We start from the raw sequence: 60948 nt of genomic DNA, 5'->3' as shown, positions 1-60948 counted from the left end.
GCCCTCTCTGCACAAAGTCCCCAGCTCTGCTGTGACTGGGCCTCGGCTGGCATCAAGGCTCACCCTGCTGTCTGCCCCATTGCCTCCGTTCTTGCCAGCATTCCCCGCTGGACGCTCTCTCCTCCTTGTCCTGGGCATCCTGACCTGGAGAAGCTTCTGGGGATGCTCAGGGGGTGAGTATCCCCAGGGTAAGGCCTGGTTGTGCTCAGGGACGCTTCTGTGTCCCTGGGTCGGGCCCGCTGAAGAAAACTGCAGGGCTGTGTTCATGGCCACCTTTATTACCAGCACTGGCAGCTCCCACCTCTGCCCCTGTGACCTGGTCACCACCCCACGCACCAGAGCAGCCTCAAGCCCTGCCCTACCCCCTGCCCTATAGAAGCCAAGTCCCTACAACCAGCCCCCAGCCCCTCCCTGGTGTCCTGGGCTTTTCAGAGTTGCACACGGGGCTCCAGCGAGAGGCCCCAGGCCGTGAGCCTCCTCCGCTGTGCTGGCCAGCAAGCAGCGCGGAGCTGAGCCTGTCTCCTGTAGGCCGGGCTACATTGCATCCTCCTCCTCCAGGAAGGCCTCGCTATGGGCCCAGGAAGTCCTCCTTCCGATAGCCCTTCTGCAGTGGAGAGGGGGCCCAGAGTGAGGGTGCCTGCCTGCCGGGCCCTGCTCTCCCCAGGCCCCACCCTTCCTGGTCCGCTGGGCCTGGACACCTCTCTCTGGGTCTCTGGTGTCCCGTGTTGCCCACTTCCTGAGTCTGCGTGTTCCGCAGGACTTCCCATGTCCACCCCCTCCTGCTCAGCCCCCCCACCATCCCAGTGTCCTGCACCCAGGCCCTGCTCCCAGGTCCAACACTGGTGGCCCTGCCTGCCCTGGATCGCTGGGACATACCGCCCGGAAGTCCTGGTGGAGCTTGCTGTACTGCCACAGGTTGGCGAGGAGGCTGGAGGCCGCTCGGGAGGACTTCTCACTGTCGGGGCTGGGGGGGTGGGAGGAGTCAGCAGGGTACAGGTGGCCACGAGGGAGGTGCGGACGGTGGGGGGACGTGCCAGCCACGAGGCAGGTGCGGACGGTGGGGGGCTCACCTGTCCCGCTTCTTCTTGATGAAGACCAGCTTTCGGAGCCCGTCGAAGTAGAGCAAGTCCCGGGCGGCGATGGGACTGGCCACCACCAGGTTGTTCAGCACAGCTATGATGTTGACCAGCACGTCGGCCGGGGGACACTTCTCGCCCACGCTGCCAGGAAGCTTCTCAATCAGGTGACTCACCACCTTGGTGGCTGCCGGGAGGTCGGGAGGTTGGGAAGCCAGCCTCCACCTGCACTCCCGGCCACCTTAGCGCTCCGGTCCCCCCCACCCCCCACGGGCTTCCCCAGCGCTGCTTCCCAGAGGCCAGCCCAGGAAGTGCAGGTGTCAGCCCGCAAGCCAGCAGGGTGAGGGCAGATCGGGCGCCGGCCCCACTCACACATCTCGTCCTTGTTTCTGGCGTTCCGAGACAGGTTTCGGATGAGGCCGGTCAGTGAGCGCAGCTGGTGGTGGTCGGCGGTGCGAACCCGGTCGAGCAGCGGGTTCAGGATGCGCTCCTGCTCCAGGGCCAGGCGGCTCAGCACGCCTGCCCACTGCGGGTGCGAGGGCAGTGGTGAGGGCAGCCGGCCAGGCCAGCTCTTGTCTGTCCCTCCGTCCCCCGCGGAGCCTCCCCGCGTGACCTGGCTCGGCCTGCGCCTACGGCCCGCGCGTACCCAAATCCTCGGCCGCGCCTTTGCGGGTTGCCCCCTGCCCTGTCCCTCCAGCCGCACGTCCCATCCCTCCCACTGGTGCCTCAGCTCCTGCCAACCCCCGAGGCCCCCTGCCGTCCCTGCTCGGTGCCCCTCACCCTGCGGTCGCCCGCCGTGATGTTCTGCAGTGCCCCCGCGGCCGCCTCGGTTGTGTGCGGGTTGAGCTCGCAGCGCTGCAGCAGCCGGTTGTACAGCCCCACGATCTGGGGGCTCCACAGCCACTCGAGACCCTTGGGGTCCTTAGACACCTCAGCGAAGGTGAGCGCGTCGGCCGTGAGGGGCAGCTGGGGGCAGGCGCAGAGGGTCAGCTGGGCGGGCCCAGGCCCCACTCCCTTCCCCCTCCCCGCGGCCCAGCGTGTGCCCACCTCTCGCAGCCGCCGGCTCTGAGGTGTGAAGCAACCCACTACCTCGCCGGGGGGCGCCCCCGCCGCATCCCTGCGGCCCCTGCCCTCCAGCCGCTGCAGGGCCGAGGGCGGCATCTCATCGTACAGGCGGTAGGACAGGTTCCGCAGCACGCACACGGCATTCTCCACGCTCTGCAGAGGGCAGACCCCGGTCAGAGTGGGCTGGGAGCCCCCCGGGCCCTGAGGCCGCGGCCGCCTCTCACCTTGTCCTCACACTTGCCCACGTCCAGGGCGTGGTTGATGTAGGTGACCAGGGCATCCACGAGCCCGTGGCACTCGCGCATCTTCTGGCGAGTAGCCTGGGAAGCTGAGCTGAGGTTCCTGCAGGCGGAGGCAGGTCAGAGGCCCCCCAGCGGGAACCAACCAAGGGCTGCGCCCCTGGGACCCAGGCCCCCTCTGTCCCCGGAGCGGGTGCTGCTGGCCCTGGTGCCTCTGAGTGCCCATCACCCAGTCGCCTGTCCGAGCGTCCAGAGTGGGGTTATAGGGTCAGATGAGCCTGCAGCCCCCAAAGCCTCGACGCCCGACATGCTAGCCACTGTCAGCTTCCTGTCCTGCCTGTGTCGGCACCCGAGCCTTGTTTCGCCAGCCCCCGGCCAGCTCCGCCCGGCCATCCTGACCTCAGAGCCGAGGGCCCCTGCTCCAGGCACCCAGCCCTCTGCCCCTGGCTGCCAGCACGGCCTGCACCTGCTCACCGTCCCCTCCCCGGCCCACCTGAGGAACCCGGTGGCATTATAGAAAATTTCGGCCTCAGAGGCGTTCTGTTGGATGAGGGGTGGCCCCCCGGCCCCTGAGAGGGGGCTCAGCACCAGGTCCGTGAGCTGCTCCAGGGTGTCCCGGGCCAGGCGGTCCTTGAGATGGTCGCTGGAGGACAGATTCCACAGGATGCCTGCGGCGGGGGTGCCGCGGCCGTGGTCAGCGACAGCCTGCTGGGCCCCGCCGGCCCCTCCAGGGGGACTGGGGCCGATGCTCCCGCTGGCCTTGGGAGCTTCACCCAACAGCCCCACTAGAAAGCCTACGTGGGACCTGCAGGTCGTGGGCCGGTGACACTACGGAGAGCACAACACTCGGGGGCAGGGATGTGCCAAAGAGGAGTGGGGGCTGAGGGGGCATGGGGACAAGGAAGAGAGGACGGGGCAGAAAGGCAGGGGGCAGCGGCGCTGGCCTGGGGCCGTGGGCGGGCAGGCCCACCTGTGACGTTCTTGCGCAGCTCATCGTCCTGCTCGCGCAGCGTCCGCAGCAGCTCGAAGATGCCGTTCTCCTCCACCAGGGCCAGCTTGTTGTCTGCGTTGTCATAGATGAGGTTGCGCATGGCGCCTGTGGCGTGGCGCTGCACCTCCTGGTTGGCGTGGTTGAAGAGCTTCACCAGGGGCACAGCCTGAAGGCTGCGGGCCTGCACACACAGCCACGTGGCTGTCAGCACACGTGTGCACATTGCACGGGCATATGTAGACATACGTGAGGACACGAGGGCGGTGCTGGTGATGGAGACAGACGCAGGTGTGTACGTGTGTGCAGGCTTCTGCAGACGCGTGTCGACATGTGCAAGCGTGTGCAGGGGCACAGACACGTGCAGAGGTGTGCAGGTGTGTGCAGAGGTGTACAGACGTGTGCAAGGACACAGACACATGCAGAAGGCATGTGTAGGCGTGTGCAGAGGTGTACAGACGTGTGCAAAGGCACAGACACATGCAGAGATGTATAGGCATGTGCAGGCATGTGCAGAGGTGTACAGACGCGTGCAGGGGGGGTGGACACGTGTAGAGGTGTACAAGCATGTGCTGGCATGTGCAGAGGTGTACAGACGTGTGCAAGAGCACAGACATGCAGAAGGCATGTGCAGGCGTGTGCAGAGCTGTACAGACGTGTGCAAAGGCACAGACACGTGCAGAGGTGTACTAGCATGTGCAGGCATGTACAGAGTTGTACAGACGTGTGCAGGACCACAGACACAGGCAGAGGTGTACAGACGTGTGCAGGGGGGTGGACACGTGCAGAGGTGTGCAGGCGTGTGCAGAGGTGTACAGACGCACAGACACATGCAGAGGTGTGCAGAGATGTATAGGCATGTGCAGGCATGTGCAGAGGTGTACAGATGTGTGCAGGGGAGTGGACACGTGCAGAGGTGTACAAGCATGTGCTGACATGTGCAGAGGTATACAGATGTGTGCAGGGGCACGGATGTACAGAAGTGTACAGGCGTGTGCAGAAGTGTACAGACATGTGCAAGGGCACAGACACATGCAGGGGTGTGCAGGCGTGTACAGGGGCATGGACATGTGCAGAGGTATGCAGGTGTGTGCAGGCATGTGCAGGGGCACGGACATGTGCAGAGGTGTGCAGGGGTATGTAGGTATGTGTAGGGGCACAGATACGTGCAGAGTGAGCAGGGGTGCTGTGTGTATGCACGTCACATGCTCCTCCCCGCGGTCTGCCAGGGAGCCCACCTGGCGTGTGCCCAGTCGGCGTGGGGGCGGGTGAGAGGTGCTCGGGGACCTGGCACGGGGGCAGGGAGGGGTCGGCAAGGGGGCCATCACCTGCTTCTTGGCCGCTGCGTCGCTGTAGCACTTGTGTTGGATGTAGGCTGCGCCCAGCACCTGGAGGTTGGGGTCCGAGGCCATGAGGTACTTGACCGCCGAGGGCAGGTCGATGTCATCAAATCTGGGGAGGCGGGGGTGGGGGTCAGCGGGGGCCCAGGGGGCCAGGCCGGGCACAGTCCCTCCCAAGCCGGCCCGCTCACCCGCTGCTGAGCCTCTGCAGGCTGCGGTGGCCGCCGTAGCTGTCCAGTCCTCGCACATCCGGCAGGTGGCCGGAGTCGGCCAGGCTCAGGCTGAGGCTGCGCACGGAGGGTGCTCGGGCCATGGGCTCCAGGGCTGCCCCCGGCGCCACCCCGGTTGCGCCACGGCTGCGGTGGCTACTCTGGAACCGCTGCAGGGTCCGCATGGCCGGTGCGCGAATGGGGCGGCCGGGCGGCCCCTCACTGGCGTCTGGCCAGTCGGGGCCCTGCACGCGGCCGCAGGCGGCCTGGCGCTCGTAGGCGAGGGCCCTATAGGCGGAGGCGGCCGGGGGCTCCAGCTGCTCAGACACGACGCTGTAGCGGTCGTCCAGCCCCACGGCCCCCAGCCGCAGTGAGCGCAGGGACAGGGTGTCGTAGTCGGCCCGGCCACCCGGCCCGGCGCGCTCGTGGAAGGATACGGGCCGGGCGGACGCCGCGGGCTGGGGGCCCCCGTACCCCGCTCCCCCGAGGGTGCTGCCGCCGTTGTGGGCAGAGCTCAGCCTGCGGCTGCAGCTCAGATCCACGGCCGAGCGGGACGACCAGGAGGCAGGGCTGTAGGCGGGCTTGGCGATGGGCCGGAAGGTCTGGGGGGGGGGGCGGCAGTGAGGGGGCGTCGGGGCGCCCCGCTCCCGCCCGACCCTGGAGCCGCCCTCGTCCCCCAGAGACCCCTGAGGATGGAGAGAGCGTTACTCACCGAGGGGTCCCCTCCGAGGCCCTGGGAGCGGGAGCTGAAGCCAGCCTGCAGGGTGTGGTAGTGACCGCGGGCCGGGCCTGCCGACGGGACGGCGTGTTGGGGCTGAGCCGCACGGCCTCCTCCAGCCTCAGCCCTGGCCGGACCTCTCCGGAGCCCCCTCCCGACCAGCTGGACCCCCCCGGCTGCCCGGTCGCCCGGGAAGTGTGCCAGGGACAGCGCCAGCTCTCCGGGCCCGGCCAGCGCGCACGCCCGGCCCCAGCCTCCAGGAAGCCACACTGACCTCCTGCGCGCCCGGCCTGGGCTGCGGACACACAGGAGTGTCCCTCTCCCACCTGGAGGAGCCACGCCCACCCCTCCAGCTCCTTGGAAGGTGGGGGTGCTGGCGCCAGCCCGACTGTGGTGAGTGGACAGACAGACGGGGTGGGTGGTGGGGGTGGAGGGGCGACTGGGAGGAGAGACGGGCAGTGGACAGGTGGGTGGCTGCTGGGGTAGAAAATCAGGCGGACACAGCGCGGGGGGTGGGTGGGCTCCAGGGTCTCTGGACAGAGGGCAGATCTGCCCCGTAGGGTCCCTGCTGGGGTCGTGCGTCCCCCTGCCATGCAGGGTGACCTCCTGGAGGGCCTCAGGCTGAGGAGCTGGCCTGGGGGGGCTCCCCTCCCAGTGCGCTCCCCAGACCCGCCCAGGTTAATGAGGCTTCTGGGCAGGGGCTATTAACCCTTTGACGCTGGTGAGCCTCAGCCTGGGGGGACCTTACTCCCACCCCCAAATTATACTCCCCCCCTAATTGGTAGGGTAGCCAGGGTGGTAATTAACCCCTCCCTGCTCCCTCCTCCACCCCATGACCCCTGGGCACCTGACTACTTAGCCGACAGAAGGCTGGGGCCCAGGCCAGGGGGGGGGGCCCGGGAACCCCGGCTGCTCGGGTGACCCTGCCCCCAGCTGGCCAGCACCCCGACGCTGTGCGGGAAGGGACCCTCCAGTGGTGGTGGGAAAAGCACGGAGCGCTGGGGCCGGGCTCCCGACCTCCTGGGATGTGCGTCTCACCGTCTACCCTCGGTCACTGTCGCTGTAGTTTGGCAAAGGTAGAGACGGTGTCTCCAGAACAGCTCCCCGAGCGCGCCGTGTGGGAGGCCCTTTAACGCACGTCCGCCCACCCCCGCGCACCCACGTGGCCTGCCTGGCACTAAGGGGCACCCCCTCCTGCGTTCCCATCAAGAGCACCTGGGTCACGTCCAGGAGTCCCTGGTCCAGGTGTCCTGGACCCGACCCCTCCCGGGTCTGTGTGCTTCCCGAGTCTGGGTGTCGGGGTGTCCGCGTCCCCGCGGACGGACGTGTGTGTCGCGTGTCTGAGGCTGTGTGAGAGCCGAGCTACGCGGCCTGGACGCGCGTGTCCCGGGTTGGCTGGCAGCGAGGCCTGGTGGGCCTGCCATGTGTCGGTGGCGCTCCGGGTGGGCTTGCGGGGGGGGGGCCGGAGTCCCCGCTGCTGGGAGGCCGCGCCCAGGGCTGCTCCCACACCCCGTGGGGCGGGGCGGTGACTCAGGGCGAGGCCTGGGTGAGTCAGGGCGCTGAGCCCCGGCGCCAGCCCTGTGGCCTCTGGCCCTCGCGCCGCCACACCCGCTGCGGCCCCTCGCGGCTGTGCCCACCGCCCGGTGCCCACCCCGGGCATCTGCTTACCTCTGGGCGCCTCGGGGGCCCCCTCGGGCTCCGCGGCCCCGTTGTGGCGGCCCTGCTGGCCCAGCTGCAGGAGGCGGGCCCGGACCTGCTCCTGGACGCGGGCGGCGCGCAACCGCTCAGCCTCGGGCCCCGGGGCACCGCGCCGGTCCAGCTGCAGGTCGGAGGGCAGCGCCAGGGAGCACACGCCGGCTTCGGGCTGCAGGGCCGACAGCAGGAAGTTACCGTCCTGCATGGCGGCAGGTGCGCCCTGGGTCCGTGGGGCCACCGGGGCCTCCTGGGCCCGAAGCGTCTTCACAGCCCGGCCCGTCCGAGTCCCCTCCCCACTGGCCTCGCCCTGAGCCTCCGGAGACAGACGCGGCCCAGCCCCGGCGCGGCGGGGGCGGGGACACCCGGGCCAGGTGAGAGGGAGGGGCCACTGCTTGCTTAAGGTGGAATTTGGGCGGAAGAACAGGCCCACGTCGCTGTCCTCCCTCCCATTCCTTCCGCACATCCCGGGACAGAGCCGCAGGGGTCCGGGCCCTTGGGGCAGGTGCCGTCCGGATCCTGGGAAGGCCCAGGCCAGGCCCCAGGGGAGCCCCTGGCACCTCTGGGAGTCTGGAGGGGAGGGGGTCTGGGGCCAGTCCTGAGCGAGGCAGGGGTCGGCATCAGGGGCACAAGGGTCCCGGGGTGGTGCTCAGGGTGAGGGTTGGGTGGAGTTTTGGGGTAGAGGAGGGCCCTGTGGACCTTCACCCTGTGCCCAAGAGACCCCAGAAGCACACAGTTAGGCTGGCGCAGCCCCAGGCTCATGACCCTCCAGGTCTCCGGCCTGTGGACTCCAGCAGTTGGCCCGACCCCCAGCTTCTGCAGAGGCCTCCAAAGCGCTGGCTCGGCCCTCTCTGGCACCCTCCCGGCTCCTGCCCCCCGGCCGGCCGTGCAGCACAAGGCCATTCCCTACACATGAGTCAGGGCTCAGCTCGAGTCAGGGCTCAGCTCCACAGGACTGCTGCGGGGCACTGACTCAGAGGGGCCTCCTGCCTGGTCTGGGGGTGCGGGAGCTGGGCTGTGTGTCGGGGGAGGAAGAACCCAGGGGCCTGCCAGAGAGGGGTGAGGGGTCGGCCCCGGGGGTGGGGAGCGGGGCCAGGCTTGGCGGGGCTTGCCCCCAGGTTTCCCTGTGTGCTCCCACCCAGCTGGACCAGCACCTGCCGGGCGTCCTGGGTAGGCCTGGACAGAGCCCAGCATGGGGCCCTGGTGGATGAGGGGGGCAGGGGTTGAGCCACCCAGTGCTGGAGGGGTGGCAGGGTGGGGGTGGGTGACCTCAGGTACCTCCTGGGCCCCCCGAGAAGTCCCTGTGGGGCCCACTCTCTCCGCGGGAGGCCCTTACCCTGGGCCCTGACGACATTTGCCTTAATCCGTGATGGGCCTTTTCAGGGGATGTGGTCCCCGGTGGGAATGGTGCTTGGGGGTCCTTGGAGTGGTCAGCGCTGGAGAGGAAGGGCCAGGTGGGTTAGGATGGAGGGGAGGGGAGGGTCCCCAAGAAGGCCGAGGTGAGGCTGGGGGTGGGGCTGCTGGGCCGGGCAGGGTGGGGGGGTGGTGCGCAGGTGGGAGACCTACCGTGCCGGTGGTCTGGATGCTGCTGGCCCCGTGGCTCATCCCGGAGGCCACAGCTGCGGGCCAAGGGGTCCCGGGCTCCATCCCAGGCCCGGCGCGTCCGACAGGGGCGGCCTCTCACTGCAGGACGGTCCTGTGGGGGCCCTGGAGGGCGGGGTGGGAACGCCCGCACGCCCAGCTCATCAGACCGGTTGCTTTCCTGGGAGACGTGTTTTGTGTGGAAAAATCCTGGGAGACAAGTTTGTGCGGCGCCGAGTGCACCTCGAGGCACACGCCTGGCACTGGGCTGGGGCCTGCCCTGCATCTGGGGGCTCCCTGGGCCCACTGGGGCCCCACAGAGGCCAGGCCTGGCAGCCTCCAGGCCGCAGGTGGGGTCTCAAAGGGCTTGTGGGGCGGCCCTGGGCGGCAGGCCGGAGCCACAGAGGATGGAGGGCCCAGCAGGGGGGCACGGCCAGGCGACCTTCCCTGCCCCAAAGCTGAGCGGGGGGCCTCCCTGACCTCTGACCTCTGCAGCTCCCTGTTTCTGAAATCCTGGGGTCTTGGGTGTGCTCCCTCTGACCCCTGCAGGGCGGGGGGCTCTGGTCCTGGCCTGGACCGGCTACCACCACTCAGCCCCAGGCTGGGAGCCCCGTGCCCCGGCCGCCCACCTTCTGTCCACCCCAGAGCCCTCTTTCCCTGGAGCCAGTGCTTGGGGAGGGGGCGCAGGAGAATTCACGCTTAGGCTTGAGGAGGGCTTCCTGGAGGAGGTGGGTCTGTGACCAAGGGAAGATCCACCAGGGAAGGAAGAAGGCAGAGAGCGGAGCTGTCTGTGTGGCAGGGCCGGGGCCAGAGATCAGCTCCTAGCTGGGGGGCCTGGACTTTGCACTCCTCCACCTGCCTGGGCCGGGGGACCTGGGTCCTGGGAGGTCGCCTGCCCGCCCGGCCCTGGGGACCCCGCTCCCAGAAAGGTCTCTGAAGGTGGGCAAGGGACGAAGACCTGGACTGGAGGGAGGACCCCTTAGCTGGCCTCAGGGGCCGGGAGCTGGGCGCTGGGGCCTAAGGAGCAGGAGACGGGAAAGCGCCAAGATGTTACAGTCTGGGGCAGGCGGGTGGCCATGAGGGGGGCAGGCCCACAGAGGGCCCCCCCGGCGCCCGCCCACCTCCTCTGGCCGCGTCCCGCCTGCATCTCCCAGCCTCCCACGGCCTGGACTCCTCCACGGTCCTTCCTGGACCCGCCGCGGCACCACTGCCCGAGTCTGTGGGCCGGTGGCCCCCACGCCCAGCCCCCGGGGATCCCGCGTGGCACTCTTGGGACCTGGCACCCGCCGCGCCCCCGCCTCCTTCCCGCGCCTGGGCTGAGTGCACAGGTGCCCCGCGGCCCCGGCACCTCGCGTGCACCCCCACGGGCCACCCACCTGCTCCAGGACCTGTGTGCACTGGGTGCCGGTGCGGTGTGGCCAGGGCGCTGATCTGACCCCCGCGGCCACCCCGCTGCTCCCAGTGCGCCGGTGCTCAGCGGGTGGGCACCCGAGCGCCAGATGGTGGCCTCTGTCTGCTCCGGGAGGGTCTCCCCCTGCTCAACCCTTCACCTGAGTCTCTCGTGTTGTCCCACGTCCTGTCTTCCCAGGAACTGCGGGCAGCGCCGTCCTCCCCGTTCCATTTCCTCCGGGTCCACGACTCAGCTTCCTCCCTGGGCTTTCAGTGGCGGCTGCTCTTAGCTTCTGAAATTCCTAAGGTGGCCTTTATTCCTTTAACGGTTTCCTTTTTCTCTTCCATTCGCCCTCCGAGTGTTGTCAGAGTTTGATTTTCTTTGTTTTTATTGTTGATTTTTTTAAAATTATTTTTTAAAGATTTTATTTATTCGGAGAGACGCAGAGACACAGGCTGCAGGGAGCCCGATGTGGGACTGGATCCTGGGACCCCAGGGCCACGCCTTGGGCCGAAGACGGATGCTCCACCGCTGAGCCCCCTGGGAGTCCCTTAATGTTGATTTTTAAAGCAGACTTAATTTTCAGAGCAGTTTTAGGTCTACAGCAAAACCAAGAGGCAGGTGCAGAGACTTCCCCTCCCCCACCCCCTGCCCCTGCCCCCGGCCCCTGTGCCTGCCCCTGCCCCAGCCCCTGCCCCAGCCCCTACCCTGCCCCCTGCCCCTGCCCCCACCCCCGCCCCCTGCTGGGGCATCTCCCACCTGGCAGGTTGCTCAGCGAGCCTGCACAACCCCACGGGGCCCCACCACGCCCACGGTGTGCCTCAGGCTGGGGGTGGGGCTGCGCACCGTGGGCCTGGGCTCACAGGTGATGACACAGATGCGCCAGAGTATGGCACGGAGCAGCTTCCCTGCCCTGAAGCCCTCCGCCTGCCTCTCCACCCCCAGTCCTGCCCGACCCCTGGTTCCCACTGGCCTTTGTCTGGTCTTGTAGGTTTGCCTTTACGAGAACGTCCCCGGACGGAGCCACACAGCACGCAACCTCTTCAGAGCGGCTTCTTTCACTTGGCGATAAGCATTTAGGGGTGTGTGTGCGTGCGTGCGTGTGTTCTGCTCTGGGTGCTGAATACCATTCTGTGGTCTGCACAGAACTGCAGGTTACCATCGCCGGCTGAAGGGCACGCCAGCTGCTTCCAGTTTGGGGCAATTATGAGCAAAGCTGCCGTGACCCTCCGTGCGCAGGTTTTGTGCGGACACAAGTTTTCACCTCATCGGGGTAACTATCCAGGAGCGTGAGTGCTGGATTCTGGGAAGAAGTGGTTTGGTTCTGCGAGAAGCCGGCAAGCGTCTTCCAAAGTGGCTGCGCACCCTGCATGCCTGCCGCCGCTCCGCGTGTCGTCAGCGTGTGACGTCATGTCCCAGATCCGGGCTGTTTAGCAGGCGTGCGGAGGGATCGGTGTCTTGATGCTCTCATTTCCCTCGTGGGTCGTATGTGGAGCAACTTTGCATGTGCTTGTTTGCCATCTGTGCATCCTGTTCGGTGAGATGCCCGTTAAGGTCTCGGGACCATTTTTAAAATTTTTTTATTTTTAAAGATTTTATTTATTTATTCATGAAAGAGACACAGAGAGAGAGGCAGAGACACAGGCAGGGGGGAAGCAGGCCCCATGCAGGGAGCCCGATGTGGGACTCGATCCCGGGGTCTCCAGGATCACACCCTGGGCTGAAGGCGGCGCTAACTGCTGAGCCACCCAGGCTGCCCGCCTTTGCTTCTTTGTCAAAGATCAGTTGGCCACACGTATGTGGCTTCTTTCTTTCTTTTCTAGGTTTTATTTATTTATTTAACAGAGCAAGAGAGCACAGAAGGGGAGCTGCAGCAGAGGGAGAAGGAGGCTCCCAAGGAGCCGGTAGGCCGACCTGGAGCTCGACCCCAGGACCCTGAGATCACAACCTGCGCCAAAGGCGGGCGCTTCCCCGACAGAGCCTCCCAAGCGCCCGTGTGGGGCTGACCTCTCTATTCTGTTCCCTTGATCTGTCTACTTTCATCTGTATGTGGTGTTGATCGCTGTCTCTCCCCAGCCAGCCTTGAAGCCGGGCAGCGCCCTCCAACTTTGTTCTTCTCCTTCAATATCGTGTTGGCTTTTCTGGGTCTTTTTGGTTTCTTCACATAAACTTTCGAATCAATTTGTTGACATCCACAAAATCACCTGCTGCAATCGTGGTTGGGATTGCACGGACTCTACACATCAAGTTGGGAAGAGCAGGAATCATGGTAATACAGGGTCTTCCTGTTCATGAACACAGGACATTTCTCCATTTATTTAACTTTTCTTTGAGGTCGTTCATGAGTTTTTGCAGTTTTCCTCATATAGATATTCGGTGTATTTTGTTATTTTATACATAAGCTTTTTTTTTTTTTTTTTGGTTAATGTAAATGGTATCGTGTTTTGAATCTCAAGTTCTGGGGCACCTGAGTGGCTCAGGTGGTGAAGTGTTTGCCTTCCTTTCGGGCCATGATCCTGGGCCCTGGGGTTGAGCCCTGCGTCTGGCTCCCTGCAGGGAGCCTGCTTCTTTCCCTGCTTGTACTTTCTCTCTCTCTCAAAAAAATAAATAAAATACTTAAAGATTTTATTTATTCATGTGATACACACAGGCAGAGGGAGGAGCAGGCTCCCTACAGGGAGCCCGATGTGGGACTTGATCCCAAGACCCCTGGGGTCACGCCCTGAGCCAAAGGGAGACGCTCAACCTCCCTCTGAACCTCCCAGGTGCCCCTAAATTTCAAGTTCTAATTATTCATTGCTGATCTATAGGAAAGCAAGTGACTTTGGTGTATTAACTTTATATCCTGTAACTTTGCTGCAATTGCTTATTAGTTCCAGGATGGTTTGTTGTTGTTTTGCTGATTCTTTTGGATTTTTTACATAGCTGATCATCTGCAAACAAAGCCCTTTATGCGTGCATCCCTTTAATTTCCCATATGTCTAACTCTTATTTCCTTTTCTTGTCTTATTGCATTAGCTAATGTGGTTGACTCTTGAACAGCATGTGTTTGAATGGTGCAGGTCCACCTATTTGTGTTTTTTTTTTTTTTGATACAGTGCAGTACCCTAAGTGTAGTTTCTCTTCCTTGTGATTCTCTTAACATTTTCTTTTTTCCAGCTTATTTTAAAAACAGTACATAATTCATATAAAATGTGTCAAAAAATAAAAAAAATAAACAAACAATAATAACAAAATATGTGTCAACTGACAGTTTTGCGTTATTGGTGAGGCTTCCCATCACCAGTAGGCTCTTAGCCAGGTTTTGGGGGTAAAAGTTATATAGGGATTTTCGACTATGCTGGGGGTTGCTGCCCTAACCCCCCTGTATTGTTCAAGGGTCAACTGTACTTCCAGTATGACATTGAGGAGTGGTGACAGGCGTTGATCACTAATTAGAAAAAAACAATTTCAAGTGTCACCTCTGACCGTAGCCGCTGTACAGCCTGCAGGTGTTCTCTGGGACATCTGCTTCTCAGGCTTGCTTTTTCTGAGCACTGTTTACAACTGCGGGCTTGCTCAAACTTACTGTTCTCTTTCAGGGTTTAATTATCTTCTTTTTCTTTTTTGGGGGGAGGGGGCTTAATTATTTTCTACAACAGCTGCCACCAGCTAACATCCTAGACACTTTCTGTGTTGTGTCTATTGTCTGCTCCCCTCACCCTTCGCCGGAAGGTAAAGTTCCAAGAGGGCCAATTCTTGTCTCTCGTGTTCACTTCTTTTCCCTTCATGCTTAACTGCTCAACATGTACTGTGTGCTCAATAAATAATTGTTAAAATGGGTTAATAAATTATGGCGTATGTATAATTCAGATTAAATGGGGTTTCGCTTGAAATCTCCTCCTGCTTCCTGACATAATTTCTCTGAGGTGTTTGCTTCACCTGCCTGTTGTTGACGTTTCTCTTCTCTCCTCTTCTCCCTTTTGGAGAATGTATTTCTGCAGCCAGCACTAGTTTTCTTGTTATGAAAAAGAGAAGATGCCATCTGAGCTCACACTGGGGGAGAGGAGGGCAGCATGAACGAAGGGCCCTGGTAGCTTCCGAGCAGGGATGAGGCGGGTGAGCTGTGCCTGCTGCCCTGTAGGCACTTGTGCTCTCTGGACCAGCAGCACCTGTTGTGAAGCTGGTCACAGGTGACTTAGTGTCCACAAGCATCTGCTGGCCACTCTGCTCAGCGGTGGCAGGGCTGAATGTCCCTTCCAGCAGGGTCATTTCTAGAATCTTCTCAGGGCCAGACGGTGGTGTCCATCTGGTTCTTCTCTCCCTGGGATCCTTCCTGCTGCCCCGTGTTCATGGCGAGGTACGACCTGAGATAACACCTTGGGTCAACCTCACGAGGACTGTTTGGGCTGCTGGGTTGGACGGCCTTCCCACTGAATGTGAACGAGGAAGAATCACAGCCCCAAAGGCATCCAGGCCCCAATCCCTGAAACCTGTGACCGTCACCTTACGTGGCAAGAAGGACTCTGCAGATGTGGTTACATAAAGAATACTGATCGAGATGGGAGATTATCCTGGTGAACGCGTAGTCATAGGTGTCCTCACGGGACGGAGTTAGGAGGGTCGGGGGAAGATGCGACAATGGAAGCAGAGGGGAGACGCCGGGAGCTCTGGAGTGGCCAGTGTGAAAACAGCAAGCTGCTAGCTTGAGGGCAGAGGAAGAAGCCCTGAGCCCAGAACCCAAGCAGCCTCTCAGTGTGCTGAGGGTGAAGCCGGTTTGATCTTAAGGCCTCCAGGAGCTCGAGCCTGTAGAGACCTTGGCTTTAGGACCTCAGATCCCCAGAACTATGAGACGTTCTCTGCTGTCTGTGCTGGCCACAGAGATCTCCTACAGGCAGAGCACCAGCCTCCCTCCTGGGGCTGGGACCCAGCTTCTGACCACTGACACCCCCAGGAGGAGCCAGGCCTCGACAGCATCTCCACTTGTCAGTACTCACCCGGAGCGCCCAGAGCCTGAACTCCCACTTACGTGAACAGAAGTCAGATCAGCTCCCCTCCCCCCACCACGGTGTCAACCAGCTTGAGGGGGGTTTTCTGCTTCCGGCAGCTCAGCTGAGTGCTGCCCCCAGCGTGGTCCTAGGGCCCTGCCCGTTCACCTTCCCCTCCTGGGACAACAGGGTTGGCACTGACACGCAAGTTCTGTTTTCAAAAGGGAGGGCAGTGCAGTGGTCAAGTGCTCCTTCCCGGGAGGTGCCAAGGCCGTGCCCCTGCCCGAGGCCGCGTGCCTCCACCGCACCGGAGGGGGGAGGAGATCAGCCCACCTCCAGAGCCGAGGCTCCTGAGCGTGACAGGGGGCGCAGGGGGTGGTGTGGCGGCTGCAGCCGTGTGCAGGCCCTCGGGGCAGGGGCCCCGAGTACCCGAGGCCGGCGGGCTCCCTGCCGTCGCCGGGCATCGCCTCTGCCCTCCTGACACAACCAGGCAGAGGACCAGTCAGAACTAAAAAAAATATTTCATTTCATTCTGAATAAAAAACGGAACAGACATAACTCTTGGAAATCCTGAAAACAATGTCGTCGCTACGGCAAAATTTCACAGAAATCATCGCACAGGGTGTGGAGACCGGCGGGCCCCACGCAGCTGTGAAGGCTGCCTCGCGGCGAGGGGCGCGGGGTGGCCGCGCGGGCCAGGCACGGTGGTGGCGGTGCCCTGCGAGGGGCCCTGTGTCGCCCCGGACCAGGCCCGGGGCCCGGCCCCCAGCCGCCACCTCGGGGCGCAGCCAGGCGGGCGGCCTGGTCACGGGCCCCCCCCGCGGGAGCCCTTCCGGCTGCGCGTGCCCCACATGCCCCGCTTGGAGTGGTAGTGGTGGTAGAAATTCCTCAGTCGGAGCCGCTCCACCTCCAGCCCTGCCTGCAGGACCCTGGGCAGAAAGGGGTGTCAGGAGCTGGGGCGGGGTGGCAGCGCTGCCCCCGAGCCTGTAGGATCTGGGGGGTCAGGGCTCCCACCGCGTTGGGACCTGGTAGCGATGGGGGCCCAGGGCACCACAGGGGCGGCGCAGTCTGGGGACAGAGTCTGTAGGGCCCTGAAGTAGGAAGGGGCTTGGGGACTCAGAGTGGGGTCAAAGGGTCTCTCCTCGGGCAGAGACCAAGCAGGAGGACATGGTCCCCGCAGCCAAGAGGATCCCCCGGGCTTCATCTTCCCCACTCAGGGGAAACTATGGAAGCGTCCTTGGTCTCCCCGAGGGCTGGGGAGGCGCTCACCTGTCTAGGAGCTCCCAGTCCTCACCCCCCCACTGGTCGCGGAACTCCTCGGTGTTCATGCCTCCAACCCGGTCAAAGTCTGACTTGTAGATCCCGAAGAGGCCGAAGCCATTCACCTCCCAGTAACCTGGGCAGGAAGGTGCCTCTCAGACCCCTGGCCCGGCGAGCCTTCCTCCCCAGCCGTGGGAGTGGGTCTGGGACAGGGTCCCACGTCGGAGCGGCTCCTGGGGGGCACCCATCCGCGGAGCTTGTGACTAGGGTGCTGGAGGAGGCTCCTGGGGGTCAGGCGTGACCTTGGAGGTTCTGGGGGGACCTGGGCACCAGGAGGGGCACTGACGGGCCCAGGCCTGCCTCCGGGGCCTCAATTTTACCCTGGCGCAGGTGGCAGCCCTAGTGCTCTGGGGCCGCCCAGGGCATTACCGTGCGGGTCCCCCGGAGAGCTCCCGCAGCCCAGGCGCATGACCACGGGCGCGAAGGCCAGCTTGCCCTCCACACAGTGCTTGCGGATGCCGTCCAGGATGTTCGGCGGGAAGTGGATGTGCAGGTCGCACAGGAAGACGATGCTGCTGGCGTCCTGGAGGTGAAGGTCACGGAGGTCATGGAGGTCCCGCGGTGCCGTCCCCCCAGGCCCGGCCCTCTCTCGGCTCCCCGCCCGCGCGTCCCTCCCACGCACCGCCACGGCGTCCACGCCAGCTTGCAAGCCCGCGGAGCGCTCGAAGTTTCCGGTTCGCCTCAGGTACTGGTACCTGGGGGGGGATGAAGGGACGAGGGACAGCGGGCGGGAAGTCACAGGCGTGGCCCCGGGGCGCAGAGGGAACCCTGCGGCCCCCAGGAGGCGGGGGTGCGGGCATGGTTACCGGGGCAGGCGGGCGGCGCGCAGGGCCCGCTCCACATCCATGTCCTCGCTCTCGAAGTCCACCAGGATGACACTGAAGTGCGAGTCCCCGGTGCGGGCGTGCAGGGCGGCCATGTCCGCCAGGAACTGTGCCACCCAGCGTGCCTGGTTCTTCACTGGGGGAGGACGGGCCTGAGTCCACCCCAAGCGGCCTCTGCTCACCAGGCGCCCCCGTCCTGGAGCCGCCCCCCCCCCCCCCCGCAACTGGGCTCCCTCACCAGGCCCCACCCCCCCCACCTGGGCTCCCTCACCAGGCCCCGCTCCCCCGCCCACCTGGGCTTCCTCACCAGGCCACCCCCCCTGCCCCAGCGCACCTGGCACGATGAAGTGCACTGTCACGTCCTGGCGCCAGGCCAGGTGCAGCGGCCGGCAGAGCTCGGGGCGGCCGTCGGGGCGCGTGGGGGCGGGCTCGGGGCTTGGCGCGTCGGGCTCGGCGTCGGTGTCCCCATCCCCGGCATGCGCCCCGGGCAGCCGCAGGAACACGTACTCCGACAGGCGCCGGCGGCCACCCCCGCGCTCCTGCAGCTCCAGCTCCAGCAGGAAGCGGCTGCCGCGGGCCGAGTCTCGGCGCTTCTCCACGTTCACGATGCGCAGGAGCGCGAAGCGCCTGGGAAGCCGAGCGGCCTGGGTCAGCGCCCTTGGCCTGGGGGCGGGTGGTCCCCCCTCTGCTCGGTGACCCCCCCAGGCGACCGGGCTCCCTGCACCCTGGGGCCCGCCAGGGAGCTGGAGAAGGCAGGCCACGCGGAGCGCCTCTGTCCGGCGGGGGCAGCCCCGTCCGCCCTCCCCGCCACCCGGCCTCCCCAGTGGACCCGTTCCTCTAGGACGCGCTCAGGGGCTTCAGGGCCCCCAGCAGCCGCAGGACGAGGTCGAGGTCTTCAGGTGGCTTCGGAGGACCGCGAGCAGATCCTAAGTTGCCCTCCACGTGCCCTCATGCGGGCTGAGCCCCTTCCTGGTGCCCGCGTTTCTGCGCGGAGCCTCCAACCGGCTCCTGGTGCACGCCTGCCGCTCGGAGGCCCCGAGAACGTGCCTGGGCCTGCCCCTGCCCCACTGAGTGTCCTTTGTCCCCTGCCCTGCCTTCAAGCAGAGGCTGCTCACCCCGGGAAAACGGGCTCCTGCCCTGCTGCTCCCTCCTGCCTGTCCTCCCTGCGCAGGCAGTGCCCCTCACCATGGTGCCTACCTGTGTGACCCCCGAGGGGTGCCCACCTGCCCTCCCTGCGAGCTCTCCCCAGCATCAGGGACGTTCTGCTGCAGACGCCCCGGGTCTACCCACACCCTCGGTCCTGGGGCCACCCGTCCGCGGCTCTCGGGAAGCTGAGGGACCCCAGAAGCCGAGCCCCACCCGCCCACGCCGTCCGTCCCATCACGGCCTGTCAGTCCCATCACGGCCTGTCACTCGTGGCTCCTCTGGGCTTCCCATCCTGTCTACTCCTCTTCAAGGCAGGGAGACGCCGGTCTCCAACCCAAACAGGTCGAACCCCTGTCCTGCCCAGAACCTTGTAATGCAAGCAAGAAAGAGGGGGTGCTGGGCAGGTTGCTCCAGGCCCACAGTGGCCCCTCCTCTGGCCTCTGCATCCTCCGGCCCCCCTGCCTTTGCCTGCCGTGGCTAGCTGGACAGATCCTGCTCCTCCTTCAGGGCTCACACGGCTCAGAACTTTCCAGGGTCTTCTGGGGGCCCAGATGGGGCCTCCCACTCTCCACAGCACTACCTATGAGGGGGTGGGAATGGGGGTGGGGGTGGAGACAGGCCTGGGGGAGACCAGAAGGACAGGAACGGGCAGGAGCGCTGGGTCCTTCCCTGGAGTCAGAGGGAGACCCGCTTGGAAGACCCAGTGGCACGGTGCCAGGAGAGGAGGGGTCCGGGGACTCTGGGCTTGACCTTTGGCTGTGTCTGTCCCTCGAGGACAGACCCAGCTGGCTCAGACTGGTTCTTGGGTTCAGGCCCAAGGTGAGGGTGGGGTCTGGAGGTGCAGGACAGGGGAGCCGGTCCTGGGTGTGTGTGGGGGGGTTAAGCTTCTAACAGTGGACAGGTAACCTGCATCATAAGCAGCCCCAGAGAAGACAGGCAGACAAGACTCTGCCCCAGGGAGTGTGTGCGCCACTCCCGGAGCCCATGCGCCACTCCCGGAGCCCATCACCCCCGGTATGAAGGCTCCCAGAGACCAGGGCCTGCCCTCCCCTGTGCCCCCTCTCTGCACACCCAGCAGGGCTCCCCTCCCCTAAGCCCCCTCCCCCCCTTCCCTGGATCCCCCTCTCTGCACCCACCAGGGCCTGCCCTCCCCTGGCCCCTCTCCACACACCCAGCAGGGCTCCCCTCCCCCGTGCCCCCTCTCCCCCTTCCCTGCGCCCTCTCTCCCCCTCTCCTGCACCCCCTCTCCGCACACCCACCAGGGCCTCCCTTCCCCTGCGCCCCCTTGCCCCCTCCCCCTTGCCCCCTCCCCCGCACCCGCCGTGGCGCGCGTTCAGCCGCTCCATGTACTGAGCCACCACGTCCACGGCCTCGGCCTCGGGCAGCTGCAGGTTCCCCGACACGTTGCAGCGCAGGTCGTTCCAGTCGGAGCGCAGCAGCTCGAAGTCCACGGCGCCCACGCTGAACGTGCGCTGCCAGTCAATGGCGTCCTCGCGCCAGCGGCCGCGCGGGGGCCCCGCCGCCTCGTCGCTGTCCTCGGCGCCCGGGGCCCCGTCCTCGTCCGCCTCCTCCTCCTCCTGCTCGTCCTCCCCAGGCAGCTGCGGCCCGGACACCTGGGACAAGCTCAGGAAGGAAGTCACGGGCTGTGCTTCAGACGTCGAGTTCAAGCCCGCGGTGGGCGCGGCGAGGGCGGGCACGCGCGCCTGGCCTTCCCGGCTGCCCCGCGTGGCCTGCGCCTGGGCGGGGGTCCGCGTCTGCGCGGCCTGGGGGCGGCCGGTCCTGCGGCCTGGAGGCCGGGGCCCAGGCCGGGGCGGCCGGGGGGGCGCCCGCAGCTGCATGCGGGGGAGCGGCCGGGGGCGGAGGAAGCCGCCGGGGAAGGGCGGCCGCGGGGGGCTGCGCAGGCCCAGGTGCGCCAGGGCCCGAGGGGGCGCGCGCGGTCCGGGGCGCACGCGGGTCACGTACACCTTGGGCGGCGCGGGCGCGGCTCGGGGGCGCGGGGCGCGGCCCAGCAGCAGGGGCGGGGGGCGCGCGGCCCAGCTCAGCGCCCGGGAGCGCCTGGGGCTCGGCGGGGTGGGGGCCGCGGCCGAGGGGAGGCGGCCGCCGCGTGGGGGGGACGCCTCCGTGGGCTCCAGACTGTCCAGCAGCTCCCCCTCGTCCTCGTCGTCCAGGAGGTCTGCGGGAGGCACGGGTGAGCCGCCGGCCCCGGGGGCGGGGCGGGGGGGGGCGCAGGCTGGGGGCACCGGGGCGCCTGCCTCACCATCCGGGTTGAGAAAGAGGAAGGCCCGGCGCTGCACGTCGTCCTCCTCGTCCTCCTCGCCCTCCTCCTTGTCCATCTTCATGTACTTATAGAACCCGAACCTGCGGGGGGGCGGGGCATCAGCGCGGACCCTGCCCACCGCCCCTCCGGTGCGCCCCCCACCCCCCCACCCCCCACCCACCTCTCCAGGTACAGCGGCGACTCCCGGTAGAAGCATTTGTTTTCAGTCTCCATGTGAGTGAGGCGCGTGTGGTCGTTGGGGTAGACGAAGGACAGGTACACCTGCGGGCGGGGCGCAGGGCTCAGGGGACCCCGGGAGGCGGCCTGGGTCCCGGGGGCTCTCGGGCACTTACAAACTGCAGGCCCTGGTATCTCGCAATGGGAAAGTCCTTGACCACGTAGGTGGGGGCGTAGGCGCAGGGCTCCAGCACATTCTCCAGGCTGGAAGGCTCCACCCGGGGCGCTGTGGGGGCGTGGCCACAGCGTGAGTGGCAGGCTGCGCTCTGCCCTCCAAGCCCCGCCCCCGCCCTCCAAGCCCCGCCCCGCCCTCCAAGCCCCGCCCCCTGGACTGGGGGTTCCCCGGCTCACTGAGGAAGAAGGTGTCTCGGGGGTCTGGGCGCAGCATGTCAGCTCTGGGCTCCTCCTGCGGCAGGTGCCCCCCCACGTGGCTAGCTGGAGACTGGGGCACGTGTGCTACATGGTCCATCTTCAGGGATGATTCATCTGGGGGCACAGAGAGGCACGGGGGTCCCCGGAGTGCCCAGAGACCACTCCTCAGCTCTCCGCACCCGCATCCAGAGCCCCCCTCCCCACCGAGGCACTGGGCCCCTCACCTGTGTACAGGGAGATGTGAGCAGAGCCGATGACCTCAAACTTCAGGCCCGGCAAGAAGGCTCGCCACTGGGGGAGGGAGAGAGCGGTCAGGACCAAGGTGTGGGGTGAGGACGGTTACAGCTTCAAAGGAATGGGTCTTCTCTGATGTGGGCATGGGACCTAGTCGGGACAGCCCCTTCAAGGGTGCAGGGAATCCGGAGGGTGGATGGGAGGCAGGTAAAGATCCCCTCCTCTTGCTCCCTCCAGGCCCCTCCTGATGTCCCTGGCACCCCCCTGTGGCCTGCTTCCCCATTCTGCAGCCGCGGCTCTCCTAGAGGTCACCGCGGACCCTCCCAGGGCCCGCACACACACCCCTCACGAGACCAGGGTCCCCCTCTGTCCCCCAGTCTCGTCTGCAGGCTCTGTCCCTCCTCCCTCCTCCCTCCTTCCAGGCTGGACTTCCCAGGAGCTGTTCCAGGGCCTCTTCCCTTCCCAGCTCGTCCTCGGCTTCCACGAGGTCACCCCACTCCGTGCCAGCTGGGCTGGGGTGATGCCTGTCACATATGCTGGACACAGGCGACCTCCCACGGGCTGCGCTGAGCACCCCCATCCCACTCTAGTCATTACCCCACATGCAGCCAGATCGGGCCCTCTGTCCTGTGCACCCCTGCCCCCCCTCCTTTCCCACCTCCCTGGTTCAGGGACTGCACAAGACATCCCTCCCCCGGGCTCCAGGGCTGAAGGGGCTTTCCTGGAATGTAAACCCAATAACCAGGTCCTCAGGACAAAGCCAGAGCTGTCCCCACCCCCCGCCCCCTGGAGTTCTGGAGGAATGCTGGGTGTTGCCATCCTCTGCCTTTCTGAGATCTGGAATTCACCCCATGCAGCCCGTCCCAAATTCTCTCCTGAAGAGGACATACCCCCGTGAACGTGTCATCTCTCAAGACTACTCAAGCCCCACTTCCTCCACGAAGCCTCTCCAAGCAGGCGGGGGCCGTCCCTGGGGGTCTGCTTTGCCAACTGGACGGGAACATGGCGGGGGTGGGGGGAAGGGTCCGCACCACTGCCCTTTGGGGACTGCTAGGAGCAGGGAGGGCAGGGGCAGGGAGGCGATGCTCTAGGAGGCCACGGAGGGCAAGTCACACTCACGCCCACTTCCACATGGTCCGAGCCTCGGTCATCCTGTTTGTGCAGCAGCTCAAAGTAGTACCTTCGGGAGGCCATGAGCCTGGGGACATGAGGAGTCAGGGGGACATGTGGCCACCGTGTCCCAAGAACAGGGAGCCCAGAGATGGGGCACTCCGGGATGGCCCCCAGCGCTGTCTGGCCAGGACAGCACGAGGGCAGTGGTTTCAGGTGTGCTGTGTGTGCTAACGTGTGCTCACTCATGCGCACGCCCCCCCAGGCACTCACCGCTTGGGTTTGGACACCTGGGAGCTGAACTTGGTGAATTCTCCAGGTGCCGTCCACTCTGAGCCGGTCTGGGGAGCGATACAGAGGGGGTGGGGGGTGGGGGGTTCACCCTCTCCTTGGGGGCACCAGCCTCATCCAGTCCCCGTCCCTCAGAAGCTGGAGGTGACGGAGGTGGCAGGAGGCCCGCTGAAGACAGACGGGCGTGTGGGTGCAGGGCTAGGGCGGGCATGCTGTGGGGTCCAGGGTACCTTGCCCACGTAGGCCACCAGCTGGGCGCCCGCCGGGCTCTCGTCTGGGCTCAGCCAGAACTCAGAGTTGTCATCTGAAGCCACAGAGAACTGGACGTCTCCTAGGCCACAGGACAGGGACTCAGGGGGGCGTGCGGCCCTTCTGACCCCCTCCCCGGCACACCCCCACCCTCGCACCATCTCTCGCTGGGTGGATGAAGCCGAAAATCCGTAGTCCGTAGTTCTTCCACTTGGGGGACACAGCCAACTTCTTGACGGTGGTGCGGGTCTAGGGGCAGGGGCCTGTGACGTCAAAGCGCCCGCATGCCCTCCGCACGCCGCATGCCCTCCCCACGTGGGGGTGCGCCCTGCCCCCAGCACTCACGTGGGGGAAGAGCGGGAAGTGCAGGTTCCTCCTCAGATGGCCTACGGCGCCTCCACACCAGTCCTCAAAGACGTGCAGGTTCGCCTGCCCCTTGTACTGCGGGGCGGGAGGGGGCCTTACCTTGGGCAAAGTCCCCCCCCAGCGTGCCCCCGCAGCCCCACAAGCCGAGAAGCGCTCACCTCTTCCCACCACGGGGGCACCTGATGAGTGAGGTTCAGAGGGGGCGGTTTTCTGGCCCCTGCAGGGAACGGCAGGTTTGGGTCCCGGCCTTCAGACTCCAGGAGAGAAAAGGCACCGGGGTCAACGGGGTCAACGCTGAGACACGGAGGGCAGGTAGGGGTCACACAAGCACACACAGCCCGACACAAACAGCACAAGGACTGCCCTGCACGCCGCCAGCTGGAAAGCCCCAAGTCCACCGTCCCCCAGGCGACACGTCCTGACAGCCCCAACATGCCTGCCAGCCGCACCCTGGGCCAGCCTGCGAGGCACCACCTGCATCCGCACGGACGGAACTCGGGCCAGGCCACACGGGTGCCAGCCAGCCGCACCCCTGCATCCACACACCAGCCCGTGCGTGGCCTCGGGGCCTGGGCCCGGCGCAGCACATTCTTGCCCGCGGCCCCGCTCACCACCTGCTCCTCCTCTCGGCTCTCGCTGGAGTCCTCTGCCCTGTGCGTGGACAGCGCAGCACGGACGCCCCTGCCCTCGGTCACTCCGCTCAGCTTCTCACCGTCTGTGGGCGGCACGTGGGGCATCATGGGGCACAGCCCCCGCTGCCGGGGTCCGACGGGGGCACCGGCGCCTCCCGCTGTGGCCCCTCCGCGTCAGCTGCTCCCGGTACCCGCCGCCCGGTCGCTGTGCAGTTGCTCCCTGCCGGGCCCCCTCCACACCTCTGCGGGCAGGCAGCCCCTGTCAAGCCCACGCCAGGTCCAAAGGTCCACACTCATCTGGCCGCCCCACCGGGCCGTGTCCCCAGCAAGGCCCCCAGCTCTACCGCGCTGCACCCTCAGCTCTTGTCCCTCGTGGGGTTTTGTGCCCCCCCTGTCCCCCCCACCGTGTGCCAAGGGTCAGTGCCGGGCCTTGCTGTTGGGACAGCCGGCGCTTGTGCCGTAAGGTGAGGCCAGGCCCGGCTCATGGCACAGGTGCCACGTGCCGCCCTTGAGTGGGGGTTTGGGACCAAAGGAGCCCTGACCAGTCTGGACAGAAGGGGGTTGCACACGCTGGTCTGGCTGTGGAGGCCTGGGCCAGCGGGACTCTGGAGGGAGACTGTCCCCCGGGGGACCCCTTCCTAGGTCTGTCCGTGGACCCCCCACGCCCTAGCCTGCGGCAGACCACGTCCAGGCCCCCAACTCCCTCAGATTCCCGGACCTCTTGCCCGAGCTATGGACCTGAACGTCCCGCGCTGTCCCCTGGGTGGTGGGGGTGGGTGCCACACCCCAGGACCTGAGGCTCTGAAGGGAGGCTTTACTGTACCCCACCTCTGCCTCTCCTGGCGCTCCCACCCAGAGCTCCCCCATCCGGGAGCCCAGCCTCTGCTCCAGGGAGAGCCTGGTTTCAACCCCCCTGGCCTTCCTTCGAGCCAGCCCCGGGAGCTGGATTCCTGTGTGGACACATGGCCTGAGCCCCCTCTCCGGGACAGGGCAGCTGCCCTTGGTCTCCGGCCTGTGGGTGCCCGTGGTGCCTGCCCACTTGCTCCTCCTGGGTTCCTCCCTCGCCACCCTCTGTCCAGCTGGGAGATGAGCCCCTAAGAGGCTTAGGGCCAAATCCCCACAGCGTGGCCCCGATGCTCCCTGCCCACCAAGCTCAGTCCATGGGTATTAGGGGCCTTCGGCGGTGCGGTCCCAGCCCAGGCTGCCGCCACCGTCCCTACACCAGGGAAGTAGCCCCCCTGCCCCTCTCCAACGCTGCCTCCCAGTTGTCAGTGAACATAGCACTGACCCCAACACTTGAAAAGGCCCCAGGCACATCTAGCTGCTCGGCTTCTCACAAGCCCTGCCCCCGGGGGAGCCCAAGGCTGGCCAGAGGGGGGGCTGGCCAGAGCTGAGACCCGAGGGCGCCGGCCGTTTCTGGAAGGTGCCACGTGGGAGTCTGACCTTCCAGGACCCGGAGCGGCTCCTGCTCACCCAGGAGTAGCGAGGGCAGTCTGGCCAGTGTCCCAGCCTCTCTGCTGGGGGAGCTGAGGGCAGACAGGGACTCAGAAATGGGGTTCCCACCCCCCCACCCCCTCCCGGTTGCTGAGCTAGACTCCCCAGCTGCTCAGGAAGTCAAGTTGGGGAGGACTGTGGTCGCTTGAGAAGCCACAGAGGTGGCTGGGGAAGGGAGGCCGGTCTTGTTCTGTGTCACCGGGTCACGCTCTGGGGTCTTGCCTTGTTTGCTGATAGCTGGGGGAGGGGGGCCTCTTTTAGGGACTCAGCCTCTCAAGAGTGGTGGCTGTGAGGTGTGTAGACTCAGGGGGTTGGGACAAGCTCCAGGCTCTGGGCCTGGAAGATCTGGGGGGCCCGGTGTCTAGGCACAGGAGGGGTGGCCGTGGCTTCGGCAGCTGGGAGGCAGGAGTGGGAACAGGGAGGCTTGGACTCCTGGGTGGAGAGCGCCCTGCTGCTGTGAGCCATGGCCATGGGCCTGAGTCTTCAGGAAGCAAGACTCCGTCTCTCGCCTCCCGTCCTAAGGACGCCCAGCACCCTGCCTCCTTAAGGGTTGGGGCAGTCTGCCCCGGGATGTGTGTGGGGGGTCACGCCTGCCCCGAGGTCCTTCCCTCTCCTGTCCCCCCGCCCTGCCCAGGTTCCAGGCTCTCTGCTTCTCCTCTCCCCACCGGCTTTTCAGTCCCAGCTTTTCAGTCCCAGTCCCATTCCTCCAGGTGTGTCACCACCTTCAAGAGGCCATCGCATCCCCCGAAGCATCCCCTGAGCTGCAGGAGCCCAGGAGCCCGACCCTCCCCTGCTGTCTCTCCCAACACTCCCCAGGGCCTGACTTGTTTTGTGGGTTCACTGTCCCCACTGGAGTGTGAGCTGGAGGAGCCTGGGAAAGTTCACTCCAGGCAGTTTAGGGGTCCCCAGGCTGGATCCCCGTCTCCCTGCTTCCCCTCTGCACAAAAGCATCTCAGGCCCCTGTGAGAGGTTTCCCTGGGGCATCCCGGCCAGGACGGCCCTACAGTGGCCCTACAGCGCCAGTCAGCTCCCTCCAAGCCCCTCCCCCCCCCCCCCCCCGCCCTCTCCCGGGCAGATGGGTAGACTGAGGCTCCGCTAAGGGGGCGAGGGGCGGACCTGCCAGGCCTTCTCGAAAATCCCAGCCTGCGGGGCCTGGGGGCGGGGCCTCCCAGAGCCCTCGGGAAACCCCGTCGCTCCTGGCTCCGGGTCGGATCCCCGAGTCCGCCTAGGTGGGGGGACGCTCCCCGGGAGGGTCGCGCGCGTCACTGCTGACGTCACTGGGCTCCTGGCCCGGCCGAGCCGCGCCCCCCGCCCCCCGGCGCCCCCTCCCTACCTCGCCCGTAGCCCAGCCGCTGGCGCAGCGCGCGGCCCTGGCGCACCAGGCTCAGGTGCACGTACGTGAGCCACGCGGCGCAGGTGAGCAGCAGCAGCAGCAGCAGCAGCTTGATCTGCTTGCGGACCTTCTTCACCGGGAACCACGGCATCGCGCCGTCCCCGCCCCGCCTGGGGCGTGCTCAGCGGCGCCGCTGCGGCCCCCAGTTCCCGCGCGCCCCGTGCCGCGGCTCCCGGCCCCGCATGGCCCTTTGTCCGCCGCCCGCGGCCACTCGGCGCGGCCGCGACCCCGGGCTGCCCTCGGCCGCGGGCCCGGGTGGGCGGCGGAGCGGCTCCGGCGGTGCCCCCGCCCGGCCCCGCCCGGCCGCTCGGCTCCACGCTCCTGGGGGCCGCGGCGGGACCGAGCAGCATCCACGCTGCGGTGCTACCCACCGTGAAACGGGCCCGGCCGCCGCGCGGCGCCAGCCAACCGGGGCCCGGGCAGCCCGCGGGGAGCCAATCCGCGGCGCGGGGGGCGGGGCCGCCGGGGTAGGGTGTGCCCGCCGCTCGTCTCCACGCAACGCGCGCGCATCCACCTGGGCGCGCGGCGCGGGGGCGCGGGGGGCGCGGGGGGCGCGGGGGTGCAGGGGGCGGGGGCGCTGGGGCCCGGGGGTCCTGGGGCGCAGGAGTCTGGGGGCGCGGGGGCGCGGGGACCCGGGGGCGTAGGGGTCCGGGGGCGCAGGGGGGCGCGGGGGCGTAGGGGTCCGGGGGCGCGGGGGTCCGGGGGCGCAGGGGGGCGCAGGGACTCGGTGCAGGGGCGCGGGAGTCCGGGGTCGTGGGGGCGCGGGGACCCGGGAACCCAGGGGCGGAGGCCAGGGGTGCAGGGGGGCGGGCGTGGGGACGGGAGAGGTAGAGGGCCAGACCTGGTGGCTGGCCGTGGGTGCAGAGTCCCCCCGAGGGGCACGCGGGGGAAGCGGAGCTGCAGAGGCCTGGGGGAGCGGGCGTGTGGGGATGGAAGCGCGGGCTATGGGGTGGGGACACAGGGAGCAGAGGACTCCAGAGAGGAAGCAGGGGACACCAGGGCCTCAGGGGATGGGGGGAAAGCTGCCCAAAGGCTGCAGCCTGGTCTTGGAGTCGAAGCAAGGCTCTGGAAAATAGAGCAACCCGGAAGGACTGGGGCTCAAAGGACTGAAAAGGGGAAGGGAATTTTGGGGAGACACAGGTGGTAGGTGATGGTGGTGGGTGAGTGGGCAGGATGGGTGGGGGGCTTGCGAGGGAGTGAGACGTGGGAAGTTCTCAGAAGCACATGGCTTCATCCTGGGGGGCCAGGCCTTTCCTGGCCCAGGTGGATGGGCAGCAGAGGGCAAGGGGGTGGCCTCCGGTGACGACAGAGTCGAGGTGGAGAGCTGTGCAGGCGGCCGGGCAGGACGCAAGGGGGGTGCATGGCAAATCTCTTCCACTTCCACTTGGGACGTGAGGGCTGGGCCCTGGGGTGCCGCTGCCACAGGGCTGGGGTGGGAGGCCGAGTGGGTGGATGATGGGCTTTGCCCCTTCCTCCCTCTGTCCCCCCCCAGCCACCAACCTCAACCTTCTCTCTTTATTGCTTCCTCTGTGTGTCCCAGCTTCATGTCACTGCGAACCACAGCAGGCCAGCGTGAGTGCTGTGAGGCAGCTGGTGGGTCCGTGGATTCTGTGGGTCAGGGCGTTAGGGCCCCACAGCCTGTCCTTGCTTTATGATGTGGTTGGCCTCAGGGGGAAGGAATAGATGCCGCCGTGACCCTGCCGGCAGAGCCGGGCCGGCTGCATTCTTGTGAGGTGCTCAGCCCGCAGGTCACCCAGGGCGCCTGCATGCGGCCTCTGGAACCCCGAGGGCAAAGCGCCTGTTGGGTCCCTGCCTGTTGGTTATGCCACAGGCTGTCACGCGCCACCCAGGTTTCAGAGGAGGGACGTGGACCCCACTGCGTCCTGGACACATTGTGCAGGAAGTTGCAGTCTGGCTGTGACATGCTGCACTGTCCTTGTGTCCTTCCCTGTTAGCTGCAGGGCCTAGAATCAAGCAGACCACATCCCACTGTCCTGGTGTCCTGTCCCTGATGCTGTGAACGATGCCGCCCTCCAAACCTCATCACCCCCCTGCCCCGTTCCTGTCCTGCCCTCTTCCAGTCCACTTTTCATATTTATCTGCACACATTAAACAGACCAAATCGCCCGTGTTGTGAACATCAGCATCAGTGAGCTACGTTTCTCGGCTCTTCTCCAAACCGCGTGTGTCCATGCCCGCTGGCAGGCGAGTGCAGCGGCCTTCGGGAGGCAGCAGGGCCGCGGCGCGGGTGCTGCTGCTCGCATGGGGCCGGCCAGGGCTGTGAGGACGGATGCATGCAGCCCGGACCATGAGGCGGCCTGGACCGACTGCAGAACCTCCTGGAGCCCGGGCTTTGCCGGCCGAGGTGCTGCAATAGCTCGGGCAGAGGACAGTTGCTTTCTGCTCCGCACTTCTGTCCGCGTGATGTCACCTGTGTAACAGGCCAGCGTGAGGTCCGTGGAGAGGAAAAGCCGTCCAGGTCCCCAGGGGCAGCCCTGGGTAGTGAAACCGGGGCAGGAGCAGCGGGTGCTTGGAGGCCCTGCCTGGCCAGGCTCACAGTGCGCTGTTGGCCTCTGATAGGAAGGGGCGAGTCGCCACACCGCTTGTTTCCGGTTCTCCTCAGTGGCACTGATCTCTGCACTCGCCCTGCAGGTGCCTCACTGCTCTTGCTGGACGACTTTCCCCGGGAGGGGGTGGTTCTGGGGTTGCAGTGGCCTTCCCCCCGTAACCACCCCCACCCCAGGGGCCAGGAAACCAGCCTGGGCTTCTGCTAGCCGCCAGTTATGTATTCGGCAATGGGGTGCTAGCCAGGTAGGTTCAGGGACCCTCTGGACCCACGGTGAGACGGACGTGACCAGAGCATCGTCGGTCACTTACCCTCTGGAAGCCGCTGCCCTCACTGGTGCTCACGGGGCCATTATGGGTCTCAGGAATCAACGTCGGCTCAGGGCCAGTGTCCCCGAAAAGCCTGGGATTTCTTCTTTCCCATCACAGCCCCATGGTAAGTGGCTCTGCATCCGGGGGCTTGGGGTCTGTGCACTGGTGTAAACCCGGGAGTTGGTGGGAGCCCAGGGCTTTGGATCACAGCGATTCAAGTACAACCTTTCGTGTGGACCGGATGCTGGCATCCCCTAGGTCCATGTGTTGAAGCCCTAATCCCCAGTGTGATGGCATTTGGAGATGGGATTGGGGGAGGAGGTTAGGATCAGAGGAGGTCGTGTCGGGGGGCTCTGGCCTTAGGGGATCATGTGCTAATAGGAAGAGACCGCAGGCGCCTCGCTCTCCCTCCACACACACGCACATGCACCGAGGAGAGGTCGCGTGCGCCGAGGTGCTGGCACCCGACAGCGTGGAGCCCGGCAACTCCCGCCAGAACCCCAGCGCCGGTGCCCCGGCCGGGGACATCCAGCCTCCGGAATGGAGCAAACACCCCTGTCACCAGGTGCCGTGGCCCGTGGCATTTCATTCCCTTGTACTCCCCGTGTCATGTTGAGAGCTTTTCTGCTTCTACCATCAAGGGACACTCAGCCCCGGGGTTTCCAGGATTTCTGCAGGTCAAGCATCCTGGCTGTGCGTTGGCCCCACAGTGACCGCACCCCCGGTCTCTGGGGCATGGGGGTGCCCTTGGCCCTGCCACACCGATGTCCTCAGAAACCCCATCTCGGGCAGCGATTCCCGAGGTGCCTCCTGGCCCACAGAGCTCCTCGGGGAAGCTCCCCTCTCTGCGGTGGAAAGGAGGAGGGTCCTCTGGGTCACCCCAGGGGTGCAGCTAGGAGGGAAGAGCAGATACAAACGACCACTCATGCGGCATTAAACAGAATACTTTACTTCTTTAACAATTTTAGGTTTACAGAAATAGTGAGCGGGTGTCAGCACAGAGTCCCCATAGGCTGCCAATCCCAGTTTCCCTGTTAATATTGTGCATCAGTGGGGTCCATTTCTCACAATTAATGACCCAATATTGATGCATCATTATTAACTGAAGTCCACACTCTATTTGGATTTCCTCAGTTTCCCCCTAATGTCCTCTTCCTATTCCAAGACCTCACCCAGGACCCCACATGATGTTCAGTCCTCGTGTCTCCCGAGGCCCCTCTGGGCTGTGACAGCTTCTCACGCTTTCGGGTTTTGATGACCTTGACAGTCTGGAGGAGCGGTCGGTATGCTGTAGGAGTTGCGGTATTGCAATGTGTCGGCGGTTTTTCTCCTCATTAGTCTTGGGTTGTGGGGTTTGGGAGGATGTGCGCAGAGGCCAAGTGCCACTTGCATCATGTCTTGTCACAGGTGTGCACGTTGCCGTGACTCAGCAAGTGGTGCTGCCCTGGATGGCCTGGCTGTGCGTGCTCGTGGGGGCCTCCTGCGTGACGCTGCTCACCGCCCCCTCTTCCATCCCGTGCTCTTTGGGAGGAGGGCCCTCTGCGCAGTCCGCACTAAAGGGCTGCTGGACAATGCCTCCCCCTCTGCGTAGCCACACACTTCAGTGGGAGGTTTGTCTCTTCCCTCCCACTTAATGTGTTCCACCATTTATTGACATCAGCGTGGACTCGCGGATGCTTATTTTATACTTTGGTTTATAATGCAACACCACTTTTTTAAAAAAAGATTTTATCTATTCATGAGACAGAGATAGAGTCAGAGACACAGGCAGAGGGAGCAGCAGGCTCCATGCAGGGAGCCCGATGCGGGACTCGATCCCGGGACCCTGGGGTCACGCCCTGGGCTGCCCTGTTCATTCACCTTTAAAAGACATCCTGGTTGCTCCCAGTTTTTGGTGATCATGAATAAAGCTGCTACAAATATTTGTGAACAAAGTTTTCAATTCAATTGGATAAAGACCCGAGCGTTGCCGTGAGGGGATCGTGTAGTAAGACTATGCTTAGCTTTGGAAGACACTGCTGGATGTCTTCTAACTTGGCTGCGTCCATTTGCACTCTTTCCAGGGACACCTGGGGCCCAGCGGGTGAGCGTCTGCCTTGGGCCCTGGCGTGACCCCGGGGGCCTGGGATCGAGTCCCACATCGGGCTCCTGCAGGGAGCCTGCTCCTCCCTCTGCCTGTGTCTCTGCCTCTCTCTGTGTCTCTCAGGAGTAAATAAATAAAATCTCAAAATTTTTTTTTGCATTCCCTCCAGCAATGAGTGAGAGGCCCTATTGCCCCACATCTTTGCCAGCATTTGGTATTGTCAGATTTCTTTGTATTTTGGTCATTGTGTTGATATCTTACTATTTATTTGTTATTAAATGTTATTTATTTGTAAGTCCCTAGTGATACATGATGTGGAGCATCTTTTCAAATTCTTATCTGCCATCTGTACATCTTCTTAGGTGAGGTGTCTGTTCAGATCTTTTGCCCACTTTTTTAAAAGATTTTTTATTTATTTATTCATGATAGAGAGAGAGAGGCAGAGACACAGGCAGAGGGAGAAGCAGGCTCCATGCAGGGAGCCCGATGCAGGACTCGATCCCGGGACTCCAGCATCAGGTCCTGGGCCAAAGGCAGGCGCCAAACCGCTGAGCCACTCAGGGATCCCCACTTTTGCCCATTTTTAACTTGTTCTCTTATTGTTGATTGCTGTGAGTTCCTTGTGAATTTAGATACAGCCCTATATTGGGTATATGTTTTATAAATAGTTTCTTCTAATCTTTGGCTTATCTTTTTCCTGTGATACCAGTATATTTAAAAGAGCAGAATTTTAAAGTTTTAATGAAGTCCAACTTAACCATTTTTCATTCATAATGATTTTTTATCTAAAAAAATTATTGCCAGGGGGTCCCTGGGTGGCTCAGGGGTTTAGCGCTGCCTTCGGCCCAGGGCCTGATCCTAGAGTCTCGGGATTGAGTCCCACATCGGGCTCCCTACATGGAGCCTGCTTCTCCCTCTGCCTGTGTCTCTGCCTCTCTCTCTCTCTCTGTGTCTTTCATGAATAAATAAATAAAATCTTAAAAAAAAATCATTGCCATATCCAAGCTCACTTAGATCTTCTCTTGTTCTCTCCTAGAAGTCTTAAACTTTGCAGTTTATATTTAGGTCTATGACCAACTTTTTAGTTAATTCTAGTCTATGTGTAGACTCACTTTTTGCTTACAGATGTTCGGTTGTTCCAGCACCATTTGTGAAAAGACAGACTTGAGTGTGTTGCCTTTGCTCCTTTTTCAAGGATCTATATGTGTACAGATCTATTTCTGGGCTCCCTGTTATGTTCCATTGGTGTATTTGTCTGGTCTTTTGTCGGTACCAGGTCGTCTTGATTCCTGTAGCTTTCTAAGAAGTCCTGTAGTACCAGCCCTGCAGTCTTGGTGTTCTTTTCAGCATGGTGTTGTCAATTCCAAGTGTTTGCCTTTCCTTCCTTCCTTCCTTCCTTCCTTCCTTCCTTCCTTCCTTCCTTCCTTCCTTCCTTTCTTCTTTCTTTCTTTCTTTCTTTCTTTCTTTCTTTCTTTCTTTCTCTTTCTCTTTCTTTTAGATTTGTTTATTTATTCTGGAGAGAGAAAGTACATGGGTGGGTGAAAAGAACCTCAAGCACACTCCCAGCAGAGTGTGGAGCCGGATGCGGGGCTTGATTCCATGACCCTGAGACCTGACCTGAGCCAAAACCAAGAGTCGGATGCTCAACCGACCGAGCCACCCAGATGCCCCTATTTGCCCTTTCATATAAGCTTTAGCATCAGTTTCACAACGTCTACAAAATAACTTCTTAGGGTGCGTACATTGGAATGACACGGAATCTATAGATCAAGCATGGAAGAACTGACCTCTTAGAAATGTTGAGGTCCTATCAATAAGCATGCTGTATCTCTCCATTTATTTAGAACTTTAATTTCTTTCGTCCACATTTTATAGTTTTCCTCGTTGTAGGTCCTATACATATTTTGTTAGATTTACACCTAAGTATTTCATTTCTACAGTGCTAATGTAAATGATATTGTGTGTTTTTTTAAAAATTTATTTATTCATGAGAGACATAGAGAGGCAGAGACACAGGCAGAGGGAGAAGCAGGCTCCATGCAGGGAGCCTGACGTGGGACTTGATCCCTGGACTCCAGGATCATACCCTGGGCTGAAGGCAGCGCTAAACCATTAAGCCACCCAAGATGCCCTTGTGTGGTTTTAAAAAAAGATTTTATTATTTATTTATTTATTTATTTATTTATTTATTTATTTATGAGACATCGAGCGAGCGAGCATGAGCACAAGCAGGGGGAGCAGCAGAGGGAGGAAAAGCAGGCTCCCCGCTGAGCAGGGAGCCTCAGATAGGATTCGATCCCAGCACCCTGGGATCATGACCCCAGCCTAAGGCAGACATTTAACTGCTTACTTGACTGAGCCACCCAGGTACCCCTGGCATTGTGTTTTAAAGTTCTTTTTTTTTAAAATTTTTATTTATTTATGATAGTCACAGAGAGAGAGAGAGAGAGAGAGAGAGGCAGAGACATAGGCAGAGGGAGAAGCAGGCTCCATGTACTAGGAGCCCGACGTGGGATTCGATCCCGAGTCTCCAGGATCGCGCCCTAGGCCAAAGGCAGGTGCTAAACCGCTGCGCCACCCAGGGATCCCTGGCATTGTGTTTTAAATGTCAAATATCTACAGTTCATGGCTGGTGTATAGAGAAGCAATATATTTTTGTATATTAACCTTGTATCCTGCAACCTCATAATAATTGCTTATCAATTCTAGGACTTCTGTTGTTGATAATATTTTGGGTTTTCTACATAAGCAGCTATATCATCTGTGAACAAAGATAGTTTTATTTTTTCCTTCCCAATCTGTACATATTTTATTTATGTCACATCCTAGATTCTCAGTACAATGTTCAATGGCAGTGGTAAGAGGGGACATCCTTGCCTCGTTCCTGATTTTTTTTTGTTAAAGATTTATTTATTTATTCCAGACAGAGAGAGGGAGCAAGTGCCCAAGCAGGAGGAGGAGCAGAGGGAGAGGGACAGGGAGAGAAGCAGACCTCCTGTTGAGTGTGGATCCCAACACTACACGACTACACGGGGCTCAATCTCACAACCAACCTGGAGATCATGGCCTGAGCCAAAATCAAGAGTTGGATGTGCAACCTACTGAGCCACCCAGCTACGCTGCCTTGTTCCGGATCTTAAGGGCAAAGTACCTAGTTCCTTATAACTAAGAAATGTGTTAACTATACATTTTTTGATAGACGATCCTTAATCAAGTGAAGAAATCCCCCTCTATTCTTAGTTACTTGAAAGTTTTAATCATGAGTGAGTATTGGATTTTGTCAAATGCTTTTTCAACATTAGTAGATAAGATCATATTATTTGGGGGGCACTGGGTGGCTGAACGGGTTAATAAGCATCTGCCTTTGGCTCAGGTTGTGATCCTGGGGACCTGGGATCAAGCCCTGTGTCAGGCTGAGCAGGGAGCCTTGCACACCTAGAATAAATCCCACTTGGTTCCGGGAACAGATGTTTTTGTGATGTATAATGCCTTGCTGGATTGGACTTGCTAATACTTTGTTAAGGATTTTTGCCTTTATGCTCATGAGAGATATTGAGCTGCAATATTCCTTTATGTCTATCTGGTTGTGGTTTTATTGGGGGTAATGCTGCCTCAGGATGAATTAAGAGGCATTCTTTGTTTCTGTTTTCTGGAGAAAATTGCAAAGAATTGGCATTATTTTTCCCCTTAAATAAATGGTACAATTTACCCATGAAGCCATCTGTACCTGGTGCTTTCTTGTTTAGCATATTATTAATTATTGATTCAATTTCATTGATAAATATAGGCCTATTTAGTTTACCTATTTCTCCTTATGTGAGTTTTGATAGTCTATGTATTTCAAGGAATTGGTCCATTTCATCTAAGTTATCAAATTTGTGAGCGTGGTTGTTCATCATATTCCTTTATTATCCTTTTAATGTCCATGGGATCTGTAGTGATGGCTCCTTTTCCATTTCTCATTGTAGTAATTATTTTCTCCTTTTAATTTTGTTATCCTGGGTAGCAGTTTACTAATTTTATTGATTTGTCTCCCAAATAACCAGCTTTTGGTTTTGTTGATTTTTTTCCCCTAATGAGTGCTGTTTTCAATTTTATTGATTTCTGCTCTAATTTTTATTGTTTATTTTCTTCTCTTTTTGGCCTTATATTGCTTCTTCTTTCTCTAGCTTCCTAAGATTGAGGTTTTAGGTCTTTCTTCTTTCTGAATATACCTTTGATTCTATGGAGTCCCCTCTAAGCACTGCTTTTGCTACATCTCACAAATTTTGGTAAGTTGTGTTTTCATTTTAACTTAGTTCAAGTTATTTTTACAATTTCTCCTGGGACTTTTTATAGAATTTAATGCCCAGTCACATATTATTCCTGCCATCCCTGTGCCTCGGTCTCCATCTGCTCGGGGCCAACTTGATGGCTGTAGGTTAAAATGAGAACCCTCATGTTTGTGTCCAAAGCCTTTGCTCCCAGCTCCCTGGTTAAAGCAGGTCCTAATTTGGGCTTTAGTCAGAAATTTGATGGGGAGGGGGGCACCTGGGTGGCTCAGTGGTTGAGCATCCACCTTCAGCTCAGGTCATGATCCTGGAGTCCCAAGATTGAGTCAGTGGGCTCCCTGCTCAGCAGAGCCTGCTTCTCCCTCCTCCTTGCTTTTCCCTCTCCCTCGCTCCTCCCCCTCCCTCTGCTGCTCATGCTCTGTCAAATAAATAAATAAAATCTTTTTTTTTTGGAAAAAAGCATTTTAGATTCTCTTCCTTTTATTTTTATTTTTTTTAAAGATTTTATTTAATCTTGAGACACACACACACACACACAGAGAGAGAGAGAGAGAGGCAGAGACACAGGCGGAGGGAGAAGCAGGCTCCATGCAGAGAGCCAGAGGTGGGACTTAATCCCGGGTCTCCAGGATCTGGCCCTGGGCTGAAGGTGGCGCTAAATGCTGAGCCACCAGGGCTGCCCAATAAATAAAATCTTTAAAAAGCACAACAAAACAGAACTGCGATGGGGATCAATCAGGACCAGAATTAGGGTTACGTTGGCGCCAAGACCTCTGGGATTCCAGATTCTCCTTGGGCTTGAGGGACTAGGTCTCTGGGTGGACCCTCCTCTCTAAGTGTACTCCTTGCCCCTCTCTGTACTCCCTGCGGCCGCATTTTGCCCAGGTGCCCACCAGGTGGTGTCGCAGGCTCATCTGCAGTGTCAGGTGTCAGGTCCTGGGCTCCTCCTTCCAGAGGGGTGACACGGGGAAGGGTGGGTGCCCAGCCAAGGTGAGGGTCTGCACCCTGCAGGAACCCAGGTGGCCTACGGTCAAGCAAGTGGCTCCAGTGGTGCGTCGGGAGGGGGCAGCACGTTTCCTGGCGCTCGGGGGTGGGGTAGGGTGGGGTGGGGTGGGGCACGTGATGCTCCCAAGAAGACTGTGGCTGGGGGCCACCAGCTGGGGTGTGGTTGTCCAGAGGACTCCTAGGGAGCCCCAAGTGGATGGTCATCCCTCCAGACCACAGGAGGGGGCAGAGGACCAAAAGGGGCTCAGAGTGGGGATGCCTGGGGGTGGGGCAGGGGCAGGTGGGGGCTGAGGATGTGTGCAGGAGCTTGTGGGAGGGTCAGGGTGGGCAGTGCGGGGGCTGGGATGGGGGCAGGGACTGGGGTGACAATGGGGCAACCACGGGGACTGGGGTGGCCGTGGAGACTGGGATGACTGTGGGGACTGGGGTGGTGGTGGGGACTGGGGTGGTGGTGGGGACTGGGGTGACCACGGGGACTGGAGTGGCTGTGGGGACTGGGGTGACAGTGGGGACTAGGGTGACCATGGGGACTGGGGTAACCATGGGGACTGGGGTGGCTGTGGAGACTGGGGTGGCAGTGGTACTGGGGTGAGGGCAGGGGACCTGGGATGACCGTGGGGACTGGGACGACCTCATGTACTGGGGTGGCAGTGGGACTGGGGTGACCACGGGGACTGGGGTGGCCCAAAGTTGCTCCATTGGATCCTCCCTGATGTAGGAAAGACTTTAGGGTTTGAAGCTGAGTGCCAGGAAAGGATTCTTGAGAGTCTTTGGTGCACAAAGGTGGTTTTATTGGAGCTTGAGGACGAAAGAGCTGCGCTGGGTCCTGAGGGGTCCCTTACGTGCTTTCAAGGTAGGAGGGGTGAAGGAGAGCACCAGCCTCCGAGGCTGTGGAAACAGGGTTCGCGGATGCTGAGGGGCTAGCTGCTGTTAGGACAGGTCAGTCATTGTGTTTAGTAAGCTCGTCATGAGCCCCTTTAGATGGACATCGAGGGCCATGTGCTGGGGGGTAATCGCCAACACCATCTTGGGGGGTAGGAACAAAGGAAGTTTCAAAAGGGATTTTTATACGTTAAAGCAGAGTCACAGGGTTGTGGGGGTCAGGTTAAGGTTGCCTTCTGCCCTCAGCAAAGTGTCCACACGGAGGCCACTGAGTCCCTAGAGGAAGGTCACTGCTGTGGCAAGGACTCATCCGTGGGCTCTGAACAGTAAGGACACTCGATAATTTCTCTCTTTGTCTCTCCCATCACTCCCAGCTTCTCCGTTTGCCTGAAGTGGGGGGGGGGGCGGGCTCCTGGGGGGCCGCGCAGGATGGGTCAGGGCGTGGGTACCCCGGGACCAGGAGACCTGGGATGTGCCTGAGGGAGGATGAGCCCGACTGTGGGAGGAGAACCTGAGCAGTGTGAGACACAAGGGGTGTGGCCTTGTGCAGGGGGAGGCAGGCACGGGAGGCACCTGTGCTGCAGCCTGTGACCACTGCTGCACTGGGAGCCCGGCCTAGAGGAGTGGCTAAAGGCGGGGCTCCCGTGCCCCTTGGGTCTGAGCCCTGGGGAGACTGTCCCCTGAGCCCCGCAGTCAGAGGGCAGCCCCCTCAAACTTGCTGCGGGAGAGGCCGGCCCCAGACCTGCCTGTGGAGCGAGGCCTGGCCCCCGGCCTGGGGCAGCGGCAAGGCCTGCGAGACCCTGGCCACGGCTCGTCCCCGGTTCCACACTGTCCTTCTGAGGATGTCCTCCCCCAGACAGTCCAGGAGCGCTCGCTGGAGCAGGGGTGGCCCTGTGTGTCGTGTAGCCTCATCGCGGCCCGTGTGGATGCGTCAGGCTCACCGTGCCCAGGAGTCCCCTCTGGGAGCCCCCGGTGTCCTCTGCCTTCGCCAGGCCTCAGGTGTGACACTGGCCGCTGCGCTCGCCATGGGAGCTGACCGCCTTCTGCTCTGACCCAGGCCCCCACCCTCTGAAACCGGCGACTTCATCTGGGAGGCGAGGAGGCCCCAGACCCGTTGTCCACACAGAATTCCCCGCCTGCTCCGAAGAGGGCAACCCAGAGCCCCAGCTCCCGCACGATCGGCTGCCACCCTCCCCAGAGCCCCTCCCATGTCCCCGTGCCCGCGCTGTGCTCCCCATCGGCGGACCCAGAACAGGCCCATGGGGGGCTGCTGCCCCGTGGGGACACTCCCGGCTGCTGGCGGCCTGGTGTCCCTTCCTGTGCTCAGCACCGCGGCGCACGTGGGCCCTGGTGCCCCCCGCGTTTCCCACCCCACGCGTCCTTCGCCACCTTGCTGTCCACGCAAAGTGCACAGGTGGGGGGGCCCCGGGCTTGGGTGCTCAGCCTGCGGGGCCGCCGCACCGGCCTTGGGTTTGAGCGTGGTTTGTGTTCGCTCGCACTGCCTGGAGATCTGAGGGGCTGCGGCTGCGTCGGGCTCCCACGGGGCTCCTCCTCTGTCACCCATGACACCGAGACAGGAAGGAGAGCACGCAGAAGCATGGGTTCTGTCGTCGCAGCATCAAGATGCCCCAATTTGAATATAAACCCTTTTCCAATATCCAGTACCCAAGAGAAATTATTATTCAGGAATTAATCCTGTCCCCCAGTAAGCTGAGCCTCGGAGATTGAACTGAAATCCCTAAGTTCAAGTCCACAGGGTTCAAGTACTCGGGAGGAGAACGGCCCCAGACGTGGGGAGGAACGGGAGTTAGTGGCCAAAATCAAGGGGTTCTGTTGCTGTTGGTCCCGGTCACCACCCAGGCGCTTTCCCTGCTCTGCCCGGGCCGCCTGGTGGGTTCCCAGGGTGGGTGCTGGGCTGGCAGCGCAGGGAGGGCTCCCCCGCCCGAGACCCCCCCCACCTCGACACAGGGAGTCTGCACGTCTGCAGTGAGCCTCGGGTGCAGGCTCGGGGCCTGAGCTTTGCTTCCGCCCTAACAGTCCTGAGCCTCTTTGATTTTAAATCTTTCTCTCTTTATGGCCCCACCTGATGAAGGTCTGGAGTATAGGTGAGGTCCGGGGCCAGGACCGGGAAACAGTTCTTGAGACGTCTGTGGTGCAAAGTAGTGGTTTTATGAAAGCCCCAGGCACGGGATGCAGGGGCGGGAAGCTGACGATGTACCTGGGAGTTGGGGGGGCTTGGGGACAGCGTGCCCTCTGAGGAATGTTAGGAGCAAGGTCTCCAGGACCTGGAAGGGGCTACGAGCTGTTGTTGGGAAAAGGGCACTGATTACCGTCTAATAAAACCTGAGTCATGAGACCCTGCAGATGTGCATTGTGGGCCACGTGCTGGGGGTGATCGCCAACACGGATCTCGGGGGGTAGAGAGAAAGGACGTTTCTTTTTTTTTTTTTTAATTTTTATTTATTTATGATAGTCACAGAGAGAGAGAGAGAGAGAGGCAGAGACATAGGCAGAGGGAGAAGCAGGCTCCATGCACCAGGAGCCAGACGTGGGATTTGATCCCGGGTCTCCAGGATCATGCCCCAGGCCAAAGGCAGGCGCTAAACCGCTGCGCCACCCAGGGATCCCCATTTCTTTTTTTTTTTTTTTTTTTTTAATATTTTATTAATTTATTTCTGAGAGACACAGATTGAGAGAGGCAGGGACCCAGGCAGAGGGAGAAGCAGGGTCTCTGCAGGGAGCCCGATGCGGGACTCAATCCCGGAACCCCGGGGTCATGCCCTGAGCCGAAGGCAGACGCTCAACCTCTGAGCCACCCGGGTTCCCACAAAGGACATTTCTAAAGGGAGTTTTACATGTTTTTTTTTTTTAATTTTATTTATTTATTTATTTACGATAGTCACACACACAGAGAGAGAGGCAGAGACACAGGCAGAGGGAGAAGCAGGCTCCATGCACCGGGAGCCCGACGTGGGATTCGATCCCAGGTCTCCAGGATCGCGCCCTGGGCCAAAGGCAGGCGCCAAACCGCTGCGCCACCCAGGGATCCCAGTTTTACATGTTAAAACCGAGTCACAGGCTCCTGGGGCCGGGCTGGGATGGCCTCCTGCGCTCAGCGCAGTATGAACATGGAGGCAGCGGAGTCCCTAGAGGAAGGGCCCCTGCCTGTGTCCAGGCCTGGTCAGCGGGCCGCTGGGCTCCTGCCTCGTCCTGGGCTAGCCCTGTGTTCCCCCATCATGCCCACTGGAGGCTGGGGGGGCACGGGAGGGGATGGAGGGGAAGAGGAAGGCAGCTGGGGGCTGGGGGGTTAGGACAGAGGGCGGGGGGGGCAGCTGTGGGCCCCTCAGCGCCCAGTGGGAGGGGCAGCGCCCCGAGTGTCTGTCCTATGAAAGGGCACCGGGAGGGGTGGGGTCCTTGCATCAGACCCACCCACACACGCTGTGGGAGACCTTCTCCGCTTCCAGATCTTTCTGGGCCTTCCCGCTTTCCCAGGTCTGGGGGTGGGGGCACCCAGGGCTCTCCAGGAGCAGGGACTGGGGACACCCAGGGGGAAGGAAGGGAACCCGTGCTTGATTCAGACGAAGTCGAAGAGCAAGATGGAGTGACTCGCGTCAACAGGGGCCTGTGTCCCTAAGCGGTCAGGGGTTGCTCAGCCTGGAGACCTGCACCTGCTGACCACCCCCAGCCCCCCCCCTCCAGCGGAGCAGAGGGGCTTTGGCAGCAAACTGTGAGCTTCTTCAGACGCGACGGCTCGAGGACCACCTCTTAGGACAGAAGTCACTGCATCGCAGCTTCAACACAAGCCGCAAGTGCCAAGAGCCGAGACCCGGGCCGGTGCCCCCGCGGCTGGTCCGTAGCTTCCCGCCTCCCCCCCCCCCTCACCGTGCTGCTCCCCGGTCCTTGCCACGCAGAGGCCATGTGACCAGGCCAGGAAACATCCCCTGGAATCCTGGGCCTGCTTTACTACGGAGTGAAGCCCACATTGTGGAAACGGGGCGCTCGGGACTCCAGGCCTCCATCACCTGGTGTTACCGTGCTGAGCCCCCGGCAGTCCCCCTGCTGACCTCCCACTGTCCCCTGCTGTCCCCCTGCTGGAGCTGCTGAGGCTGGAGGACAGCCGCCCCCAGGGACGGGCAGTGGGTCCTCACAGCCGGGCTGGGGGGACCTAAGGAGAGCTGCCAGCTGACCGCATTCAAAGGAATCCGTGGGATCCCGTCACAGGAAGAAAAGCATGATGTCATACTTACGGGGACAAGGCGCCGGAAGCAGGGGACGACAGCGAAGCGGGTTGGAGCCTGGGCGCATCCGGCCGGTCCGTGAGGTCACCAGTCACCTTCCTACCAGGCAGCCGCGCCTGCGGATCTGGGCCTGCGCTGGGGTCGCCGTGGGCAGGAGCCGCTCACTGAGGACGGTCAGTCGGAGGCTGAGTGTGTCCCTGGCCCCGAGGCGGCGTGGGGTCGTCACAGGGAGACCCTCGGGGAGATGAGCTCATCAGGATGCTGTGTTCGTGCTCTCGCCCGGGGAGGGCCTCGGCCCCCCCTGACTCCACGCAGGTTCCCTGAGGTCCCCTTCGGTTATTTCCTCGGTTCCCCTTGGTCAGCAGCTCTCCTGGGAGCATCGCTGACGGGTCCCGGCCACCAGGTCCTGTGTCACAGGGACAGGGCAGCACATCCAGGCCCCATGGGGCGGGAGGATGGGTCGGAGGCCCACCTCAGGCTCTCCCGCCACAGGCCACCTTGCCAGGCACCGGGCGGGAGCCAGATCCGAACTCGGGTTCAGCGGCTTGCGGCTCAAAATCAACATGGAGAGAAGCGATGGTGGGAAAGGAAGGGTTGCTTGTCCCGGAAGCTGGCAGCCCGAAGGAGGGCGAGCGACGGCCCCAGAGCCCCGTGGCCCCAGAGGGCAGCAGAGGGAGGGCGGCCAGCAGCAGGAGCAGGCGTGGCGGCCGGTGTGGTGATGCCCCAGCTGGGTCCAGGCGCGGGAGGCTCATCCCGGGGAGGCTGGTCCTCCTGGCCTCGACGCCTCACTCTGCGTCTCGGAGCAAGTAGGTCAGCTGTGCTACAGATCCCGCGACTCGGGTGGGCAAGCCAGCAGCGCGGGGGCTCGGAGCTAGCCGGAGGGGCTGTGGGAGCGCCTCACCGCCCAGTGTGCGGGGTTCCCAGCTGGCACGAGGCTCAGGAACGGTCATGGTTCAGTAGTAGGACAAGCCCAGTTGGTGCGGCGGCTCGGGCTGGGAGCCCAGACGGGGTCAGGCGGCCACGCGGATGGAGCCTCAGCGGGTTCGCTGTGGCCCCGGTGAGTGTGACGCTCCCTCCCCAGAGGCGATTATCCGCACATCATGGGGACGCCCGCCCGTGCAGCGGGTCAGCAGGACTGCGCAGTGGCCGCAGCTCCCTTGCCAGCGGGCCTGCTGCTGTGGGCTGTGCCGCCGGCTCCCGCCGGTCCTCCGAGGCCAGGGTGGCGTTCTGCTTGGCCCAAGCCTGCAGGACAGGCTCCCTCTGCGGGCAAACCCAGGGGCCCTGTGCCTGGTTTGTCATGGCTGTTCATGGGACGGTTAAGTGTCCCATGAGTGGTGACCTCCGACTGGCCGGCCACCTAGGTCTCCACGGATGCCCAGGAGATGCCGTCCACCGTGGGCAAAGACCACACGAGATGGCGCACGGAGGCCTCCAGCCCAGACCTCGTTCCTGACTCATTAGCCACAATTTTCCAACTGCCCCTTTCAAGCTGTGGGTCGGAGAAGTCTGGGTGATGCTCTGGGGCGCCATCTCCTCCTCAAAGGGGCTTTTCTGAAAGCCTGGCAGAGAGGCGTATATTCATTCACATTTGTCCTGGGTGTGGGGACAGAGATCGCGCTTAGCTACAGAAAGAACACGGGGTGGGGGGGCAGGTGGCAAAGACGGCCCATGGGCGGACGGAGGGACCCGGCTGAGTGGCACGGGGGCGCTGGCGAGAAGCCGGAACAGGGTCTGGGAACCCCGGCATGGCCTTGCCCGTGGGCACCGTCCGGGCTCACGGGGATAATCAGCAGTGGTCTTTGAGACTAAAGGTAAATTAGCTGCGGGTTAGACCAAAGGTCTCGGAGGCTGACCAGATCGGAGCCTCTGATAACGGGGCCAACTGCAGGAAAGCCTTTCCCTTTTTGCGATACGTAGATCGGGAAGTGAGGGCAGGAGCACCATCCTCCCAAGGAAAAGAGGAAATAAGACAAGGAGCGGCACCTGGGAGAGGACTTTGCAGCCAGCTGAAGAGCCTCTTGGACGAACTGTCATTTCCAGCAACGGTGTCTCTGGGTTGTTAGACGTGAGGCCTAACATCTTCGTGTCTGCAAAAGGATTGCTTCCTTAAAGCATGGTTATTTCTTTAAAAAAAAAAAAAGATTTTATTTATTTAGTTTAGAGAGAGCGTGCACACGTGTGAGCAGCGGGAGACAGAGGCCGAGTCTCCAGCAGCCTCTGCTGAGCGCAGAGCCCGACGCGGGGCTCAAGCCCAGGACCCCGAGCGCACGACCTGAGCCGAAATCAAGAGCCCGCTGCTTCCCCGACGGAGCCCCCCAGGCGTCCCCAGCGTGCTCCTTTCCAGCAGAAGCAATCAGGCCCGAGCCATGGTAAAGCCCGGGTCCCTTGATTACTAAGGGTGGCAGCGGCCGCGCCGGGGGCATGCACCCCCCGAGCTGTACCGCCCCATGCGAGCTCTGACCTCCAAGGGGTGAACCCGGGATCGGGGACTCATGACGGTGTCTGGGCTGGGGCGTCTGGAGGCTCCCCCTGAATGCGGCCACTTGAGTCTAAATGGTGCCATTTGGGACGATTAGCCCTGAGGACTGAGGGGGGTGCACGCCAACCAGCAGAGCAGGTTCCCCCAGAGCCAGGAAGCTCAAGGGTTGGGGGGCACCTAGGACTTGAGCCTTCGAGGCGGTGGCCCACCCACAAGGATCACGGGTGGCTGTTGCCCATGTGCGGCCGAGCAGCGAGTGTATCACAGTGAGAGAAAGTACTCAAGGGCCGCATCCTGGAGGGCCGGTCGGGGAAGAGGGACTGGTCTTCTAGCTTCCACAGAGCCTTCCGGAATCGTCCTATGTCACAAATAGCTTGAGGGAAGTAGTGCCTTTGCATCCAGCTCCCTGCTATGGTTCCGGGTCCCTAGGGTGCCCGAGCCGCGCTGAGGATGTCTCCCTGCAGGAGCCTTGGGCAAAAAGCACCGCAGTAAAACAGTGGTGGCCACAGGGGACAAAAGTCCCACGTACCCGTCATCGCAGATCTGATGGGGACTCACTGGGACCCGGCTGACAACGGGGTTTGCCTATTTCTGCGACATTTTTTTTAAGATTGATTGATTGATTGATTCATGAGAGACACACACAGAGAGAGAGAGAGAGAGAGAGAGAGAGAGACAGAGACACAGGCAGAGGGAGAAGCAGGCTCCACGCAGGGAGCCCGGCATGGGACTCAATCCCGGGACCCTGGGGTTACGCCCTGGGCTGAAGGGAGCTCTGAACCGCTGAGCCCCCCGGAGAACCCCACATTTTTTTTTTAGATTTTACTTCTGTATTTGAGAAAGAGCCCAAGTAGGAGGAGGAGGGGCAGGGGCGAAGGGAGGGGCAGGCTCCCTGGAGCGGGAGCCCACGTGGGGCCTGAGCCCCAGGACCTGGGACCACGACCTTAGCTGAGGCAGACACTTCACCCGCTGAGCCCCCAGGCGCCACGTGTGAGACATTTTAAAATTATGACTGATGGTGTTATATCAGGACTGGTCAGAGATCCAGAACTTTCACATTTCTGGAACATGTGATTTCTGGAACATTCATAATGTAAAGCGACCTGTGTGGACATAACACGAGGACGGCTTAGTGTTACTTCTTCCTGGACAGCGTTTCCCGCGTGATCTGCCGCATCAGCTAAGCCAAGTTAGTTAGGATCTCCTCTCTGTAGGGACAGAGAACAAATCTTTAGATATTTCAGGGACCCTCCGGTAAGACTAAAAGTTAGTTCAAGGTCAAAAAGACTTTAGCCAGAATACGTATTTTGGAAAATTTGTCAAAAGATCAAAGGGGGGGTGGGGCAAGATGGTGGAAGAGTAGGGTCCCCGGTCACCTGTCCCCACCACCTTCCCTGGGTAACTTTAAACCCTCCTGAAAACCTACGGACTTGGCCTGAGATTTAAAGAGGGAACAGCTGGCGCGCTACATACAGAAGGGCTTGTGCTTCTATCAAGGGAGGAAGACGAAAAAGAAAAATAAAAAAGCCTCCAAGGTTTGAGGTTCCTCAAAGAGTTAACAATAGATCTGCCCTACGACCCAGCAATTGCACTGCTGGGGATTTACCCCAAAGATACAGATGCAATGAAACGCCGGGACACCTGCACCCCGATGTTTCTAGCAGCAATGTCCACAACAGCCACACTGTGGAAGGAGCCTCGGTGTCCATCGACAGATGATGGATAGAGAAGCTGTGGTCTGTGTATACAGTGGGATATGCCTCAGCCGTTAGAAACGACAAATACAAAAAAAAAAAAAGAAAGAAAGAAAGAAAAAGAAACGACAAATACCCACCATGTGCTTCGACATGGATGGAACTGGAGGGTATGATACTGAGTGAAGTAAGTCAATCGGAGAAGGACAAACATTATATGGTCTCATTCATTTGGGGAATATAAAAAAGAGTGAAAGGGAATAAAGGGGAAAGGAGAAAAAATGAGTGGGAAATATCATAAAGGGAGACAGAACCCGAGAGACTCCTAACTCTGGGAAACGAACTAGAGGTGGTGGAAGGGGAGGTAGGTGGGGGGTGGGGGTGACTGGGTGACGGGCACTGAGGGGGGCACTGGATGGGATGAGCACTGGGTGATAGGCTCTATGTTGGCAAATTGAACTCCAATTTAAGAAAAAGAAAAAAGAAAAAAAAGGATCAAAAGAGGGGTACCTGGGGGGCTCGGTTGGTGAAGCATCTGCCTTTGGCTCAGGTTGTGACCCCGGGGTCCTGGAATCGAGTCCTCTGTCAGGCTCCCTGCATGGGGCCTGTTTCTCCCTCTGCCTCTCTCTGTCTCTCTCTCTATCTAATAAATAGATAAAATCTTTAAAAAAAAAGTTTAATTCTAGGACGCCTGTGGGGCTCAGCAGTTGAACGTCTCCCTTCAGCTCAGGTCGTGACCCTGGGTCCTGGGATCGAGTCCTGCATCAGGCTCCCTGCACGGAGCCTGCTTCTCCCTCTGCCTGTGTGTCTGCCTCTCTCTCACTCTCTGTGTCTCTCATGAATAAATAAATAAAATATTTAATAAATAAATAAAATCTTTAGGGAAAAAAAACCCATATAGAGTGACATTGCAAACGTGGACAAGAACTAACTAGAAGTTCTAGAATCAGAAGGTACAGTAACCAGAATGAAGAACTCATGGGTGGGTTTGCCGAGCTCGGGTGATGCCAGGCCCTGGGAGCTTGTTGGGGTGGATGCTGCGGTTCCAGGGCATCGCCTCGAGGGGACAGAGGAAGGGACAGTCCAGACGGGGCCATAGACACGGTGCGTGGGAGACACCGAGGACAGAGAGAGCGACCCACGTTGTGTTAATCCGAGTTCCAGGATGAGAAGAATGAAGAACGGGGTGGGGGTGGGGGGATCATTATTTCGATACTTAATGGGTGAGAACTTTCCAAAAACGGTTAGAAGACTTTCAGCCCCGGATTTAAGAAACCCAGAAGTCTGTAGTAGGATAAATAGAAATGACGCCACTCAGCGCGTTGGAGGGAAACTGCGGAACACCAAAGACAGACAAAATCATAAGCAGCCTGATTACAATAAGCCAGGTTTTCTAGTAAGGGGTAAAAGTTAACGTTGCAGCTGAGAAGTCCGTGGGCCAGTGTCTTCGGTGCCGACCTAAACCTCTACCAAGTGGAAATATTCAAGACAGACAGCGGGGCACCCGCGGCTCGGTGGTGGAGTGTGGGCCCAGGGCGTGACCCCAGGTCGGGACGGGGCGCACCGGGCTCCCTGCAGGCAGCCTGCGTCCCCCCTCTGCCCCCGCCGTGCATGCTCTCGCTCTATGTCAGATAAATAAAATAAATTAAAAAAAAAAAAAGAAGGCAAAGCGAAGATATTTCCGGGGAAACGGAAACCGAGGGGCTTGGGTCAGCGTCAGGCAAGCTGGCGGCTCGGGGGTCGGCAGTGTGGATGCAGCAGCGGCGGGGACGGAAGGTGAGCACCGCTGCGTGTGGTCAGTAGGAAGTGAGTATCAGCCACACCGAACGGTGACACAACCCGGTGTGTTAGGAGATTTCAAAGAGCACAGCAACGATGCGTAATCAGGAGGGAGGTCGCTGTCATTCCGGGGTCCTCGGTGTCCTCATGTGTCAAGGGGGTGGAAGCACCTACTGGCCTCAGGTCTTCAGAAACCAGAGTTGTGTCGTAATATATGAAGCAACCGGTAAGAGGTTAGGAGGAGCGTGGACTCCCCGGGCTCTCAGGTGAAGACGGGAAAAGACACGATAATGAACATCAGCCGAAGCGGGGATGCCGCAGGAGGTTCACGGGCGCACAGTCCTGCACGGAAGCCGCGGGGCCCCAGCGCCCTCCCCCAGCAAGGGCTGGACCAGGGCCTGGCCCCTGCCTCCTGCACACCGATCAGTGGGACACGGAGGCCAGTCGGGACTTAGGCCTCGGGGGACCCCCGCGTGGCATCAGGACATGGGGCATGTGGCGGGCTCCCAAGAGCGCATGACCCCTGGGCCAAAGGTTGTGAGTTCAAGCACGTGATGGGCGAAGAGCCTCCTAAACAGTACAAACCCTGAGTGACAGAGGAGTTGTCACCTTCTCCTGTAGCTGACCCCCCCATAGCTCACGGTCTCCCCCTGTAGCTGACTGCCCCTCCCCCATAGCTGACCCCCCCACCTCCCTGTAGCTGACTGCACCCCAGTAGCTGACCCCCTACCCCCTATAGCTGATGGTCTCACCCCGTAGCTGACCCCCCACCCCCTGTAGCTGACCCCCCACCCCCCATAGCTGAACCCCTGCCCCTTGTAGCTGACCCCCCGTCCCCCGTAGCTGACCCCCATCCCCCCATAGCTGACCCCCCGCCCCCCATAGCTGACCCCCCGCCCCCCATAGCTGACCCCATCACCCTGTAGATGAACCCCATCCCCCGTAGCTGACCCCCCGCCCCCCATAGCTGACCCCTGCCCCCCGTAGCTAACCCCCCGCCCCCTGTAGCTGACCCCCGCCCCCATAGCTGACCCCCATCCCCCTGTAGCTGAACCCCTGCCCCCCATAGCTGACCCCAATCCCCCTGTAGCTGACCCCCCGCTCCCCGTAGCTGACCGCAGTGACGGAGGCCGCAGTGACGGAGGCCACGGAGGCTTGTCAGAGGCCTTGAGGCGGGAGCGCTGGGCTCATGAAGCCAAAGAAGGAATCTTGGGGACAAGGTGGAGTGAGCAGAGCGATGGCAGTGTATGGAGCAGGAGCCAGAGCTCTCGGGGCGACAGGGGTCCCCCGACAGTCTCTTCCTTAGACCTGGCCCGGGAGCTTGTGACATCATCATCCTCGTGCTGTCCTGGTTTGGGCGAGGACATCCTACCGGCTTCCCTCCTCGTTGGGGTCCGGGCACCGTGGTGGTCGTGGTGGTCATGGGGAGGTCTGGGGTGCTCCCTGAGCTCTGGGGCCCCTGCCGGCCCCTCCCTGCCGAGCCCGCCTGTCGCCCACGGCCGGGGACTCTCGTTCTCCAGCAACACGGGGACCCGCACAGGGAAGCTGCTGGGAGAGAGGCTTTGGGGGCCCTGCGTGCTGCTGTGGGAGCAGCGAGCGTGCATGTCCCTGCAGCCTGGCCCGGCCCATGAGATTGCGGGAACTCGTGTCCCTGGGGTCAACTGCCCAATTGCAGAGACCCCTAGTCTCCACTTCCTGCAGCTGTGCCATCCCCTCCGCCCCGGAGGCCTTCTCGTTCGCAGAGGGACAGGCCTGTTAGCTCGACAGTAGCCGGGCTTCCGGGATCCCGAGAGTCGTCTGCAGCACACGAAGGTCCTTCTGATGCCCCCGTGTCCTCGCCTCCCCCACCCCACACGTATGTGACCAGTGTTCCCTCAGGACCCAGGGCAGCCCTCTCGGCCCATGGCCCCTGTCCCGGTACTTTAGCACGACCACCGTTTTGCACCCGAGACGTCTCACGAATTCTTCCCTGGCCGTGGGCTAGGGGCCCCACCTCCACTCCAAAGGCCCGTCCCCGTGACCCAGCGCGCACCCAGCAGAAACGGAGATCCACAGGCAGGAGAGGTGCCTGCAGGCGGGGGCAAGGCCCAGGGGGCAGGGCACAGAGGAACCGCGTGGGTGCGGGCAGCGCAGCAGGGAAACGAGCACGAGCGGGCGGCCCCACGGGGGCGAGGCTCCCAACGGGACCCCGAGCGAAGGGACCAGGGCCTTCCTACAGAGGAAGTCAGCTCAAGCAGGCGGAATCGAGCTGCGGTGTCCAGGGCAGGCCTGAGCTCACCGAGCCTCCATGTGACCTACACTTGGGGCGTAGGGGGCTTGGCACTTGGAGGAGAGGCAAGGACGGGCCCCCGGAAAGTCCAGGGAGGGCGGGTGCTGGGGGGCAGGTGGTATCTTCCCAGGCTCCTGCACCCTCGGGGCTCGTCAGGCCTCCGCTAATGCACTCTGCTGAGTGTGCGTTGAATGTCACAGTGAGCAGCGGCCAACGGGGTGCCCCCAATACCCCGGACCCGGACCCGGGTGTCTCAGGCAGCGGCCGACAGAAGTGCCGGGAAGGGCTCGCGCCTGTGGAATTCCGCTGGGAAGGCACGTGGGGGTCCCGGGGTCCCGGGATTGAGTCCCGCATCGGCTCCCTGCGGGGGGCCTGCTTCTCCCTCTGCCTGGGTCTCTGCCTCTCTCTGTCTCTCTGTGTCTCTCACCAATCAATCACATTAAAAAAAAAAAAAAGCAAAAGGAAATGAGTAAGACTTAGTTTAATGATCTATTTTATTTGAGCCAAAATCCAAAATGTATCTCAAAAAAAAAAAAAAACAGTAAAAAATATCATCAATGAAATACATTACACCTTACCAATTTTTTTTTTTTCTCATCAAGTCTTCAAAACTACGGGTGTTTTACACTTACTGCTCTTCTCCTTTGGGACTCACGCGTGGCCATGGGGAGGCCACGGACCCAGCCAGCCGGGAAGTCCCAGGGGACTAGGAACCCACCCGGAGGACACTGAGGGGCAGGGGCGGTGAGGAGGGCAGGGCCGCACAGCAGGACAGGGAGGAGTCACCGGGGTCCTGGAAGCGCCTGGGGTGTCCTGACGGATCCTGACCCGGGCCAGGAGGGGAGCAGGGGACCTGGAGGGATGCTGCCATTGAACACCACCGGCTGGAGCAGGGCCAGGCCTCCGTCCCAGCTCCTTGCGGTGAAGGGGCTGGTGCAGTGGTCATGGCGGTGACACAGCGTCGGCCTCACCGCAAGCAAGAACTTTCTCTTGCTCTGCTGACCCATCTTGCCGGGGGAGGAGGGGATTGTTGAGGAAGAGGAAACATTGTAAGTTCAGGAAGGGCCGGGAGTGGGGCAAGCCCCTTCCGAGAGCCACCCCTGTGTGTTTCCCCAACACTTCCCCTGATGCGATGGGGGCGGGGTGCGTGACCTTGCTGGCCTGTGCCACCGGGGCCGCCACATGGACCCTTGACACAAGCCAGACGCCCCTTCCGCCTGGTGGGTCCTGACCTGGGCACACACAACACCCCACCCCCTCACCCCACCCCCTCCCCACCACGGACTCCAGGGCAGGAAGGGGAACAGATTCCAGACAGGAGGCCTGCGACCCCTGGGATGCGGCCTGGGGACCTGGGTGCTCTCTGTGTGGGGCCTGAGGGGCCTGCTGTGTGCGGTGGGGGCCCTGCAGCACCTGGAGTCTGGGTGGGGGCGAGGGGGGAGCCTCACAGGCCACGAGAGGTCCTGGGGCCACCCTGAGCCCTGGATGAGGTGGGGCAGCAGGGACAGCACCTGATTGAGAGCCTGGGACAGGGAACCCCCCAGAGGTCTCAGCCCTTGACCCGTGAGCACCTGCAAGCACCCATCCAGCACCTGCCAGCACCTGCCCAACACCAGCCCAGCACCCACCCAGCACCCACCAGCACCCGCCAGGCACCCGCCAAGCACAGGTGTATGCTGACAGTGAGTCCTTAGGTCTACCTCCTGCCAGCCCAGTCACCCAGTTACAAAACAGTAGGAAAGAGGAATTTCTGAGAAAGCAGAAGGAAGCTGAGATGGGGACAGGGGACCAGAAGGTGGGGCCGAGCTCTTCCAGGGCCCACCTCCTGCACCCAGGCTTCACCCTACAATGGTCAAGGCTCTGGCCCCCTAGCAGCACTTCCCAGCTCCTCTTGCCTGGCAACCACACACAAACACATCCCCAAAACTCAAACATGGACCAAGACCAGTACCAGGTTCCTGAAACTGGAGCCCCCCAGAGCATGGTTCCCATGACGACCACCGTGATCAACATCCGCGGTGACACGGTCGTGCCCGACCACATCGTCTGGTCCCTGTTCAACACCGTCTTCATGAACTGGTGCTGCCTGGGCTTCGTGGCCTTCGCCTACTCAGTGAAGGTGGGTGGAGGTGGGAGGGGGAGTCCCTGGCGTGTGGGGCGGGGGCGGGGGCGCCTGTACCCTGCGCCCAGGGTCCCACGGGTTCCCCTACTGACCGATACTAGAAACCACACACCTGGGCTGCGCGTGTGGCCCCAAAGCTCCCCCAGGAAGAAGAAAGGACCTCGGGGGAAACTGAGGCCAGGGAGGGGCCAGAGCCGGGCAGGGGTGACCCCGGGGTGTCCAGGGGGGCTGAGGGCCGAGGAAGGACGTGGAGGCCCCAGGAGGGACAGGCCCCTGGGACCCGGACCTGCTCAGGCTCCAGGGAGGGGGACGGGGTCCCGGGTGAGGGTGAAGGGCAGGGCCCGCCAGGGCGCCCCTGAGTTCCTGGTCTGGGAGGACCCACCCCTCACCCCACTGTCCGCGTGTCGTCCCCAGGCCAGGGACCGGAAGATGGTGGGCGACCTGACCGGGGCGCAGAGCTTCGCCTCCACTGCCAGGTGCTTCAACATCTCGGCTTTGGTCGTGGGCATCATCCTGGGCATCATATCCATTGTCCTCCTGGGCATGGCCTACACCATGGTCTCTGGGGCCCTGTTACAGGCCATGCAGGAGAGGCGTCGCTACCACTAGGCGCCCTAGCAGGACGCCCCGGTCCCCTCCTCGCCCGCCAGCCGCGCCCCAGCCCCCAGCCCTCTGCTCCAGGTGCACAGACCGGCCTGTGTGCAGCCGACTTCAATAAAGTGCCCTGTGTGTGACGTGCTGTGACCTCCCTCCCGGGGTGGGGGGGTGTGCGGGGAGGCCCTGGCGCCCTGGGCCTGAGCACACCGGCCCCCTGCCCAGTGTGGGGCTCCGGGGGGCGGGCACATCCTTGGGCTGGGCTGGCTGCTGGCCGCCTGCTAGGAGCAAGGCCTGGCCGGGGTCCTGGGGAGTCCCCGACCCAAGGAAGCCACGAGTCCAGCACAGCCTGGGTCCCGAGGGTGAGGCTCCACCTTCCAGGTGTGTGGGAGCCAGGGGGCCGGGCTGGGGGGGCACAGAGCTCTCCCCTGTGCGCTGACAGCAGAAGCGACAATCATAACCCGGGACTAAGCCCGCGGACAGGAAGCCTGAGAGGAGTGACCCGTCCCCCCACCGTGGCCCGGCCCACAGGATGCAGTGGCTGCCCAGGGCCCCGCCAAGGGTCTCCTGGCCGCTGGGGGTCATGGGGCTTGGGTGTGAGCTGGGGCCAGAGCTGGGCCACACGTGGGGCGTGGGCGTGGGGAGTGGGGCGTGGGGTGTGGGGCCGTCCTCGGCTCCTCTCCCCGGGCAGGGGGACTTGGCCCAGGCAGTGGTGTGGGAGGCCCCAGAGGGGGTGGGTGCTGGGCCCGGTCTACACGGCAACCTGCAGAGGCTGCGGGAGTGTGGGGGCCAGGCGGGTGTCCGGGTGGGATTCTGTCGGGCGCCTCGCCTGGGTCGTCCAGACTGCCAGGTCCACAGTGGGGCAGCCCCGGCCCGGCTCCCTCCCTCAGCAGCCTCCAGGCCTGGTTCTGTGCTCCCTTCAGCACCCGGAGGAGGGACCTGGCAAGGCCCACCCCCCTGTGTCAACCTCCGTGGTACAGGGCCTTGGGCTGCAGGCTGCCCGGGATCCTGCGGGACCAATGCCGGGGAGCCCAGCAGTGCGCCTCCCGCCTGGTGGGGAGGAGGAGGGACGTGCTCTGGGCGCTGCCAGGCTGGTCTGGGTGGGTCCGGGTGGCTGCCTGGGGCGGCTCCTCCCTCCCTGGACAGCAGCTCTGAGGAGCAGCCCTTGGCTCTGGCCACCTCCCACCGCCGTCCCACCCGGCCCTGGTGTCCGGCCTCCACTTGTCCGCTCTCTACCCCGACTGTGGCGCCTCACGCCCGGTGCCCGAGCCTCCCGCAGTGACGGGCTCGCCACCTGCCGTCCTGCCAGGGCTTTTTCCGTCCTGAACCCGAGAACACAGCAGGTAAAGCTGGAAACCCCACAGGAGGCTCCGGCAGGCAGGACGTCGGTGGGCACCCCACTCTGTGGCTGGGGTGAGGGGCGCCGGGAGGCAGGTCTCAGCCTTCTCACCCGTGACGCGAGCAGACTGGCTGGCGGGGCAGGCCCAGCAGCCACCTGTGCAGTCAGTCTCCACTGCCCACGGCCAGCAGGAGGGGGCTTGAGACCAGTGTGTTACCCTGGGAAGAGGAACAGCAACCAGTCTATCCTCCAGTAACTGGGCACAGGACGCTGGCCCCACCCGCCAGCCAGACCCCGACCCAGGTGGGCCCCGGAAGGCCGCGTGGAGCTGCAGACCCAGCCGGCCTGGGCCGGAGGGTGCGCACAGCGGTCTGCCCAAGTCCTTTCCTCCTGTCTCGAGATGCACGTGGGCTCCCAGGGGATGTCCGGCAGCCCTGCCCACCACGAGTGAGGTTGTGTCACACGCACCAAGTTGGAGCTTGGAGAGGGCCCGGTCCTAACACTCTAGAGGATGGAGATCAAGCAGGCAGTGTGTGCTGCCCACGTCCTCCACCCCCGCTGTCCCACACTGTCCCTCTGCTCCTGTCTGCATGGCAGGGACCCCCTGGATACGGAGGACAGGAAAGGAAGAATTGCGAGTCTGCTTGTTGGGGGCGGAGGAGTGTGAGGCAGAGAGCTGGGCACGCCTGTACTTGCACCCCTGGGCCCACAGGGCCTTGAAGGTCCCGGGGCGCAGGCTGCGAGCTCCAAGAGGGGGAGTTGGAAGCTAAGGGATGCACCCGGAGCAGTGCCAGGGCGCCAGGGGGTTGGGGCTGATGGAGGCCTGAGGACACAGGCGACCGTCCGCACACACGTCACATTTGGGACAAGACCCAGGCAGGACCCGGGGGCTTCATGCAGCACTGCGCATCCTCTTACAGGCAGTTTGGTCAGCTCAGAGCTCGGTCACGGTGCCAGGACCCCGAGAACATGCCAGCGCACAGATCCCACAACGCGTCCCTCGGCGGGGCCTTGGGTGGCTGCAACCCCGGCCCAGCCGCAAGGGGACACCCACTGAGCCGCCGCGGGGGGGGGGGCAGCGCCTGGGAGCCCCTGGGCCTCGCCCTCACCCCAGCAGCCGTGTAGCCCACTCCACACCACTGGCCGGTGTAGCATGGACGACCTGGGGCGGCAGCAGCCCCGGGGCCATCGGGGGTCCACCCGGCCCTCCCTGACCTCCCCCCGAACCGGGCACCAGGGCCAGGTCCACTCCCCGGGGCCGATGCTGGGTCTGTCAGGACACCTTCGGGGTCGGTGTGCGGCCACAACACCAGGACCACAGCGGGGTTTCACAGGACACCTGCAGGGTGGGGGGGCGAGGGGGGCGGAGGGCAGGAAGCAACTGGGGGCGCCCTGGGGGTGCTGCACAGTGAACTGGGAAACGCCAGACTGGACTGGGGTGTGGAGCCCACTGGCCCCCAGGCTGCGGCAAGAGCTCCCAGCGGCCCAGGACTGCGGGTAGCAGAGGACCTGCAGCCTTGGCTCTCGGGCGGGGCCATGTCCTGGCTCCCGAGCTGAGCCGACCGACCCCTGAGAAGGGGGCGCAGGCCGGAAGCAGAAGAGGAAAGTCCCCACTTCCTCCGTCACCACCACCTGACGTCCACAGAGCAGGTGGGGGGGCGGGGAGGGAAGGCAGGGGTGCGTGACCTCGAAGGCCTGTGCTCCCGGGGCTGCCACATGGACCCTTGACACAAGCCAGACGCCCCTTCCGCCTGCTGGGTCCTGACCTGGGCACGCACAACACCGCACCCCCTCCCCACCACGGACTCCAGGGCAGGAAGGGGAACAGATTCCAGACAGGAGGCCTGCGACCCCTGGGATGCGGGCTGGGGGCCTGGGGGCTCTCTGTGTGGGGCCTGAGGGGCCTGCTGTGCACGGTGGGGGCCCTGCAGCACCTGGAGTCTGGGTGGGGGCAAGGGGGGAGCCTCACAGGCCACAAGAGGTCCTGGGACCACCCTGAGCCCTGGATGAGGAGGTGGGGCAGCGGGGACAGCAGCTGATTGAGAGCCTGGGATAGGGAACCCCCCAGAGACCTCAGCCCTTGACCCGCCAGCACCCGCCAGCACCTGCCCAGCACCTGTGTAGCCTGACAGAATCTTTGGTTCTGCTTTACGCCCTCCTGGACCCAGCCAATTCCCAATTCCCTGAGCACCAAAAAATGAATTTTCAGAGAAAAGGAAACCACTGGGGAAGGTGGGACCCAGAGCTGCCTCCCCCGTCTACCCCCCACGAGCTGCATCGCCCACCATGAGTGACAACCCTCTCCCATCCAGGGGGGCACAGCCCCTGCAGGTGGAGCAGAGCCCATCGGGGGGTCACAGCCGGCCAGGGGGAGCACAGCCCCCCCCACAGTGACAGCCTAACCAGTGGGAAGCCAGGACCCCCAGGCCCCAGGTCACTCCAATGGACTTCTCCTTTACAGCAGCCCCTCCCTCCCCCCCAATCTATGAAAGATCTTTGTTCCTCTGTTTTGGGATTTTTGTACAGTTTTGCCATCGTTTGCCTTTCTAGAATTGTAATTTTCTACTCTTCCCAATTAAACCCATTTGGCGGTCAAATAACCGGCAGCTTTAACCTTAGTTTAACCCAGTTCCAACGTGCGGGGAGGACGGGCCGCACGCACTAAGCAGCGTCAGACCCCGCAGGGCATCAGCATCGCCTCCATTCCCAGCCCTTCTGCCCAAGGGTCAGTGGGTCGCACGGTCCAGGGTTCATTTTTACCAACTGTCCCTGGACCCTCGTCACCAGCCGGGGCCGCACCTGTGCTCTGACCACGTGGGCCCCCCGGAGCCCTCCGTGACCTCTTGGTTGTACAGATTCGCGAGAGTGGCCCACGGAGTCGGGAGACGGTCTCCTTCCCGCGTCCCCAGCGCCTCATGCAAGGACGCGGGTCCGGAGCAGCCAGATGGAAGAGATGCCAGGGCGGGGGTGGGGAGACGTCCACGGCTGTTCCAGGCACAGCACTGTCCCCACGCTGGCTGAGGTCCCCAAGCCAGGGGTTCAGAACCTCGCCCTTAGGGTTCCCGGTGCCGGGGGTGGCCCGGTCGCGGGTGGGGCATTGCCGCGGGCACGGGCCCCGGCCTGAGGGGCAGGCACAGTCACGTTCTCGCAGCTCTCGGGAGGATGGTCACAGCGGGCGTAACCGTCCCTGAGCTGCAGTGCCAGGAGCACGGTCCTGCTGGGGGGCGACCCTCTCGTGCCGCCAACAAAGCCCTTTGAGGTGAAGCTTTTGCAAACCGGAGGACAGAGCTGAGGCCTCCCGCAGGCCAGGGCGGCCCATGGGCAGGTGCCAGCTGCGGAGCGCGGGGCGGAGAGGCTCCACCCCTGGGTGCTTCCTCGAGGCCACGCGCTCCGGGGCCGCCGGGTGCCCGGGCCACAGAGTGGGCGGCGGGGTGAGGCCGCGGATGAGCCTCGGAGGCATTGCAGCACCTCCCAAGGGCGCTCTGGAGGGAACAGTCTCTTCCAGCCAAGGGGGCAGCGGTCCCGGGAGGAAGACGGACAGGCGTCCGCCCCGAGACACCGAGGGCGGCCCAGAGTGGGGGCGGGGAAGGGAGGAAGGACACGCTCCTCGGCAGCAGGGGATCCATCAGGTGCCGCGGATCCGGGTAGGTGGGGCTGCCCTGCCCACCCGGCTGGGGTCTCACCCCACTGGCCTCTTGGGGTCGGGATCTCCTCCTTCACCGACTGGACGGCTGATGGGCCAGCGTGCCCCCCTCCACCCAGGGTACCCCAGGTCTCCCCCGTGCATCTGCGAGTTAGGGCACCAGGTGCGGGGTAGGGACGCGGGACTGGGGAACCGCAGCCGGGACCCCAGTGCTCGGGGTCTGCCTTGGGGCAGCCACGGTGTCCCCGATACGGAGGCCACGACACGAGGAGGTGATGATGTGACCCCACTCGGGGCAAGGGTACACCCTGACTCGAGAGCAGGGACACGGACCTTATAGTGCCGGATGTAGAGGCCGTGCTCCCGGCAGCGGGTGTCCCGCCACCTTCCCCGCCACGGGGTCCCTGGGAGCTAGGAACAGCCTGAATCTACTGCCGCTCTTCCCCACACGAGCCATCGGTCAGGGCGCAGACCTCTGGGAAGCAGGGACCCCTCCCACGCCGCCCTCCTGTGTCCCCGCAGCCGGAGGCCAGATGCAGGCCAGGCCCCGACGAGCCCACCCGGCGCACGCACTGGAGCAGGTGCAGGCGGGCGACGGGCCGAGGGCGGGCAGCGGGGCTGCGGCCGGGCAGCGGGGCCGCAGGCGTCTCCAAGGGCCCCCCAGCGAGAGCGCAGCAGGTCACAGGCAGGTGCTTTATTGACACCAGCGCTAGAGGGACCTGAAGGTGACAGTGTGACCGGAGCGGCCGCCGAGGCCTCCGGCGCCGACTACGACCCTCCGTCATGGTCATGTTTTACCATCTCGGAAACTGTTTCGAAAATCATCAGGGAGCCGGTTGACACAAGAATGACGAAGGTGACAGTCAGGAGGAGGCCCAGGACCAGCGCCCAGATGTTGAGGCACCTGGCTGTGGAGGCGAAGCTCTGCGCCCCGGTCAGGTCGCCCACCATCTTCCGGTCCCTGGCCTGAGGACGACAGGTGGACATGGGGTGAGGGGCGGGTCCTCCCAGACCAGGGACTCAGGGGCGCCCTGGCGGGCCCTGCCCTTCACCCGACCCGGGACCCCATCCCCCTCCCTGGAGCCTGAGCAGGTCGGGGCCCCGGAGCCTGTCCCTCCTGGGGCCTCCACGTCCTTCCTCGGCTCTCGGCCCCCCTGGACACCCCGGGGTCACCCCTGCCCGGCTCTGGCCTCTCCCTGGCCTCAGTTTCCCCCAAAGTCCTTTCTTCTTCCTGGGGGGGCTTTGGGGCCACACGCGCAGCCCAGGGATGTGGTTTCTAGCATCGGTCAGTAGGGGAACTCGTGGGACCCTGGGCGCAGGACTGCTGCAGCCTCCCTGCAGGTACAGGCGCTCCCGCCCCCGCCCCATACCCCGGGGACTCCCCCTCCCACCCCCACCCACCTTCACAGAGTAGGCGAAGGCCAGGAAGCCCAGGCAGCACCAGTTCATGAAGACGGTGTTGAACAGGGACCAGACGACGTGGTCGGGCACGACCGTGTCACCGTGGATGTTGATCACGGTGGTGGTCGCGGGAGCCGTGCTCTGGGGCGCCCGGACGACCACCACCTCCTGCTCCTCCTTGAGCATCTCGTATGTGGGGGGGCCGGCGGCGCAGGCGCCAGGGAGCAAGGGCCGAGGGGAGCGGCTCATGGTGGCAGGTGCAGCTCGCAGGGTGCGGACGCGGGAGGCAGCTCAGGGCCCCACCTTCCCCAGGGGTTCCTTTCCCCAAAGTTTCTGTTTCCTGGCTTTTCTGAAAGTGGTGAACTGGCCAGGTACCAGGAGGGTGGCCCCAGAGCCCGGTGTCAGGTTACAGGGGGCCGGGCTGGGCGGGCTGAGGACAGGCGGTCCTGGCTCCCTCCCTGTTCAGGGGTGTGCAGAGGGTCCCCAGGCCTGTGCCCCCGCCTCCCAATCCCCGCACCCTTGACCTGCCCCCCGCCGGTCTCGGCTTATTACTAAAAAGGGTGTAGACAGGCCGCCTGCGGGTGCTCCCTGATCCCAAGGAGCCTCTGCTGGAGCTTCCAGCAAACATTGGAAAACTTGTAAAATAGGAGACTGGGGAATCACACAGCACAGGCGTAGCCTCAGCACAAGGTGTCAGGTTGTCAGGTGCGGGTTGGAGGCCCAGGGACAGGTGGAAGGGGGTCGGGCCGGGGGAGCACAGGGAGAGAGAGAGTGGGGCCCAGGGGGGAGCCCTGGCCCCGAGCATGCAGGGAGCTGGAGCACCCAGGAAATCAGCAGGCGGCCCCAGGTCACCGGTCGGCAGGCAGGGGGCAGGGTGACTGCCGGTGCTGGCCTGTGACCTGGGCGCCTCTGAGGACATTGGGACTTGCCTTCCAAGGAGGGGATGGGAGGCAGTGGGGGAGCTGGAGGCTGCTGACGGAGGGAGCCGGGCCAGGGCTGCCCCACTGTGGACCTGGCAGCCTGGACGCCCCAGGCGAGGCGCCCGACAGGGTCCCACCCGGACATCGGACATCGGCCTGTGG

General features: G+C 62.6%; 4 protein-coding genes across 10 annotated transcripts; 1 reads left to right on the top strand and 3 right to left on the bottom strand.

Annotated features, from left to right (window-relative positions):
* Nucleotides 1–258: 258 nt before the first annotated feature.
* Nucleotides 259–9076, bottom strand: PKP3 (plakophilin 3). 2 transcript variants are annotated; one of them, XM_055301159.1, is made up of 15 exons: nucleotides 8894–8974; nucleotides 8664–8763; nucleotides 7304–7499; nucleotides 5630–5706; nucleotides 4900–5519; nucleotides 4697–4820; nucleotides 3351–3552; nucleotides 2874–3048; nucleotides 2366–2483; nucleotides 2124–2294; nucleotides 1857–2042; nucleotides 1449–1602; nucleotides 1071–1263; nucleotides 877–964; nucleotides 259–604 (listed from the first exon to the last, which is right to left on the bottom strand). In XM_055301159.1, the coding sequence occupies exons 2-15, from the start codon at nucleotides 8679–8681 to the stop codon at nucleotides 569–571; spliced, it is 2358 nt and encodes a 785-aa protein (XP_055157134.1). In that variant the 5' UTR covers nucleotides 8682–8763; nucleotides 8894–8974; the 3' UTR covers nucleotides 259–568. The 2 variants fall into 2 exon arrangements, with proteins under 2 accessions (XP_055157134.1, XP_055157133.1); XM_055301158.1 differs by lacking the exon at nucleotides 8664–8763 and having other exon boundaries at nucleotides 8894–9076.
* Nucleotides 9077–15767: 6691 nt separating this feature from the next.
* Nucleotides 15768–27360, bottom strand: B4GALNT4 (beta-1,4-N-acetyl-galactosaminyltransferase 4). 6 transcript variants are annotated; one of them, XM_055301157.1, is made up of 20 exons: nucleotides 27131–27360; nucleotides 24283–24386; nucleotides 23830–23925; nucleotides 23651–23746; nucleotides 23464–23554; nucleotides 23287–23387; nucleotides 23039–23106; nucleotides 22775–22853; nucleotides 21646–21712; nucleotides 21401–21535; nucleotides 21166–21275; nucleotides 20994–21094; nucleotides 20813–20913; nucleotides 19873–20728; nucleotides 17744–18036; nucleotides 17392–17545; nucleotides 17208–17280; nucleotides 16955–17108; nucleotides 16535–16661; nucleotides 15768–16194 (listed from the first exon to the last, which is right to left on the bottom strand). In XM_055301157.1, the coding sequence occupies exons 1-20, from the start codon at nucleotides 27279–27281 to the stop codon at nucleotides 16071–16073; spliced, it is 3081 nt and encodes a 1026-aa protein (XP_055157132.1). In that variant the 5' UTR covers nucleotides 27282–27360; the 3' UTR covers nucleotides 15768–16070. The 6 variants fall into 6 exon arrangements, 3 of the variants coding, with proteins under 3 accessions (XP_055157132.1, XP_055157130.1, XP_055157131.1); XR_008661324.1 differs by having other exon boundaries at nucleotides 17392–17561; nucleotides 23830–24386; XM_055301155.1 differs by having other exon boundaries at nucleotides 23830–24386.
* A 25266-nt stretch (nucleotides 27361–52626) lies between these two features.
* LOC129494312 (interferon-induced transmembrane protein 1-like) lies at nucleotides 52627–53543 on the top strand. The gene is made up of 2 exons (XM_055301153.1): nucleotides 52627–52886; nucleotides 53304–53543. Exons 1-2 carry the CDS (start codon nucleotides 52701–52703, stop codon nucleotides 53496–53498), a joined length of 381 nt encoding a protein of 126 aa, XP_055157128.1. The 5' UTR covers nucleotides 52627–52700; the 3' UTR covers nucleotides 53499–53543.
* A 5601-nt stretch (nucleotides 53544–59144) lies between these two features.
* On the bottom strand, nucleotides 59145–60205 carry LOC129494311 (interferon-induced transmembrane protein 1-like). Its single transcript, XM_055301152.1, has 2 exons — nucleotides 59867–60205; nucleotides 59145–59431 (listed from the first exon to the last, which is right to left on the bottom strand). Exons 1-2 carry the CDS (start codon nucleotides 60113–60115, stop codon nucleotides 59234–59236), a joined length of 447 nt encoding a protein of 148 aa, XP_055157127.1. The 5' UTR covers nucleotides 60116–60205; the 3' UTR covers nucleotides 59145–59233.
* Nucleotides 60206–60948: the final 743 nt, after the last annotated feature.

Source organism: Nyctereutes procyonoides, unplaced genomic scaffold (genome assembly GCF_905146905.1).
Source record: "Nyctereutes procyonoides isolate TBG_1078 unplaced genomic scaffold, NYPRO_anot_genome, whole genome shotgun sequence".
In the NCBI taxonomy this organism is placed as follows: domain Eukaryota; kingdom Metazoa; phylum Chordata; class Mammalia; order Carnivora; family Canidae; genus Nyctereutes; species Nyctereutes procyonoides.
Note: the sequence above shows the minus strand (reverse complement) of the source record. Positions and strands in the feature narration are given on the sequence as shown.

What these genes read in the sequence shown, in the direction of transcription:
- B4GALNT4 (XM_055301155.1), bottom strand. Translation starts at nt 27,281, where the DNA reads ATGCCGTGGTTCCCGGTGAAGAAGGTCCGCAAGCAGATCAAGCTGCTG. An exon ending in TCACATCTCCCTGTACACAG is followed by an intron (nt 21,536 to 21,645) that starts GTGAGGGGCCCA and finishes CTGTGCCCCCAG; the next exon opens with ATGAATCATCCCTGAAGATG. An exon ending in GACTGGGAGCTCCTAGACAG is followed by an intron (nt 16,195 to 16,534) that starts GTGAGCGCCTCC and finishes CTTTCTGCCCAG; the next exon opens with GGTCCTGCAGGCAGGGCTGG.
- LOC129494312 (XM_055301153.1), top strand. Translation starts at nt 52,701, where the DNA reads ATGGACCAAGACCAGTACCAGGTTCCTGAAACTGGAGCCCCCCAGAGC. An exon ending in CCTTCGCCTACTCAGTGAAG is followed by an intron (nt 52,887 to 53,303) that starts GTGGGTGGAGGT and finishes TGTCGTCCCCAG; the next exon opens with GCCAGGGACCGGAAGATGGT.
- LOC129494311 (XM_055301152.1), bottom strand. Translation starts at nt 60,115, where the DNA reads ATGAGCCGCTCCCCTCGGCCCTTGCTCCCTGGCGCCTGCGCCGCCGGC. An exon ending in CCTTCGCCTACTCTGTGAAG is followed by an intron (nt 59,432 to 59,866) that starts GTGGGTGGGGGT and finishes TGTCGTCCTCAG; the next exon opens with GCCAGGGACCGGAAGATGGT.
- PKP3 (XM_055301158.1), bottom strand. Translation starts at nt 8,974, where the DNA reads ATGGAGCCCGGGACCCCTTGGCCCGCAGCTGTGGCCTCCGGGATGAGC. An exon ending in CTGCAGAGGCTCAGCAGCGG is followed by an intron (nt 4,821 to 4,899) that starts GTGAGCGGGCCG and finishes CCGCCTCCCCAG; the next exon opens with ATTTGATGACATCGACCTGC. An exon ending in AGAGCCGGCGGCTGCGAGAG is followed by an intron (nt 2,043 to 2,123) that starts GTGGGCACACGC and finishes GCCTGCCCCCAG; the next exon opens with CTGCCCCTCACGGCCGACGC.